This window comes from Borostomias antarcticus (genome assembly GCF_949987555.1).
Source record: "Borostomias antarcticus genome assembly, chromosome: 19".
In the NCBI taxonomy this organism is placed as follows: domain Eukaryota; kingdom Metazoa; phylum Chordata; class Actinopteri; order Stomiiformes; family Stomiidae; genus Borostomias; species Borostomias antarcticus.
In genome coordinates, this window is record NC_140252.1 from 21,963,202 (window position 1) to 22,035,290 (window position 72,089).

At 44.9% G+C, this 72,089-nt stretch overlaps 4 protein-coding genes across 4 annotated transcripts; 3 read left to right on the plus strand and 1 right to left on the minus strand.

The window, feature by feature from the left end:
- Positions 1–8,061: 8,061 nt before the first annotated feature.
- On the minus strand, positions 8,062–8,447 carry s100b (S100 calcium binding protein, beta (neural); the record flags this gene model as incomplete). The annotated part of the gene is made up of 2 exons (XM_084453630.1): positions 8,062–8,211; positions 8,310–8,447. 2 exons carry the CDS (start codon positions 8,445–8,447, stop codon positions 8,062–8,064), a joined length of 288 nt encoding a protein of 95 aa, XP_084309756.1.
- An 8,654-nt stretch (positions 8,448–17,101) lies between these two features.
- sh3bp4a (SH3-domain binding protein 4a) lies at positions 17,102–29,505 on the plus strand (the record flags this gene model as incomplete). Its single annotated transcript, XM_084454194.1, has 5 exons — positions 17,102–17,164; positions 20,518–20,725; positions 20,858–23,223; positions 28,918–29,106; positions 29,281–29,505. The coding sequence occupies exons 2-5, from the start codon at positions 20,605–20,607 to the stop codon at positions 29,503–29,505; spliced, it is 2,901 nt and encodes a 966-aa protein (XP_084310320.1). The 5' UTR covers positions 17,102–17,164; positions 20,518–20,604.
- Positions 29,506–35,397: 5,892 nt separating this feature from the next.
- LOC311322137 (ADP-ribosylation factor-like protein 4C) lies at positions 35,398–35,976 on the plus strand (the record flags this gene model as incomplete). Its single annotated transcript, XM_084454170.1, has 1 exon — positions 35,398–35,976. The coding sequence occupies one exon, from the start codon at positions 35,398–35,400 to the stop codon at positions 35,974–35,976; it is 579 nt and encodes a 192-aa protein (XP_084310296.1).
- Positions 35,977–45,436: 9,460 nt separating this feature from the next.
- On the plus strand, positions 45,437–68,856 carry aox6 (aldehyde oxidase 6). Its single transcript, XM_084453312.1, has 35 exons — positions 45,437–45,711; positions 45,927–45,981; positions 47,931–48,027; positions 48,358–48,466; positions 50,011–50,137; positions 50,233–50,294; positions 50,523–50,576; positions 50,817–50,897; positions 51,104–51,248; positions 51,389–51,481; positions 51,816–51,967; positions 52,095–52,188; positions 52,278–52,387; positions 52,482–52,666; positions 54,699–54,861; positions 55,002–55,091; positions 55,200–55,369; positions 57,994–58,120; positions 59,066–59,188; positions 59,476–59,572; positions 59,694–59,818; positions 59,961–60,094; positions 60,194–60,281; positions 61,288–61,374; positions 61,487–61,678; positions 61,769–61,996; positions 62,130–62,225; positions 62,560–62,688; positions 62,936–63,010; positions 63,131–63,183; positions 63,305–63,419; positions 63,604–63,669; positions 63,766–63,954; positions 64,086–64,253; positions 66,639–68,856. The coding sequence occupies exons 1-35, from the start codon at positions 45,658–45,660 to the stop codon at positions 66,687–66,689; spliced, it is 3,984 nt and encodes a 1,327-aa protein (XP_084309438.1). The 5' UTR covers positions 45,437–45,657; the 3' UTR covers positions 66,690–68,856.
- Positions 68,857–72,089: the final 3,233 nt, after the last annotated feature.

The following is a 72,089-nucleotide window of genomic DNA, read 5'->3' on the forward strand; positions in this document are numbered from 1 at the left end:
GAGTGCTCTCTCTGGGGGATATAAGGGACTAACAGAGTGCTCTCTCTGGGGGATATAAGGGACTAACAGAGTGCTCTCTCTGCTGGGGGATATAAGGGACTAACAGAGTGCTCTCTCTGGGGGATATAAGGGACTAACAGAGTGCTCTCTCTCTGGGGGATATAAGGGACTAACAGAGTGCTCTCTCTGGGGGATATAAGGGACTAACAGAGTGCTCTCTCTGGGGGATATAAGGGACTAACAGAGTGCTCTCTCTGCTGGGGGATATAAGGGACTAACAGAGTGCTCTCTCTGGGGGATATAAGGGACTAACAGAGTGCTCTCTCTGCTGGGGGATATAAGGGACTAACAGAGTGCTCTCTCTGGGGGATATAAGGGACTAACAGAGTGCTCTCTCTGCTGGGGGATATAAGGGACTCTCTCTGCTGGGGGATATAAGGGACTAACAGAGTGCTGGGGGATATAAGGGACTAACAGAGTGCTCTCTCTGCTGGGGGATATAAGGGACTAACAGAGTGCTCTCTCTGCTGGGGGATATAAGGGACTAACAGAGTGCTCTCTCTGGGGGATATAAGGGACTAACAGAGTGCTCTCTCTGCTGGGGGATATAAGGGACTAACAGAGTGATCTCTCTGCTGGGGGATATAAGGGACTAACAGAGTGCTCTCTCTGGGGGATATAAGGGACTAACAGAGTGATCTCTCTGCTGGGGGATATAAGGGACTAACAGAGTGCTCTCTCTGGGGGATATAAGGGACTAACAGAGTGATCTCTCTGCTGGGGGATATAAGGGACTAACAGAGTGCTCTCTCTGGGGGATATAAGGGACTAACAGAGTGCTCTCTCTGCTGGGGGATATAAGGGACTAACAGAGTGCTCTCTCTGGGGGATATAAGGGACTAACAGAGTGCTCTCTCTGCTGGGGGATATAAGGGACTAACAGAGTGCTCTCTCTGGGGGATATAAGGGACTAACAGAGTGCTCTCTCTGCTGGGGGATATAAGGGACTAACAGAGTGATCTCTCTGCTGGGGGATATAAGGGACTAACAGAGTGCTCTCTCTGCTGGGGGATATAAGGGACTAACAGAGTGCTCTCTCTGGGGGATATAAGGGACTAACAGAGTGATCTCTCTGCTGGGGGATATAAGGGACTAACAGAGTGCTCTCTCTGGGGGATATAAGGGACTAACAGAGTGATCTCTCTGCTGGGGGATATAAGGGACTAACAGAGTGCTCTCTGCTGTGGGATATAAGGGACTAACAGAGTGCTCTCTCTGGGGGATATAAGGGACTAACAGAGTGCTCTCTCTGGGGGATATAAGGGACTAACAGACTGCTCTCTCTGGGGGATATAAGGGACTAACAGAGTGCTCTCTCTGCTGGGGGATATAAGGGACTAACAGAGTGCTCTCTCTGGGGGATATAAGGGACTAACAGAGTGCTCTCTCTGGGGGATATAAGGGACTAACAGAGTGCTCTCTCTGGGGGATATAAGGGACTAACAGAGTGATCTCTCTGCTGGGGGATATAAGGGACTAACAGAGTGCTCTCTCTGCTGGGGGATATAAGGGACTAACAGAGTGCTCTCTCTGGGGGATATAAGGGACTAACAGAGTGCTCTCTCTGCTGGGGGATATAAGGGACTAACAGAGTGCTCTCTCTCTGGGGGATATAAGGGACTAACAGAGTGCTCTCTCTGCTGGGAGATATAAGGGACTAACAGAGTGCTCTCTCTGGGGGATATAAGGGACTAACAGAGTGCTCTCTCTCACAGTTTGCACACTATGTAGGCAGAGGTTAGGAAGTAGCCCACAGGCGTGGTCTGTCTTTTTTCTTTATGTTCTTTATTTGTTTGTGTTCTAAAAAACCGTAAATGTGATGAAGTGCTTTTTGTCTCCGACCCAATTTGTCGGATTCTTACAATATATTTATTTTCTATAAAGGGCTGACAAGCCCAAAGCTGACAGGCTCAGTACAAATAAACAACAATAAATTAAAATAATTTATAACAACGGATATTATTAGCCTTTTAGGCAACTCAACCTTGCGGTAAAGGATAAGACTGGTATTTAACATTATAAGCCAGGTTATAAGGTTACACAATCATATAGAACGGCAAAGTTTTGACAAATGTTGCACTCTCAAGATATGACCTGTTGCCGTTAAAGCACACAATGGCTCAATAGTGCATCTAGAAAATCCCTCAAAAACATCATAAACTCTTGTTTTCAAAGACCCGAAACAAAGTATTCACTGGTGTCTGTTAATGTTCTGACCAAAAAATTACCACAATGTATGATTCCTAATCAGATTTTATTTTAATTTAAGCATAGAACTATTTTCAGTACAGTAGTGCAGTACAAGTGCAGTACATATGTAAACGTCCAGACCATGCCTAACCTAACCCTAACCCTTGACCTTTGGGAGGTCTTGACTGAGTTTGGAGGCTACCTTAGAAGAAGAAGAGCCGCTTCTGAGTCACAGGTCTACACAACAACAACAACAAGTTGGGAACCCTAGGATTGCTTTGCAGCTTGTATTTCATTGATAGTGTTGGGTAGAAGTGTTTCTTGATTAAAACAAATATGGGACGTGGAGGAATCTAAACAAGCCGACATGAATAATTATTGGTGGCGATATTTTTGTCAGAACATCAATGGACACCATTGACCACTCGGTGAGTTTCCTGTCTTTGAAAACGAGAGTTTATGATGTTTTTGACAGATTTTCTAGATGCACCTATTGATTCATGGTGTTTGTTAGCGGTCTCATATTTTGAGAGTGCATGTTTGTCGAAGCTTTGATATGGGCTGTTGCATATGATCATAAATAACCTCATAACATGGCTTATAATGCTAAATACTGGTCCTATCCTTTAAGTAACAATGGATATCATTAGCCTTGTAGGCTACTGAACCTTGCGTTAAGGTTATTTAACATATGGTGAGTTTACTGGAGTTTATGTTTTATCATCCATTTTGTGTGCAGTTAAGGATATAGATTTTGCAGTCCTGGAGGCCGTAAATGAATCATCCTGAAGTCTCCATCCTTCTGTGAAGCCCATTCCCTCCAGAGAGGAAGGAATGGATTTACATGCTCTTTACCTTAGGCGGTGGCCGTCCTCCTGCCCTCAACTACATCAGCCACAGTGTTTACAAGGCCTCTCCTGGTCTCTGAGGAATCGCCACCAGAGCTGCTTGGCTGCCAGAGGACACAGGTCATTTATCATTGCTATTAAAAAATACCCAGGACAAACAGCAGAGCGCCAATGAATTACAGTGAACTCTTCTCCCAGAACGTAATTTCTCTGTTGCAGTTTTAGGCCTAGGTCTGTCTTCTTCCTCTGGGACAGATCTCCAAGATAATTGAAACTTGACAATAATATTCCCATGTTGTATTAGTGGTGGAGTTGAACATATGTTTGCCAGAGGCAATATGGTTTTAATGTTTCAGTTCACTCATTCGATTAATCAGGCTACAACAGTGGCTGAACACAAGTTTGCAAAATGTTTACCATGGTAAATTGTGATAAATGTGACTTAGGTAAAAGGTGTTAATATTGTTTCAGACTTGTTGTAGATGTTTTCAATGAATTAGCATGAATGTGGTACACAGCAAATGATAGATTCTGACTGAACAAATACTGACTTTATGAACAAGATGTTGAGTTCTCACTGGTAGTGTGTAGTCATAACTCTAGCCTACAGAGCCAGGCTTTGAACACAGGCCTAGTGTGGCCACCATCACTCCAAACCGTCATCATAACATCAACCCTTCATTGATTGGTGTCATCATCAACTAGTTTTGAAACACTGAAACCAAGTAAAGCACTGTACACATTTCTGGATGTCATCCTTCTTCTTTGCCTCAGCCAGCCCATGCTAGTCACTGCCACAGAGTCCCACTGAGGTATCCATCTTTGTCTCGGAAGCAGATGGCATCTTGGCAGATGCTGAGATGGAGGAACAGGTAAAGTAATCAACGCAGCAGAGGTCTGTCGCCGGTTTATAACCCACAGATATTAGCAGGGGCGTCGTTCTGCCGCGTCCTGACAATGCTTTGCTGACAGAAGAAGGAAGGTTACCTGCTGATACTCCATTAGCCAGAGCAATTAACAAATGCTATATTGTCTTTACGCTGTTTGAGATCCCAGCATGTCATTTACATGGGGTGCCCTCCGCAAAGACGTGTCTCTGATTGGAGATGTCATGGGGTAATGTTTGCAGTGAGTCTTTGTTCGCTGAAACGATTTTAAGTGGCAGATATTTTATAGGAATCTATCATACCCTCCCACGCTCGCCTCTTAAAATGGACTCTAATATGTCTTAGACTTGACCCCCTATAGGCCCTCTATGTTGGGGAGCAGGGCTGAAAATTAACTTTTTGGCTTACGGTGAGTCACCTGCCAAGGGGACTGTAGATGAAAAAAATCTACCGGCCAAGTATATATTTTTTTCAGATAGCCTTCTGAAATCTATTTCTAAATTTTACCTGCATTTGGCTGGTGGCAGGTGTTAATTTTCAGCCCTGTTGGGGAGTGAACATTTCATTACTACTGGATCCAGCTCTGCTCATCTCTGCAGCATCGTCTCTGACGGCACCCATGGGCCACAGAGAGGCAGACGTTACAGGGAATGTACCTGGAGGTGTGTGGGGGTTATGGATACATTCATTGTGTGATGATGATCCAACAACAGTCAGGCCCTGTGATGAGACAGCTGTTCATCTACTGTCGGTGTGGCTCTTATGGGAGATGAGCCGCTTTCTTTTACATCCCACTTCAGAATTATCCACCTGTTTCCTGCACCTTGTCAAACAGAGGAGAGGAGCACCACCATGATATGACTCGAGAGATCATCATAATGGGACCACAAACCTCTTCTCAATTAGTGAACCTGTCGTCCCCCACCCATGATGCATCATATACAGTTGTTGAATGTGTGAGTGGAGTGAGCTTTTGTAGTTTAGATTTACCTATAGAGCCGGCATATAGGCCCAACATATTTGTTGTCTGGTCAAAAATGTAAGCATTTATTCAAAAGTAAATAGTGAATTAAAATATCAATGACTAAAATAGTTAATATAAAAAGAACCGACAATGTAAAAGAACAAAAAACATTGAAAACTCGTCGAGCAGAGGGTGGAAGCAATATTGATGAGTGTGTATTTGAATGGAAGAGAACACACATGCCGCAGCGACATTTCACTGTAGGCTACATTGTACACTGTACCATACTACTGTACCATACACTGTACCATAACACTTTACCAAAACACTACTGTACCATAACACTGTACCATCCTACTGTACCATAACACTGTACCAAAACACTGTACTGTACCATACCACTGTACCATACCACTGTACCATAACACTGTACCATAACACTGTACCATAATACTGTACATAACACTGTACCATACTACTGTATCATAATATTGTACCATAACACTGTACCATAACACTGTACCATAACACTGTACCATACTACTGTATCATAATATTGTACCATAACACTGTACCATAACACTGTACCATAGTACTGTACCAGACTACTGTATCATAACACTCTACCATTCACTGTACCATACTACTGTACAATAACACTGTACCACTGCATTACTGCATATTCGCTAGCATTACTGCATATTCACTCCCATTACTGTATATTAACTACCATTACTGTATATTCACTCCCATTACTGTATATTCACTCCCATTACTGTATATTAACTACCATTACTGTATATTCACTCCCATTACTGTATATTAACTACCATTACTGCATATTCACTCCCATTACTGTATATTCACTCCCATTACTCTATATTCACTCCCATTACTGTATATTCACTCCCATTACTGTATATTAACTACCATTACTGTATATTCACTACCATTACTGTATATTAACTACCATTACTGCATATTCACTCCCATTACTGTATATTCACTCCTATTACTGCATATTCACTCTCATTACTGTATATTCACTCCCATTACTGTATATTAACTACGGTTACTGTATATTTACTCCCATTACTGTATATTCACTCCCATTACATTAACTACCGTTACTGTATATTTACTCCCATTACTGTGTATTCACTCCCATTACTGTATATTCACTCCCATTACTTTAACTACCGTTACTGTATATTCACTCCTATTACTGTATATTCCCTGCCATTACTGTATCACTCCCATTACTGTATATTAACTACCATTACTCTATATTCACTCCCATTATGGTATATTCACTCCCATTACTGTATATTAACTACCATTACTCTATATTCACTCCCATTATGGTATATTCACTCCCATAACTGTATATTCACTTCCATTATGGTATATTCAGCCCTAGATGTTGAAGAATGTTATTTTGAAGCTTATGCCATTCTTGGCCACTTTTGGCTTTTCACCCTCCATAAATCGATCTGCAGCTACAGTTCGTTCTCTAAAGGCGGCTAGTGGGATATTCACATATACAGTTCGTTCTCTGAGGCGGCTAGTGGGATATTCACATATACAGTTTGTTCTCTGAGGCGGCTAGTGGGATATTCACATATACAGTTCGTTCTCTGAGGCGGCTAGTGGGATATTCACATATACAGTTCGTTCTCTGAGGCGGCTAGTGGGATATTCACATATACAGTTTGTTCTCTGAGGCGGCTAGTGGGATATTCACATATACAGTTTGTTCTCTGAGGCGGCTAGTGGGATATTCACATATACAGTTCGTTCTCTAAAGGCGGCTAGTGGGATATTCACATATACAGTTTGTTCTCTGAGGCGGCTAGTGGGATATTCACATATACAGTTTGTTCTCTGAGGCGGCTAGTGGGATATTCATACAGTACGGCCAGGACCATGCTACCTTTCACCCCCATCCCACTTCCTATTCAGATTGGAATCAAACCAAATAACGTCTTACCTTAATGACATCATGTGTGTCAATTGAGGAAAGCTTTTGGTTAAATACTGTACGTTTGAATTGATGTGCAACACAACTTCAGTGTGCTAGCTTCTCACATTCACTCCAGGATCAGTGTCTATTCAATTCTGATTGGGGAAATACATCATTGCATACAAGTTGCTTGTTGAGAGAATTATTTTACTGACAGCTCAAAGAGAAAGCTGCTACCAATTGCAATACATTTTTGAACAACAATCTTTGATGAGCTCAACAATTCTGGGATATCATAATCCAATCTGACCCCATATGAAGATGTACTATCTGGAAGTTGCACATAACAAAAGATACAATAAATATATTTTTCTCTACAGGTTTCTCACAGCCCCTGGTTCAGTCTCCCTTTAGCTGTGTAGTACAGTAACACTGCCATCTAGAGGATCTGTGAAATCTACAGTCCCAATCCAGAGGTGCATGGCATTCTTAGTGTTTATAATGCTTGCCAAATTGTCAAAATGATCTTAGAGGAACATAGGCAAAAGAATACAATGGATGTTTGAATTGAGTTACATATGAGTCACTCTTGGTCAGTTGACTGCAGAAATGATGAGTGGTGAACAGAAAATACACTTACATGTCTGGAATCAGACCAAACCGAACCAGAAAGAGAGTGGTATCATGCATAGGCCTGGTATCATGCATAGGCCTACACTGTTAGAGTAAACTGAGAGTGGTATCATGCATAGGCCTACACTGTTAGAGTAAAATACAATATTTCTAACCAATAAAGATGATCAAAATCATCTAAAGCCACATTGCTTTAGAAAGATGTTAGGCTATAGATGCCTACATGTTTTCTTGCCAAAAACGATCCTACCAAGTGTCTTGATTAGCAAAACGCCCATTTGACTAAATTTCTGTTATGATTATCTGACCACAGCAAATACACTGATCAAACATTGGTAATGAACAGACACTTTAGCTTTAGGCATCAGGATATACAGTAGGCCTACACAATGAAACCTACAAAAACTACAGAGGACCAACAGATAGAGTATTGATCCAAAGTTTGTATTGGAATCTATTTGTAACCTCAGTATTTCACCTTATATTTCACTACCTTCCGTCTACAGCTACTGGTGCCTACTCGTCTTCATGGTCGTGAAAGAACTCATGGCAACAGACAGTAACCATGGTGATGAAAGTCATGAACTCCTGGAAGTCGCACTCGGAGTCTCCGTCTGAGTCCAGACTCTCCATCAAACTGTCCATCGTAGCCTGGTCTTTCACTTGCTGAGAGCAAACCATGACATGGATAAAGTCAGAGTTATTCCAAGTTAATTAATAATTAATTAAGATCATTAATGATATAATTTTGTTCTGTAACTTACTCCCAGCAGGGTTGGTAGTTCATCATTTATCAAGTCCTTCAGTTCACTTTTCTTTAATTTATGCTTGTCCCCTTCTTTCTCTGCATGCTTGTGAAAAACGTCAATAATGGTGGCCACTGAAGTCTCCAAGTCAGTCATTGCTCTTTGTAATAGGCTGGACAACAGCAGAAAGAATGAATTTTCATATATGTTACTATGTAATAACTACATCAGGACATGTTGATAGCACAGTAAAATATAATGATTTAGCACAAACTAAAAAATTATTTATTTATACAAATGTAATTATTTTTTTCAATAGGCCTAATGAAAAAAGTCTATAACAACTATGGATCCATGTCACAAGCTTGTCAAGGTATCAAGGTATTAGGCATTAATGAAATTGCCCTTGGAAACAATGCGTAATATGACAGAATTCCAGACTTACCCGTGCGTCTTGGACGGGAACAGAAGATTTTGTGATCAGAGCGAGTAGTGGCAGGGACATGGAGACTAAGCTTTTATAGTGGGGATGGGGAGGGCTAAGGCTGTGGACACAGGACGCTGCCAGTCTAGCACACTGACCAATAGCCTCCCCCCAACACCCTCACTCCACTAGCTGTGTCCTTGCACACAAGTCACCATTGATAAGTATAACATCCTTTGGCATCGAAATATTCAACTAAAAAAATATTTTTTGAAACTCATGATTTTGGAATTTGGATATCAAACGAGACAATGTGCTTCTCAACAAGAATGTATAAACTGGATATTAATAACAACCATGGATATCAAACTGTATGCCACATCTGATATCTGCTATATTTGATCATCCTTAGAATAATAGATTAGACCATACAACATTTTATTTTCTTTCCTCCATTGACATTTACAAAGTACAGCCCAAAAGATCATCAATCCAATTTGGGATGAATAAACATACAAGTCGGTAAACACTGATGCCTCCCTCTCTTTAAGTCTCTTGAATGTATAGAGCATTATCTATGTATGGCGATTCCTTTAGATCTCGCTGGACCCCTCTGGTCACCTCCCTTCCCACCAACATTTTGTGTTCAGGCATCTGCTCTGCAACAATGCTCTGCTTCAGAGGAAATGGATGTCTCTGCATGTCAATGAGGAGATTCTTTTCTCTGGTGCAGTTGGCCAGACGTGTGCCCTCTGCCCCCCAAACGGTGCACCAAACACACAGACACAAATGCTGAAATGCTCTAAAGTCTAATGTCTAGTGATGCTTCAAATCTGTCACTTCATCCATAGAATACATATGGAAGGAAACAAGCTACGCACTATTGAAATAGCCTGAATTGTAGTCATCAGTGAACAGCATTGTTAAGGGTGTGAACCAGAGAGGCTGTGAGCACATGCTACAGTTACAGGAGCAAACGGTGGAACTACATTAACCAACACAGAAAAGCATCTTTCATCCAACTCTGGATTCCTGTTGGACTGACTTCTCCCTCCTCCAAACTCCTTTGTCTTGCTGCTGTCTCATTTGCATGCTGGACAGGAAGCTGTTGGGTGAAAGTGCTATTTATTAAATGATCAATGTTTCTTTGTCTCCTCTGCGATACACTTCTCATTCTGACACAACAGTGGACCATTGTTGACTGAAACATTGCCTTTGTTTGCAGAAAATGTGTGTAAATGATTGTGGTCAGATGGCTGTATCAACTTTCTGTCTGTTTCTGACTCTCTGCCTGTCTGTCTGTCTGTCTATGTGACTCTACCTGTCTGTCTGTGTGTGTGCGTGCGTGCGTGCATGCGTGCGTGCGTGTCTGTCTGTCGATGGTATGTTGGTCTGCCTCCCTCATTGACTGTACTGAGGCGTGGTTCTTTGTCCTTTCATAACTGAAGCCACAGTACCAGGAGGAGTATCCCTGGACCTTTCATTACTGAAGCCACAGTACCAGGAGGAGTATCCCTGGACCTTTCATTACTGAAGCCACAGTACCAGGAGGAGTATCCCTGGACCTTTCATTACTGAAGCCACAGTACCAGGAGGAGTATCCCTGGACCTTTCATTACTGAAGCCACAGTACCAGGAGGAGTATCCCTGGACCTTTCATTACTGAAGCCACAGTACCAGGAGGAGTATCCCTGGACCTTTCATTACTGAAGCCACAGTACCAGGAGGAGTATCCCTGGACCTTTCATTACTGAAGCCACAGTACCAGGAGGAGTATCCTTTGACCTTTCATTACTGAAGCCACAGTACCAGGAGGAGTATCCCTGGACCTTTCATTACTGAAGCCACCAGGAGCCCTTGGACACACCAGAATCACAGTACCAGGAGGTGTATCCTAACCCTAACCCTCACCCTCCCTTGGACACACCAGAATCGATATGACCAAGAAGTACAAATCACAACAAATCTATCAGTACCTACTGGTATACATTGGTATTGATAGCTGGAGCCTTGTGTGTCTATTTGAATACTAATGTTTGTGTTTGTGTCCATGTTCTGTTTCTGTCTATCTCCAGACTGCTCCTCCTCTGGTTCACTAGGGACAGAGGCCTCCTGCTCGCTAACCCTAACCCTAACCCTAACCCTAACCCTAACCCTAACCCTAACCCTAACCCTAACCCTAACCCTGTCTATCTCCAGACTGCTCCTCCTCTGGTTCACTAGGGACAGAGGCCTCCTGCTCGCTCTCTCTCTCCCTCCCTCCCTTTCTCTCTTGTTCTCTCCCTCTCTCTCCCTCCCTCCCTTTCTCTCTCGTTCTCTCCCTCCCTCTCTCTCTCTCCCTCCCTCCCTCTTTCACTCTCTCTCTCTGAAACGTGTGAGATCATCCTCAAGCTCTGCCGTTGCCATGACAATGTGTCATTACCACTAGCTGAGCTCAGAAGGTTTGCCAAGTGTCTGACTCATCACCTGGCCAGAGCTCTGGAGGCCGGGGTAGAAGGATACCAGCCCTTTTCATGAGTATCACTTAGAACTACTTTCTGTTATGCAACAATATCCTTCTTTAGCACAAGTAGCTTGGACACAGTAACGATAGTGTTGGACTCAGTTGGACGGAGTTGTGGTTGAAGGCAGCGGGGGTTGGGGGGGCTTGGTGTCCCGTTCTCATTAATTCACATTAATTTCTGGCATGCCACGGCGATTTGAGCTAGACAAAGCATTTGTTTCCACAAGGGGGTGAGAGAGAACCCCCCCACCATCCAGTCTCAGACCCCCATGCACCTGTAGTTAGCGTCTATTCCATTTTTCACCACAAGATGGGAGTAGCTGAACACTTAATTACATGGGAGACTTCAGTTCAAGACAGTATTCAGTTATATTCAGTTATTAATAGATTGATTACTGATGACTATTAAGCAACAGTCCTTATGCGCTAACCCTCTGGCCTGGTTCCATCTGAGTGACTATCTACTGCATTGGACTGGATACACTGGGGGTCACTCTGTTGTCCACTTGTTCCAGATCAGTGTCAGTGTTGTCCGTGGCATGGTTGGCTTCCTCTTCAGTTTCTAGAACTTTGTTTCAGAGATCTCAGATCAGACCTAAATCTGTCATTCAGATCTCAGATCAGACCTAAATCTGTCACTCAGATCTCAGATCAGACCTAAATCTGTCACTCAGATCTCAGATCAGACCTAAATCTGTCACTCACTCCTAATGCCATCTGTGTGTTGTTCTTCATGCTGTAATATCTGTGATTTCTACTGTGGCCTAACCCTCTCCAAACTCTCCCTATCCCTAACCCTCTCCAAACTATCCCTAACCCTCTCCAAACTATCCCTAACCCTAACCCTCTCCAAACTATCCCTAACCCTCTCCAAACTATCCCTAACCCTAACCCTCTCCAAACTATCCCTAACCCTCTCCAAACTATCCCTAACCCTAACCCTCTCCAAACTATCCCTAACCCTCTCCAAGCTATCCCTAACCCTAACCCTCTCCAAACTATCCCTAACCCTCTCCAAACTATCCCTAACCCTAACCCTCTCCAAACTGTATTCAAACAGCTCTATTAGTAATAGCTGAGGAATTATCTATATTGTGTATTTGTTTGTATTGGATTCAGTATAGAGGAATATACTGTAAGATTGCCCCATGTACACTTGTTGTCAAAGGTCATGTCTGGTGGAAATATTTTTGAATACCAACTCAAACCCACAGATGCTGTAGCCTACAATACGACAGGCAAAACAAGCTTTGAGACACTGTATAAAAGACTGCATGTGATCAGCCTCAGAGTGTCCAAGTGGCTTTATCTCTCATCACCCGATAATCCTCTTTCCGAGCTACTCTCACTCAGGATAGGCCCGGAGATACAATCCCCACCATGATCGGCTTACGGCCCCAGATCAGAGCTCTCCATCCCCAGAGGGAGACAACACGCACACTCAGGTGACCTTCCAGACAGACAGACCTTTATCCTGCATGACACTTACATTTCCTGTATACCAATTCTGACTCTTCGACAGTCACAAGGACATCATTTCGCTCAATGCTTGTGAACATGTATACAAGCAATACATTATACATGCTGTAAAGACCTATGAATTTCGTTCCATTGACTTTTTTGGTTCCGTATTTGTGAAAGACCAGCAGGAGTAATTACAGCGTGACTTCCTGGTTTGTTTTGTGTACGTGCATGTGATCTGGTGCTGCAGAGTACGTGGGCTCATTTGCACAACAACAATAACAACAATAGGATTAGGACGATAGCTAGGAGCAGATATAGGATCCTAGTTAAGAGTGTAGGCCAGTCTGCTGCTGCTGTCTGCCGAGGCCAGAGACTTCGCTAGTGGTTCAGGGTTAGGTTAGGGTTAGGGTTAACCCTAACCCTAACCCTAACCCTAACCCTAGGGTTAACCCTAACCCTAACCCAGACGGCCTGCTATGTAGTACTGGACAGTCTGTCCATCAGCGTGGGTTAGGGTTAGGGTTAGGGTTAGGGTTAGGGTTAGGGTTAGGGTTAGGAGGAGAAGCAAGCCTAACCCTAACCCTAACCCTCCAGCGTGGAGGAGAAGCAAGCAGGCGGGGATCAGGGCAGAGCTTCTGTGATCTCTGATAGGAGAGTACCAGGACCTAGGCTAGGCAGAGATTCATCAAAGCAGAGTTCTCCATCGGGGGCACGGCTTACGGAATGGCACACCTTCAGGCTACAACGGGGGTAAATTGCATTTAATAATCTCTTTTCTGTCTTGAATATGGAATATGTACAGTATTGGGCAACCTACTCTCTTCATGCTTTCGTCAGACCTAGAAAAGTATAGAGATATTGGAAGAGGATTTGTAACAGACCTCAGGATTATGTTATGAAGTATTTGATTGAAAGAAGCCTCTGTTGAATAAGGGAATTTATAACATAAATTACCTAGATTATTATAACCCATATTGCCTAAGCCTCTTTGAAATCTAGTCATAACCTTTAGAATCAGTGACTATTCAGAAATCAAACTCTATATGTCGACCTTTGTCCTCCATAATACGTACTGTCATATGACCAGAGTATTCCACTAAGACTAATCCTAACCCTAACTAACCCTAACCCTAACGAACCCTAACCCTAACGAACCCTAACCCTACGACTAACCCTAACTCTAACTAACCCTTCTCTCCCTCATTAGGCAGCTGAGCCATCAGTCAAAAAGCAAATTAACGTCTTTCTCAGAGGCTGTGTACACGCACCTCACCCTAACCCACACAGCTGAATATAACCATTTAAAAAATGTTTTTAAGTCTCACTTGGCTTTGCTTATTTTTTAGACTGAAATTGATGTGGTAGTATAAATCAAATCAAACTTTATTTATATAGTGCATTTCATACACAGAGGCAACACAATGCGCTTTACAGAGATTAATGGGAGGGTGGGCATAGGTCCCACCCCTACATATTCCAGAGGGAAACAAAACCAGGCCAGGTCCAGCCTGGCTTATGTGCGTAGCTGGCTTGTTTCTGTTCAGGACTAGTAGGACGTAAGCTAATCATGCCACTGAAATAGCTGTGAATTGAAATGACATGAAATAATGTCTGATAAATTAAGATAGGTCTTGTCACTTGGACACATCAGTTCCAATGCTTCCAATGTTAATCCAGCACAATAAGAGTGTGATAGCCAGTTAGCTCATGAGCTCACAACAACTAGCAGCAGCTTCCATAACATTAATGGTAGCAGTCAGTGGCTAAAGCAGCAGCTACACTGATGATTCCTGTAACGTTAGTTATTTTGCTGCAATTGGTTCAACTTCTGTTTCTGGACAAAGGTAAGGGATAAACCCAGATAACACAAGGCTAGCGGACCTACAGCGGGCTAGTGATAGTAGGCTAGGCTGAAAAGGTACGTCTTGAGATCTCGCTTTAAGATTTCCATTGTTTCGGCCCTGCTTAGGCACTCTGGCAAGGTGTTCCAGAGTGTCTCTTGGTCCTGGCTTTTGGAACTGTTACGGCCTGCTCACACGCTTCCGTTTCGTCAACGTATGGCGGAAGGCGTGTCTGCTGCACGCAACAACAACCAAATCCCGCCCTGCGATGACGTCTTTCTTCGTCAAGACATCTGATTGGTTGGCAGCTCCAGCAACGCATCTGAAAGTTGAACATTGCTCAACTTTCGACGCTAGCAATGCAGGCAACGCAACGGGACAACAACGGAACCAGAATGCCATTCGGCTGTAGCCATTGAAAGTGAATGGCATCCGTCAATGTTGACGCATCAAACGCAAGCGTGTGAGCGGCCCGTTAGGAGTTCAGTACTTGAGGACCTGAGGGGTCTGTTGGGCATGTACCTGACAAGCATGTCTGAAATGTATTCAGGTGCCTGACTGTGGAGAGATTTATAGACTAATAAAAGTATTTTAAAGTCTATTCTAGAATTGACAGGTATAAAGCTCCCTAGCCTTGGTGTTGATAGCACAGTGCTTTCCCTCGTGGAAGAACAGCAGCTCTGCTGAGAACTTCCAGAGGCTAGATTGAGAGGGTTTATCCCCTGTACATGTGTATCTCACAGACCTCAGCGGAGGGAAGTGATAACTCTTGGTGGAAGCCAACCAAGCCAAAATACCTGCCTCCTGACAGCCTCCTCTCAGCCTCCTGATAGCCTCCTCTCAGCCTCCTGATAGCCTCCTCTCAGCCTCCTGATAGCCTCCTCTCAGCCTCCTGACAGCCTCCTCTCAGCCTCCTGACAGCCTCCTGACAGCCTTCTAGACATTATGATGCCAGAGGAAACTCACAACCAAAGTCTTTGAGTAGACAGCTGTTGGGAGGAGGTACTCTAGGGCATTAAAGTGTTGCCAATTAAAACTGCAGCACTGGAGGCATCTGTTATAAACTAGCGCTAATCACCATTACCACGCTCTGCTCAAGCACCTCTTAAAGACTGTTAAAGTGTACAAAATATTAAATATTCTTTGGAACATGCACACATTTGAAATGAGCCTACACTAAAGCCCCCTAAAAGATGTAACTCGTGCAGACAATGTCCCTGAACAATCCTATTTTGGGGTCTTTAGTTCACGTGGTCCCAGAGCTATTGAAAAGAAAAGGTAAAAAATGGAAGATAAAAATTCATATAAAATAATGTGAGATGAAATTGGTGAAAATGAAAGGTGTATCTTGTGCAGCAATTTTCCCTGAAAAATTAGTCTATTTTGGTGTATAGTTTGGGTCACGTGGTACCAGAGCTATTGAAAATCAAAGATTTGAAAAAAGTCATATAAAACGGTCATTTGTAGACGGCCCCTAACATTTACGTTGCATTGCGAAGAAGCCGGTCTTGAGGACCGTTGCGGAACCGCTCTCAACCCCGGCTTTCGGTAGGGTAGAGTCGGCGAAATAAGCGTCAAAGAGTCGGTGAAGTTCACCTCGAATATTCAACTGGAATATCCAAAATCAAAACAACTTCACTTCGCTAAATAACTTGCAATAATAATATTTCACTGTGCCTGTCACAAGGTAACTGCAGAAAGTAAAGTTCTGCAACAATGTCAGTGTGGATATCACTTCGAGAAAAGGCTGATACATCAGTCATAGCTATCCAATTCACCACGGATAGGCTACTAGCACTCTGACAGGACAGAGTGAATTACATTTTGGGCGGTGGTATCACAGAAGAGGATGAGGTCATTGTCACTCAGAACTAAACGTCTATTGAGACTACTACTGTAGAATTGGTCGAGAATATGATCGCCCTTCTGTTCTGATACATGGACGAGAGAACAGGAGTCCGCGCAGGAAACAATACACAAACACTCGGGCTTCTGTCGGTGTCCGATAAGGTAATGACCTTAATGCACTTTGAACTGCCTTCACCCAAAGCCTCTGCCTTGTATGTAGCCTATATGTCCACTCCGAATACAAAGACATTAGGCTATTCTAAGCTGCAAGCACCTGCCTGTCAAGGCATGCTGGTAACTAATGTGTTAAAAAGAGGAGGAACACAAGCCACACAACCCAGTGTCTTTAGAGCCCGTCTACTGACATCAGTTGCGTTTAACACGATAGTCTTTATACAGTGAGAGCTACTCATGACGAAAGATGGGCATGAAATCCAGTGCAGTATCGTATTTTCACACAATCGTATAGACATGATTAGCGTCACTCATTCGCTTCTAGTCTCCTCCTACCCGTGATGACATCAGCTCTTGCCGGAGTGGTCGAGCCATTATCCAACACTCGAAGAGGGAGAGAGAGATAGAGAGAGATAGAGAGAGAGAGAGAGAGAGAGAGAGAGAGAGAGAGTGAGAGAGAGAGAGAGAGAGAGAGAGAGAGAGAGAGGGAGAGGGAGAGGGAGAGAGGGGGGGGGCATAGAGAGAGAGGGGGGAGAGGAGGCAGAAGGCTACGAAGTTGAAAGGGGTACCGTGTGGACCCGTGGATACAATTTGATTCCGTCCCCTGAAACCTTATCAGGTAAGTCACGCAATGTTTACGGCATTTAAATAGGCTATTAGGTTTACTCTACAAATTAGTGGATAGGCTGTTGGTCTATTTCTGAAACCTTATCGGGTTTCTTAACTGCTTAAGGCATTCAAATATTAGGTTTATTCAACAAATTAGTACCTTATCTAGGTTTCCTACCTTTAACTTTCAATTGAATGGCACATCTTTAATGTAACTGTATTTCACAGTAATGTGTGGGTAAGTGGAATGACTACACAGCTGCCACTTTCACCATGTGCAGCCCGTTGTAGTAACGCGCTGACTGGCGACTAGATCACGTTGCTCACCGTACTGTGTGTGTCCATACTGTGAGTGTGTGTGTGTGTGTGTGTGTGTCAGAACTCACTTACCTGTGTGTGGGGGGGGGGGGGGCAGAACTCACATGTGTGTATGAGTGTGTGTTGTTTGCCGGCATGTATCACTTGTGGTAAGTGTGGTATAAGGGCACACAACACTCTGGGTAGTGAGGGGATTTTAGGCTTATCAGATGACCTTGTTCACTTTGGCTCAGGAGGGGCTTGTCATCCACACAGTAAGCCAGGCACCACAGCATCTGTTTGATTGAATGAGACACCACATCTTTGAGTATTTAACAGTTTATTATTACCTGATTAAAACTGACATTGAGCACTATCATACGCTTATTATGATTATGATCTTATAATAACTGCCATTTCCAGTTGAATTTCAGCAGTAGTTTTTTTATGGATGGCTTTGGGGTTTATTACTATGCAAAGAACAAAGAATCCCTTTCATTTCCTGCCAGTAGATGGTTTATCTTTGTAGGAATGTGAGCAGTATGGTAGGAGGCCAGTCTGTTCTTCATCAGAGAAGCATTTCCTGGTCATCCCCTCCTCAGGTACGTTCTGCTAAGGAACGAGTTGCCCTCTCGATATTCGTACCAGAGTTCTGTGCTTCTCAGCTCTGGGGGTTAGGGGGAGGGGTAGGGGGAGGGTTAGGGTCACCGCATGTGTGTGCTCCTCTGCTCTGGGCTCCTGTTTACGTCTGCAGTGTTATCAGGTGTTGGTATTTACACTACAGTGTTATCAGGTATCGATATCAAGTGTCAATTCCAGTATTGGAATTCCGTCACCTGCCAACCTGCTTGTGAGGGCAGTGCATCAACCCTAACCCTTACCCTAACCCATCAACCCTAACCCTTACCCTAACCCATCAACCCTAACCCTTACCCTAACCCATCAACCCTAACCCTTACCCTAACCCATCAACCCTAACCCTTACCTAACCCATCAACCCTAACCCGTCATAGCGACCAGACAGACCTGCCCTGTGGAGCCAGAGTCAGTGGTAGAGGTACAAAGGCAATACGACTGTGATTACTTACCTACCTTACCTACACCCCAATAAGTCACATAGATACCATCCACACCCTCTATCTCTCACTACCCACACACACACCTACACACATACACACAAACACACACACACACACACACACGCACACACACACACACACACACACACACACACACACACACACACACACACTCAGTCACTCACACACACTCAGTCACTCACACACACACTCAGTCACTCACACACAGACACACACACTCTTAGCTGACAGAAGAAAACCTAGCCAAGAAACAATGAATGGATCACAAATTATCTGCACCAAAGTGACTAGAGAGATTTCTCCCAACTTTCAAGATGTACTGATCCCTAGGGAACAAGCTGAGGTTAGGAATTCATGGTGATAAATGTCTCCTGAGGCAGCCCTCCCTATCTAGAGCCATGAGGCAGCCCTCCCTATCTAGAGCCATGAGGCAGCCCTCCCTATCTAGAGCCATGAGGCAGCCCTCCCTATCTAGAGCCATGAGTCAGACTGGACCACTTAGTGCCATTAGCGCAGAGGGAAGTGACTACATTATGGTTCTATCAGGTCTCATTAAATGGCTTTAATATTCAGTGTGTGTGACCTGGAAGTCTTTCATCAAGCCCTCAATTAAGTGTGGATAGAATATGATAGAAATATTGACACAGATAATGTCATTGTTGAATCGATGATTAATACAGATATTATTTTACAATAAGAATGATTGGAAGATAATGTGGTCTATCTTCCTCATGAGCCAGTTGGTCATTGGCAGGAAGCCTGGTACTCAGCTTTTGATTATGCACCACTGGAATTTTAATTCATGTGTTTTTTTGTTTTTTTTGTTTTTTTTTGCTTTTATACACCATGGGATTTACCTCCCAGGAGTTCATATTTAGTTTGCACAGATTTGCACAGAATACAAAGCGTGGAGAGACAGGATGTTGGAACACTGGTATGCAGCAATTCTTCACTCTGAAGCTTTGGTGCACACCATCCCATCTGTCCTACAATGTACAGTTGTCAATATTACATTTTAAAATACTCTGAGGCAGTCTTTTAGATGATAATTTGAATAAGGTTACAGTTGCAACATTTGACCTGAGGTTAAAGCAAAATGCTGCTTTACTAAGGAAATGTATCAGTTCCCTGGCTTGTGCTGTAAGGATATAAACTTTCTACCTCGTAAGGCGGATTGAAATGAGCAGAACCACTGCTTGAAGTGGAACATCTTGTGTGAAACTCAATCTATTAGACATAGAAAATTCACTTATCTATGGAAATCTAGTAACATGAAACATTGGGTTCCAAGTCATCATATCTGCCTCTCTGTATACAGATTTATCTCAAAAGTGCCTTTTTCACCTCAGCCGACTGCTGCTGTTCAGCTTGCAGCTCCACAGTCTGGGTGTTACATCAAAGGGGGTGACAGCCTTTTTGTCATCCTGGCCGTATTGGTCACATTAATGGACCCGGAGCCCTCTGTCTTGAAAGATAAAACCAGGTTGCCAAAACAGTGAGAGTGGACATGCTACTGTATGATGTTATCTCTCTCTCAACAAGAAATGTAGCTTTGAAGTCCATCACTATTGTTCCTTCCTGACCAAAGTATCTATCTGTCCATGATAGACATGGTCACCACAGCCTTGGGACAGGACTGATGTGTTAGTGCAGTGTAACGCCGTTTGGCATTTATGATATTCCGACTCAGCCTGCTAATGTGAGTGTCTTAGGCTGCTGTGCCCTCACAGGCCAGAGTTGTCTGAGGGCAGATACAGTATGCATCACATCACAAGGAATTGACAGATATGTAGATATATTCTGCCTCCATGGCAGTTTGAGCAAAACCCAGTATTTCTGTAGTGAGTTGCATTTAAAAAAATCAAAAGCAAACAAAAATCAAAAGCAAACAAAGGAAACAGGGAGGGGATTTTTCTGTTGGAACATGGCAGACGCGCTCAGTTTCTCTTTTTGTTTTCATGTCCAGATGAGATGGAAAAAGGCCAATGACTGAGAATCAGAATTGGAGGGATGAAAGATTAGTGTGACAGTGACCACGGGGGGAAGCAGCGGTATGGCCGCCCATCGTATCAGAGTGACCAGCAGCAACCACGTCCTTCCTCGCTGCAAGTCCGAGGGCACGCTCATCGACCTTGGCGACGACGTCTCTGAGGACAATCTCACAGATGTCAAAGGTCAGTGTTCCAGCAAACCAACCAGTCTTGCAAGGTTTTTGATATGAATGGTCCTTGAAAGACCCAGTACTTCACAGTATGGTCTTGAGGTAAGATATTATCCCTGACGTCTCTCCATCTCTGTCTCTCCAGTGCCTTCTCCCAGTGCCTTGAGGTTGGACGCCTCCGCCTCCTTCCAAACCGCCCGGGAAGTCGTGGCCATAAAGGACTACTGCCCGTCCAGCTTCACTACGCTGAAGTTCTCCAAAGGCGACCATCTCTATGTTCTGGATGTGTCGGGGGGAGAGTGGTGGTACGCCCACAACAACATGGAGATGGGCTACATCCCGTCGGCCTACGTTCAACCGATCGACTGCAGGGTTTCTTCGCTCAGCGATAGCGGCATGATAGACAACCTGGGGGAGTGCACAGATGACGGGGCTAAGGAGCTGGACCTCCATGGTGAGTGGACGGAGTTCTCCCTAAAGTCCAGTCTGCCTTATAACATCAACCCTTTCTCTGGCCATACCTCCACCAACCCCTTCGTCAATGGTTCTCCATGTAATGAGCTGAATCGGAACTGTAACCAGAGGGGAATGAGGAGCTCGACAGACCTGCTTCTCTTTGACACGCTAGAAGCCCCCTCCACGCCCTTCTCTGCCTCCAGAACCACCATGACCAACGGCTACAGCAGTGGCAGCATCTTTGACACGGCCCCTGCCATCCTCCAGATGCTCCGCAGAGACAACCCGTTCTTCAGGAGCAAGCGGTCCTACAGTTTATCAGAGCTATCCATCCTGCAAACACAAACCAGTCCCCCCTTGCCATCTGCCGGGCTCTTCTCTGGCCTCAAGGCTCCGTCTCCGGAGCAGTTTCAAAGCAGGGAAGATTTCAGGACTGCCTGGCTCAACCATCGTAAGTTGGCCAGGTCTTGCCATGACCTTGACTCCCTGGGGCAGAGCCCCGGGTGGGGCCAGACACAGCCAGTGGAAACCAACATCGTGTGCAAGCTGGACAGCAGCGGTGGAGCCGTCCAGCTCCCCGACACCCACATCAGCATCCACGTACCCGAGGGCCACGTGGCCGCTGGAGACAGTCAGCAGATCTCCATGAAGGCCCTGCTGGACCCTCCACTGGAGCTGAACAACGACCGGTGCTCCACCGTGAGCCCCCTGGTGGAAATCAAGCTGAGCAACATGGAGACCAAGTCCTTCATCACCCTGGAGATGAGCGTGGCGGTGTTGGTGAAGAGGGAGAGCAGCCACATAGCGGAGGTTCTCTGCGTCAGGAGCGATTGTAAGGAAGGGCCCTACACCCCCGTTCCTCATGCTTACATATACAAGGACACAGTCCAGGTGCAGCTTGATAACCTGGAGCCGTGTATGTATGTGGCGGTGGTAGTACACGCCCAGCTCCTCAGCCTCAATACAACAGTATGGGACCATGTTCAGAAGAAAGTCACCCTGGGGGTCTATGGCCCAAAACACATCCATCCCTCCTTTAAGACTGTAGTGGCTGTATTTGGACATGGCTGTGCCCCAAAAACTCTATTGGTGAATGAGGTGGGTAGGCAGGCCAGTTCTACTCCTCCGGTGGCCCTCCAGTTGTGGGGGAAGCATCAGTTCGTCCTGGGCTATCCTCAGGACCTCCGGATCGGCTTATACTCCAACATGTCTAGCTATGAGGTGAAGGCTAATGAGCCGGCTGGGGTCGTCAGAGGCTTCCAGGTCAAACTGGGGAAAGTAAGCCGGCTCTTGTACATGATCTCATCGCATAACTCTGACAACATCTCAGACTTCACTCTGCGTATCCAAGTCAAGGATGTCCTTGACTGCATCCTCGCCCAGTTCTGCGTGCAAACACCACAGCCCCCGCCGAAAAACGGAGCACAGAGCAGTACTGGCCAGAGGAGGTTTCTGAAAAAGAAAGAGGTTGGTAATATAGTTCTGTCTCCTCTGGCCATGACAACCAAATACCCCCAGTTTCAGGAGCGATGTATCACCAGTCTCAAGTTTGGAAAGTTGCTCAAAACAGTGATCAGACAAACCAAGAGTCAGTATCTGTTGGAATACAAGAAGGGAGACATAATTGCCCTCTTGAGTGAGGAGAAGGTCAAGCTTAGGGGACAGCTGTGGACCAAAGAGTGGTTTATAGGATATTATCAGGGAAAGATGGGCCTTGTTCATGTGAAGAATGTTCTTGTTTTGGGGAAAGTCAAGCCTATCTATTTCTGCGGGCCGGATCTCACTACCACCATGCTACTGGAGCAGATCTTGAGGCCTTGTAAGTTCCTCACCTACATTTATGCCTCCGTGAGGACTGTTCTGATGGAGAATGTGGGAAACTGGAGAGCATTCGCGGATGCTCTTGGATATTGCAACCTACCCTTGGCTTATTTCTGTCGGACTGAACTGGATAACGAGCCTGAAAGAGTTGCATCAGTCCTGGAGAAGCTGAAGGAGGAGTGCAATAACATGGACAACAAAGAGAAAAAGTCCTTTCAGAAAGAACTCATGGCAGTAAGTGTGTGTGTGTGTGTGTGTGTGTGTGTGTGTGTGTGTGTGTGTGCGCGTGCGTGCATGTGTGTGTTAATTCTCTACATCACATTTACATATGACACATTCAGATGCTAACATATTGTGCTCTTTTTGTTGGTGTGCTCATGATAAGCCACGTGTGGTGAACAGATCATGGTATGCCTTGAGATGGGGGCTTAGGAGGAGAGTCCCATGACAGACTGTGACTGTGAGTCATGATACTGTACACCACAGTGACCCTGAGATATTTCTCTACGGTGCTGTTATGGTCTTATTTTTAGTACATACAGTAGTATCTGCATTGCTACAGTCCAGACTACAGTGTTTAGGGTTAGGGTTAGGGTCAGGGTTAGGGTTAGGGTTAGTGGTGTTTAGGGTTAGGGTTAGGGTTAGGGTTAGGGTTAGGGTTAGTGGTTTTTGAATGTAAAGATGCATGACTTTGTCAGGGTGCACAAACATGATTTCCCTATTAGTACTATGGATGGTAAATCGTAACGCTTTTATCCAAAGCGCTTTACAATGGCCTCTCATTCTTCCATTCACACCATTCACACACACACACACACACACACACACACACACACACACACACACACACACACACACACACACACACACACACACACACATTCACACACCAATGGCCACAGCTGCCATGTAAGGTGCTAGTCTGCTTATTTGGGGTTTGGGGTTCAGTGTCTTGTCCAAGGACACTTCGACATGTGGACAGGAGGAGGCAGAATTCAAACCACCGACCCTACGATCATTGGACTACACGCTCTACCACTGAGTTACAGCGGCCCCACAATTAAAACATTCATCTGTTTAAGACCCAGCATTACTCAGCAATACCTAGATCAATAGTATTTCTGACTTTTATTTCTTGTATATGGATATATATTCATGGTCAGTTTTTACCTTCAGGGCTTTTGTGTTGATGGTTTAAGCAGTCTTGTCCCACCCTGACAGCAACTGTGGATAAGAAGGAGTCTGTATATATAGGAAGTGCTGTTGCAGCTTCTCAAACAAACACTGAAAGAGCAGGTGCTAGAAGCCTCCAAGCTCTGCCTACGGTAGCAGGCAGATTCTGCTTAGTGCAACTGAAACTGAAAAGATCTTGTAAAAGCCAAGCTATTGTGTGTCTCTTTAGAATGGCTGTTTCAGTTTGAAAATAATGTTAATCAGCCAAAAGTTGATGTGCTATTCTTACGTGGCAACCTGTCCACACAAAGGGGCTTGGACATGAATACCCCTAACCCAGCTCACCAAGCACAGCCTCATCTGAACATTATGGTTTGCTCTTGCTAACCCTTGACAAATGATACCCGATCTATATGTCGTCTATTCACTCCAGCTTCTGTAGCGTTGATAGTCTTTGAATACAGCAGGAAATGCACTTTGCGAATCCCCCCTTGGCTGAGATGACACTAGTTATGCATTAAGTCTCTCAGCCATTATTGATCCCTATTGATCCCTGTCACACAACCTATTAAAGAGGATTCTCTATGGCTTGAGTGAGGTGTTTGGAAAATGTGTCATTCTCTGAATTGGATTTGGGTTTAGGTTGTGGCTCTGATCTTGATTAACCAAAATTGTCTTTTGTTGATTAATTGTTTTATTTCTGGCATTTTTGCTCTCGCAAAATTATATCTCAAAAAATGATTGAAAGTCTGTGAATGTGGCAAGTCTGCAACTTTCTCTTCCTGACCTTATTCACACACAGCATAATTCGCCTTTCAGTCAGGATAATCTTGATTGAGAACTTTGTGCCAGAAACTAAGAAGCTTTCGGATCAGTATGCATTGTTTGAGAGTTGAACTTTGATTAATGAAGTCATGTGTGGATTAGCCAATCCTTTCCCCTCTGAATAGCTGATATTATAGAATTGTTACTGAATGAAACATTCAAAGTGTAGCATTTCAGGTTAAGTAGCCTTTCCCAACGAAACATCCATTAACAAGATATAAAGGTAGAGAGGTGGCCAATGGCCATCTCTATAACTTATTCTAGAGCCAATGAGGCGCAGGCTTTAGGGACTCAGTTCCTGGTCACATGGCTGCCTGTCTCTGACAGGTGCTGTCATGTGAAACACGAGAGCAGGAGGCGGGGGTGGGGGATCAATGCAACACACTACATCCAGTTTCTACATGATGGGTCACGTTACCCGTCGGGGAAACAAATTAAAAGCCATCCCACCATTCTTCACTGGAACCCAGTACAGTAGCAGAGGGTGCCGCTGGGAGCACCACTGAACAGCAACACGTTTTGTAAGTGGAAGTAGTCCGCATGGTTTCTTTCTCAGCTATTAGTATAGCAAAAACACTATAATGAGGGTCAGAACAGGGGAAAAAGACTCAAAATCTCTATTGGCATCTGAAAGTTTCATGACATGCATTTCGACAAGGAGAACTGGCAATGTTTTAAGTTCCACCCTCCTAACGGCACACGGTGAACCACAGTGTCATCCCAGGTCCCTATCCAACAGTGGAGCGTTTTATCGGCTACAAAGTGCTGATCCACAGCCCTTTTCCTCAACTGTTAAAAGCCCAGTGTCTTTAATGAGGAGGCTGAGTCCTTGTTAATGGTGTTCTCTCCTCTCCTGTCTCTCCTCTCCTCTCACCTTCCCTGTCGTTTCGGGGACAGGCACTTGTGAATGCAGGGAAGGAGTGGCTCATTTGCACTCTGCTGCCAGATAGATCAGTACGTCAGCCCAGAGGCCCAGAGTTTGATTGAGCTGTCAGTCAGTAGTCAGGTCTGCCAGTCAGTAGTCAGGTCTGCCAGTCAGTAGTCAGGTCTGTCAGTCAGTAGTCAGGTCTGCCGGTCAGGTCTGTTGGTCAGTAGTCAGGTCTGCCAGTCAGTAGTCAGGTCTGTCGGTCAGGTCTGTTGGTCAGTAGTCAGGTCTGCCAGTCAGTAGTCAGGTCTGCCGGTCAGTAGTCAGGTCTGCCGGTCAGTAGTCAGGTCTGTCGGTCAGTAGTCAGGTCTGCCAGTCAGTAGTCAGGTCTGCCAGTCAGTAGTCAGGTCTGTCAGTCAGTAGTCAGGTCTGTCGGTCAGGTCTGTCAGTCAGTAGTCAGGTCTGTCAGTAGTCAGGTCTGTCGGTCAGTAGTCAGGTCTGTCAGCCTTTTCCCCAACGCTGGGGGGATAGGGACAGAGATGGTGGAGAGTCGGGAGACTCCATGTCATACAGTATTTTAGAGAGATTTCACTAGTTCCTCCTCCCTATTTCAATCCAGGCTCAGTCAATTCAGATGCTACTCACCACTGATGATTGAAGCTCGACTGACGATTTGCTTTAGAAAACTTGAGCTGTGAAAAGTTAGGCTGTTTCATGGTGCATATTGTAATATATTGTATGCTATAATACAATACATCATAAATATAATATACATACAGTACTGCATATTGCATAGGTTTTGTTTTGTTTGGTGATTGAAGTTTTGCATTGCAGTCAAGGTGGTTGGGGTGAGAGATACAGCAGGTATATTGAGCAGAGAGACATATTAGGAGTTTAGATCAGCATGTGACAGGCTAATGAAATCTTGGGCCCTGCCAGCGTGTTGTGCCTGAGACTGAAGCCGTACTGTGGCTCAGCGTGGGGTCACTCGGAGTTTACCCAGGTGTCATTGTCAGCAGATGGCCGGGAGCGAGCTGGAGCAGGTGGGTGGTGGTCAGGGCACGTCTATTTTAGATTGTTATGTGACAGAAATGTGAAGGTTGATTCAGCAGTCAAGACTCATTAAAACAGCCACATTCAGACCAGGTGGCCCTGGCCAATTGCAGCAGCTCTGGACTTTGAAGCTCTGCTCTGCACTCTTGGACTGACACACACACGGACTTACTCGCAGGCCCCTATATGACTCTGGAAGTATTGGGCCATTGTTACAGTCGATCTATACTGTCTGTAATGTGGCTGTACCTCCAACATTGTTGTTTCACTTCATGAGCCGTAACTAAACACAGGGAAGTGGTGTGGTCGCCTGAGCGTTTAAGTTCTGGTCAATATCCACTCAAAAAGCACGGAAAGAAATTGACCGCAGTGCCTAGGAACTCAGTCGATACGATAGCCTACTCACTGTCGCTCATGTAGGAGGCATGACGGTTCGTCCGGGCTCTGCTCTCTCTCATCAGCCTGTCCGTGACGGTTCGTCCGGGCTCTGCTCTCTCTCATCAGCCTTTCCATGACGGTTCGTCTGGGCTCTGCTCTATCTCAGCTTGTCCATGACGGTTCGTCCGGGCTCTGCTCTCTCTCAGCTTGTCCATGACGGTTCGTCCGGGCTCTGCTCTCTCTCATCAGCTTGTCCATGACGGTTCGTCCGGGCTCTGCTCTCTCTCAGCTTGTCCATGACGGTTCGTCCGGGCTCTGCTCTCTCTCATCAGCTTGTCCATGACGGTTCGTCCGGGCTCTGCTCTCTCTCATCAGCCTGTCCATGACGGTTCGTCCGGGCTCTGCTCTCTCTCATCAGCTTGTCCATGACGGTTCGTCCGGGCTCTGCTCTCTCTCTCAGCTTGTCCATGACGGTTCGTCCGGGCTCTGCTCTCTCTCAGCTTGTCCATGACGGTTCGTCCGGGCTCTGCTCTCTCTCAGCTTGTCCATGACGGTCCGTCCGGGCTCTGCTCTCTCTCAGCTTGTCCATGACGGTCCGTCCGGGCTCTGCTCTCTCTCAGCCTGTAGACAGGGGTCAGTTGGGATCAGAGGAGTTACCCCCTCAGCAAACTGATGCAATTTTACTTTACACACTCCTGCCCTCCTATCAGCTTATCAGTCAGTCAGTGTGTTTGTGTTTGTTTGTGTGTGTGTGTTTGTGTGTGTGTCTGTGTGTATGTTTGTGTGTGTGTGTGTGTGTGCGTGTGTGTGTTTGTGTGTGTGTGTGCGTATGTGTGTGTGTGTGTGTGTGTCTGTGTGTATATTTGTGTGAGTGTGTGTGTGTTTGTGTGTGTCTGTGTGTACGTTTGTGTGTGTGTCTGTGTGTATGTTTGTGTGTGTGTGTGTGCGTTTGTGTGTGTGTGTGTGTGTATGTTTGTGTGTGTGTGTGTGTCTGTGTGTATGTTTGTGTGAGTGTGTGTGTGTTTGTGTGTGTCTGTGTGTACGTTTGTGTGTGTGTCTGTGTGTATGTTTGTGTGTGTGTGAGTGTGCTGCTTTTGTCTTTCATCAAAACTCCATTTGTTGAAGTCAAAGTGATAAAACACCGTGGCGTTGTTGGATATGTGGAGGTGTACCAGTCAGTAAACGGCAGGGATCATGGTCTGTCTCTGCGTACTGGTTGGTAAACAAGATTCAAGATCTGTTTTATTAGCCCTGTATATGGTTCACACATACTAGGAATTTGACTAGGGTTGAGGCATACGCTGTTGCAGACTACATAGGGTGTAGGACAGGACAGTGCAAAGACATGACTGCGAAACACTGCAAATACAAAAAAAAAAAAAAAAAAAAAAAACACTGCAAATACTAAATACAAAAAACACTGCAAACAAAATACAGTGCAATGTACAAATTACGATACACTGTAAAAAAAAAAAAAAAAGCAGAGGCACGCATGCTATTTATGTACTATATACAGGATGGAGTGCGGTGAGTGTGTGCAGTGTGTATGCAGAGCGTAGTGTGGTGGGTGAACGTGGTGTGTCTCTGCGTACCGGTCGCTGAACGGTAGTGGACGTGGTGCGTCTCTGCTCCAGGCCCTGTTGAGGATGGACTGCCAGGGCGTGGTGGCCAGGCTCATCATAGACCTGATCCTGCTGACCACGGCCGTGGAGGTGGCCGCGCGCTGGAGGGAGCTGGCGGAGAAGCTGGCCAGCGTGTCCAAGCAGCAGATGGAGGCTTACGAGGCTCCGCATAGAGACAGGAACGGACTGCTGGACAACGAGGTGGGCAGGGGACTGATTGTCACTGAAACACCACACTGTTATGTGTTATGTTAAATGTTTCTGCGTGTCATCCACTCCATCACATTGTCATATTATAGGTATGCTTCACTAGTTCCTAATGTATGTCCATCTCTGTTGATACTGTATGTCCATCTCTGTTGATGCCCCTGCCAGTCTATGTGGAAGCCGGCCTACGACTTCCTGTTGACGTGGGCTGCCCGCATCGGAGACAGCTACCGGGACGTGATCCAGGAGCTGCACCTGGGCCTGGACAAGATGAAGAACCCCATAACCAAGCGCTGGAAGCACCTGACTGGAGCCCTCATACTGGTCAACTGTCTGGACGTCCTCCGGAGTTCGGCCTTCGGTCCAGCGGGGCACGGGGACATGGCTGTCTGAGGAGCCTGGTATCGTTCCTTACACCACCTCCCTACGTCTCTCCCTCCCCCTCTCTCTCTCCTCCTCTCTGTCTGTCTCTCTCCCTTTCTCCCCCCCCTCACCCCCCTCCCTCTCTCTCCATCTCTCTCTAGCCCTCAGGACCGCTGCTCCATGTAGACCTTGACTATAACTGTCAGACTGTGAACTTTGACCCTGTGAACTTTGACCCTCTTCTCATCCTTTGCACATGATCTTAACCCTTTATGTGTTGCTGAAAACAGCTCTGCTGTTTTCTCTCTCTGTGGTTGGACTTCTGATGAGTCAGTCAGAATGGGTTAAGGTTAGGGTTAGGGTTAGGGTTACTGATGAGTCAGTCAGAATGGGTTAGGGTTAGGGTTAGGGTTAGGGTTACTGATGAGTCAGTCAGAATGGGTTAGGGTTAGGGTTAGGGTTACTGATGAGTCAGTCAGAATGGGTTAGGGTTAGGGTTACTGATGAGTCAGTCAGAATGGGTTAGGGTTAGGGTTACTGATGAGTCAGTCAGAATGGGTTAGGGTTAGGGTTAGGGTTAGGGTTAGGGTTAGGGTTAGGGTTACTGATGAGTCAGTCAGAATGGGTTAGGGTTAGGGTTACTGATGAGTCAGTCAGAATGGGTTAGGGTTAGGGTTACTGATGAGTCAGTCAGAATGGGTTAGGGTTAGGGTTAGGGTTACTGATGAGTCAGTCAGAATGGGAGTTCTTAATCCATTTCAATTGTCTCTTTCTACGCACAGTATCTTTTCTACATGAAGTGGCATAGCAGCTGTTTTGAGAAAAGTTGTTTTTCAAACGAAATCTTTTAGAAATATTTTTTGTAAATATTGACAGGTATTTACAGTACACAAACACGCTCTTCTATTCTCCTAAGCAGTGCTTTGCATACAACAGCTCTAACAGTCATTTGTTTGCTTGCCAAAAAAAATTAGGTGCTAGTCTTGTCTATATTGTTCTTTTTATTCGGCTGTATACAGTAAATTATATCACTGTCATCACAACTGTGTGGAACCTCAATGCAGTATTACAGTTCTGTTTACCAAGTTACTGGTATTTTAATTGGAGAACATTCTGGTCATGAAATCAGTTGATTGTGCACTCCAGAAGTGAGTAGTAAGACAGTATTACTGGTCTATCTTTGTATCTATGAATCGTAGCTGCCAGTATTTGGATGAACAATCCATTTGGGAGTTTAACTGTAGAGTCTGGAATGAAATGTATTAATTAGCTGTGTTTAAAAACTCTTAACATATCTGCAGTTGAACATTCCTTATTTAGGAAGCCTGGCCATCTATGACTCTGCTTACAGTATATTTTGAGGTTAGATTCAAATGTCAAATTTAACATAAGGTCCCTGGATGACATGGCAAAAAAGCACTAAAACGCAAATGTCAAATCAGACTGATATTCCTCATTCTCTGTTATTTATGTCATTTGTACATTTCACAGTTAATTTAATGTGTACAACTTTCCTGTCACAACAGAGGCCTTGACCCTTGACCCTTGAGCTGTGTGTTCTGCAGTTTCCGTTGCCTATTGATCTGCTCCGGCTTCTGTTTTTACAGTTCGATGTCCTTGTATTTGTGAAGGTTTCCAGTGCAAGACCTGTATTTTGTATGTTTTGTGAAAGCAAAATGAAATGTTGTAAATAAAATGTGTAGTGGAAGATGTCCATTTTATAGTCATATTCTACTGACTGTGACAATGTGACAATGTATTGACAGATGACCATATTCTCACTCAATCAATTGGCTGTCAGTTTCATCTCAATCAGACAGGCCTGGTTCCATTGATTTTTTAAATGTTAATTCTACTGATTGATATAACATCCGGATTTGTACTTACTAACACTATGCCCCAATTCTACACAGGACCCTGGGAATTTCAAAGTTCCTGTGTGTGGAGTAAGGCGAGGCTCATTCAGTATTTTTATATTTTATAGAACTTTTTATAGTATTTTTTATTTTATTTATATATGGATCATCCCTAGCTTTCATCATACCAATGCATAAGATTAATTATTTATTTTAATTTAAGAACACCATTAATTGTGTCTTCTAAGAAGAACTCAAGTGTGCTTTAACCATCAACAGTTAAGTTGATAAATACACAGTATTACAGTTTCATGGACTAACAAGGGAATATTGAGGACCCACAGAAAGAAAAGGCCAAGCTTTAAATGTGGGTCTGAAATACAGAACCGTTGAGGTGAGCGTCTCTGGTAGACAATGTGCATTCCTGAATGTAGAGATCATGGTGCAGATTGCATAATTAATGAAGGCATACAAACAATCCCCCCCCCTTCACACACACACACATACACACACACACTCACTCTTTAATGCAGTTGATTAAAGCTGTGATAATTACCCCTCCCCCCCTGCATGGTCGACTCCCCGTGGCGTGGGGCACCCTGGGCTCCCGTCCCTCCTGATTTGAGATGAGTCACTGGAGCATTCTACCCCGTCTCCTGGTAACGGTTCAATACCCGTCCCTGGCCCTGCGTACGGAGAGGGTCACGCCATTGTCTAGGGGTTACCCTCCGCCTCTGAGTCACCCAGGAACCAACCAACCAAAGCCCCTGGGACACTTGGACCGGACCAACTAAGCCACGGGGTGGTCTGTGAGGGGGTGAACGCTGTTGGTAAATGCAAAATAGTCAGGTCTGACATGTTGAGGCATAGAAGCCTAGGGAAGCTTAGGTGTTCCGTTTCTTCTGTTGTTTTGATGTTTTATCTCAAATCTAACCAAAGTTGATTCTTGGTGTCTGATTTCCAAATAGAGGGACCCCCCTTTTAAGGTAATGATGAGGTGGTGCTGATGGTGGTGTTGTGAGCTGAATGTGATGTGGTGCCCATTATTGAGTGTGGTGTCAGGCAATTACATTTCCTGTCTCCTCCAGATATCCTGGCATCACTTCTGGCTTTGAATCCACTGTGTGTGTGTGTGTGTGTGTGTGTGTGTGTGTGTGTGTGTGTGTGTGTGTGTGTGTGTGTGTGCGCGCGTCTGTGTGTGTGTTCACTCATAATGGCTATATTCACAGGGACGGAGAACATATTGGTCGTGCTGCTTTGATGACTTGCTGTCGCCATGGTAACCTCTCCACACAAACACTTATCAAGGCCATCATGTGCAGAGTGAGGAAAGCACAGAGCGCTTCAGTGTCCTAGCCCTAACCCTGTCCTTACCCTAGCCCTAACCCTGCCCTAACCCTACCCCTGTCCTAACCCTAAACCTAACCCTAGCCCACACACCAAGCTCCGCAGACTGTCACCATTCACTATTGCCAACATGCACTGCTGGTCAGGGTGGATACTACAGAGAGGCAGGGAAGTGAGGGTTGCATTGTGGGTGTTTTCAGGCAAAAACAAATGTGTCCTTTGTCCCTTACATACATCCCATACTTTCAGCAGCAGAAAGTGAACTGCAGACACGGTGTGCGAGCGGCCAGCGCGTTGGGGAACAGGCTATGCCATTATAAGGCTACTGAATTATAATGGTCTCACTGGTCCAGCAGCTCAGGGAAAGCAGGGGGCGGATTGATTATTCTCCTCCTCTAACGTTACTCTAGTGGATCTAGGTAATACAGTAACTCTGTATTACCAGAGCCAATATAACCATGGATAACCGCATTGGGTTGACACCAACTGTAAACACCTGTTCATTAAAGGGACTCGCCTTTTGTGATACAACAGTGACGCATAGCTGGCATGGACACTCCACAATGCGTTCTCAGTTACATCCTTGTTTCTGCTTAGCTTCAGCGTATCCCGTTTCATCTCAGAGATCATTCAGGGCTCTTTAGTGGCCAGTGCCTAGCAACAGGATGGATCTCAGGTGTTGATCTGATTCTCCATAACAACACTCCTCTACCTCCACACCATTCAAATAGGCTGCTCCAAATATAAATAGCCTGTATTCTATGCTTAGCTGCTTTTCAGTTATACCAATTCAAGTTGAACGTGTGCATATTGCACCTCAAAGAAAGGAATGTGTTCTTGTCTTGACTCACATAGACAGTGCAAACCCTGAATAGGTGTGTTTTTCATGTTTCTGGATGTGGCCTCCACTCTGCTCAGGTCTCTCTCGTGGGAGCTCAGGTCTCTCTCCTGGGAGGAGTGCTTGTTCTCTCTAAGCTTTGCCCAGCAGCACAGAGGAGAATCCGTCAGTGTGAAGGAAGCGCTGACAGGCGGATGTGTGACTCTCCTGCAGGAGAGAGGGCTTCCAGGTTCTACTGCTCAGCCTTCGCTCTACCATTCTCACAGCCCACCCCATCATCACCACAGACCCTCTGTTCCATCTTGGAAAACAAGAGCCGAACCGGTGAAGCAGACAGGAACGAGTGCCTGCTGTATAATTGATGGGGGCGTGTGGGATGCTCAGGTGACAGCGAGCTCTGGCCTTGCTCTCCACCTGGCCGTGCTGCAGTGGGCAGCCCTTTGTGTCATTGAGGGAACAGGGCTGGACAGAGTAGGAGGTCATTTACATTCTGCCGATCTAAGGACAGACTGACAGTTGCTTTTTTCTCCCATTTTATTGATCTTGTTCCCATTACATGTAAAATCAATGGGCCACACAGCAGTGCTACGAAGCAATTAAGAGTGGGGCATGGTGCAGGAGTGGCAGCCCATAAGGTGCAGCTGAGTCAGGTGACAGGATCAGGTCTCTGCTGCTGCTGTCTACTACAGTGGGATCGACCTGCTCTGCTGATGCATTCAAAGTGACACAGCAGGTTGTTATTTGGGATGGTTCACACATCAATTGGATGAACGTAGCTGGGCCTACTTACTTATCGCCTTTGTGTCTGACAGCTTGGCTAACACACCGTGTCACTGCATTTGAAAGGTTTACTAGTTTTGCTACTGTAGTTATTTCAGCATGAGTCTCCCTGTCCCACTTTGTAGGACTCCTACTGTTATAATGAGATGTTGTAGGCTACTGACATCTAGTGGCAAGTCAGGAAACTACAAGACGTTTCTGGACAGTAGGTGTCAGCAGTGTCAATGCAAACAGTGGATGTAGCTTATCTCAAATAGTGAATGTAGCCTATTTAAACAATAAATTCAAGCAATTGTTGAACAAAGGTGATAAACAAACAAAACAATAAAATAGGATAAACTGAGTTTTGCTGATCTGACGACTGTGTGATCCCACAAGTTGCGGTAGCTGAATGTGGTAGTCTAGCCTACCAACTATGTGTAAACCACATGGCTAATAAAACAGATATTGAATCTTGATCTTGAATTTTGGTAGTCTAACTGGCCTTCCTACTCCAATTAATATTGTTTGGCAACGTTTGAACAATTTTCAACAATAGCCTAACCAAAATCTTAGTCAATCTTCAGGGTTCCCTAAAATAACAATGTAGCCTGCCTAATGTTGTTTTACCCTGGTGGGCGGGGTCTGCTACTGGGAGTCTGGCTGCTTGTGCGCATCGCGGGACACGCGTGGTATCTCGGCTGAGTTTAGTTCCAGTGCCACAAGTGTATGAGGCTAGTAGGCTATGTCTTGCGGATAGCAAACGTTGTCTACGTTTCCAGACACCGGCCCAGTAAGATCAACCTTTGATTTAAAACGGAAGATGCTGATCCCAGGCGTGCAGAATGGATCAAATATGAGTGGCTGCTGCGGTTTTCAGGATAAGTCCACACCGAGCCATCATATGACAGCATCACGTTGGAGGTGAATTGGGGTTTAATGTGTTGAGCGCGCGCTTCTGCGTGCTGGATCCGGTTTTGCGCCACCGAACATCTTTATCAGACCTTTCAAATGAAATGTCTATCAATGGCTAATCCTACAACACTGCTCTTTAAACAGTATTGCTCCTTTTCATTTAAAATCTATGCGTGGTTGAATTTCTCTCTCACATCCAGTCTTAAAATGGGAAATGGTTATTCAAACTTGGCTGCATTTCAGTCACTACATATTGTTATGCTAGGTTTGGATTCCGCCGGTAAAACGACTGTTCTATACCGTCTGAAATTCAACGAATTCGTGAACACTGTTCCCACGATTGGGTTTAACACCGAGAAGATAAAACTCAGCAGTGGAACTGCTAAAGGAATTAGTTGCCATTTTTGGGACGTCGGTGGACAAGAGAAGCTGCGACCATTGTGGAAACCCTACAGTCGGTGTACTGATGGCATAATTTATGTTGTGGACTCAGTGGACGTGGACAGGCTTGAGGAAGCTAAAACGGAACTGCATAAGATAACCAAATTCGCAGAGAACCAAGGGACCCCTCTTTTGGTGATCGCTAACAAGCAGGACCTGCCCAAGTCTTTGTCTGTCAATGAAATTGAGAAGCAACTGGCACTGCAGGAGTTGAGCTCCTCTACTCCCTGTCACATTCAGCCCGCTTGTGCCATTACAGGAGAAGGCCTCCACGAGGGCATGGAAAAACTCTATGAAATGATTGTGAAGAGAAGGAAATCTTTGAAACAAAAGAAAAATAGATAATGACTTAATTCCAGTCTCTCAAAGCAGCCTTGAGCCACAACGGAAGCACCTAGAGACAAGCTGATAGCCTACACATTTTTTCAGTTGGGTGCTCATAATGGATTATTGACAGTTGCACAAATAACAGGTGTTTGCTGGCACACCTACTGGGAAGAACATACATACTCAGTTCACCTTTTGGACATGAACATTAGTGTCACCCAGACTAAAAGACAGACAGGCTGGCACCGGTCTGTCTGTATCCTGTCCATCTCTACTGAATGGGGTTTCTATTTTCAATATGAGTCCTTTTTTATATTGCTGAGCATGTTTTGTTGATTGTACATTTAGGATTGACTGTCCATTTGGACAGTTTGACTTCCGGCTGATAAACTATGTAACCCTAAAATACATAATACAATATAGGAGCCCTCATGTTATGACCTCTTTTTATGCCAAATCTCTTCAGACCTTGTACTCCCATGAGAGGTATTTACTTAGGTACTTCCTACTGCCGCGGCTTTCTAGCCTCCAGTGTAGAAGTGCAGCCAGTCCAAACAAACACTGTGTGTTATAAAAACCTGGCAAAAAATATTTTTGAATTAAAATGTTTCTAAGAGATGCCTCCCAACTTATATCCATGTTTCTTTACTGTATGTCTAGCTTCAACATATGCATGTAGAACAGGCAGCTATAATCCTATTCATAATCCTATCTGTCTTGTGTTTGTTTTCTAATCTTGAGGCAGGTCAGGTTAGGGTTAGAAGATCTTGTACCTTATATAGCCTTGTACTGTAGAGCCATGACATTAATTGCACTTTATCAGCAGTGAGAAGTATTTTTCCCTCCATGCTGTAGTGCCATGGTGATACAGCACATCTAGGCTAGGGTTAGGTTAGGCTAGGGCTAGGGTTAGGTTAGGCTAGGGTTAGGTTAGGCTCGGGTCAGAAGCAAGTTGATGATTAGATATTAATGGTCTGTGCTCCTCTCAGTTCACAGAAAGACACATTTAGTCCTAACCCTTACCCATTCTTGTGGCGGTGACTCGTTCTCTGTGCTCGTAAAGCAGGAACTGAAAGCTCAATGCCATGCTTTTGTTAATTGTTATTTACTTGGGATAATTTAGTAGCTGGACTGAAATAATTGTTTTTCTTGTTTCAATGTATTGGCTGACTTCCATTTAAGACCTCACAACAGTTAAAAAGAAAACATTCTTCTTGGATGATACAGTGTGATATAAGACACTTTAGCCTACAGCAATAAAATAATTAATTTCCATCTGGGTAAGTTTTATTGGTCCTGCCAGGTGTGCCTTCTCTAGAGCACAAGCCCAGGCTTGGATTCAGGTGCCAGATCTCTCTGTCACCAGCCCTGTTCTAAAATACTTACTGTAGGAGCCTCTCTCTAACCCGCTACCCTCACCTCATCCGCTTCCCACTACGTCACCTCATCCCCTTCCCACTATGTCACCTCATCCCCTTCCCACTACGTCACCTCATCGCCTTCCCACTACGTCACCTCATCCCCCTTTCCACTACGTCAACTCATCTCCTTCCCACTATGTCACCTCATCCCCTTCCCACTACGTCACCTCATCGCCTTCCCACTACGTCACCTCATCGCCTTCCCACTACGTCACCTCATCCCCCTTTCCACTACGCCAACTCATCCCCTTCCCACTACGTCACCTCATCGCCTTCCCACTATGTCACCTCATCCCCTTCCCACTACGTCACCTCATCCCCTTCCCACTATGTCACCTCATCCCCTTCCCACTACGTCACCTCATCGCCTTCCCACTACGTCACCTCATCGCCTTCCCACTACGCCAACTCATCCCCTTCCCACTACGTCACCTCATCCCCTTCCCACTACGTCACCTCATCGCCTTCCCACTATGTCACCTCATCCCCTTCCCACTACGTCACCTCATCGCCTTCCCACTACGTCACCTCATCCCCCTTTCCACTACGCCAACTCATCCCCTTCCCACTACGTCACCTCATCCCCTTCCCACTACGTCACCTCATCCCCTTCCCACTACGTCACCTCATCCCCTTCCCACTACCTCACCTCATCGCCTTCCCACTACGTCACCTCATCCCCCTTTCCACTACGTCACCTCATCGCCTTCCCACTACGTCACCTCATCCCCCTTCCCACTACCTCACCTCATCGCCTTCCCACTACGTCACCTCATCCCCCTTTCCACTACGTCACCTCATCCCCTTCCCACTACGTCACCTCATCCCCTTCCCACTACGTCACCTGATCCCCTTCCCACTATGTCACCTAAAAGACGTAAAAAGAGGAAAGATGTTATAACAGGCTGTGAGTGTGGATGTGTTGTCATACAGGCTGATTTATGAGCATAATTGATATAATTATACCGTTTTACTGCCTGCAAAGAAGTGAAAATATGTCTTCCTGAAAGCCACACAAGTACATTCCCCCATTTGCAGTGGAGGTTAGTGTATTCCCCCACCAAGATGAAATTATACAGTGGAGAACTGTAATTCTGAGGGCAGGGCTTAGATACTCCTCCCAACAGGGTTAGTGTGTGTGTGTGTCTGTGTGTGTGTGTGTGTGTGTGTGTGTGTGTGTGTGCGCGTGTGCGTGTGCGTGTGCGTGTGTGTGTGTGTGTGTGAAGCTTTGAGAGCTGTTATTAACCCTGTGATAAGTGAGCCTGAAGGAGTGCTGGGTCTGAGGGCAGGAGTGCCGAGTCTTTCCCCTCGACCCATAGACACTAGACGTGAAGTCAAAGTCAAGTTTATTTATATAACTCATTGATACAAGCAAATGTAGCACACAGTGCTTTAAAGAATAAGAAAAGATAAAAAAAGTGTTAAATGATACAGAAAACAAGAAAAACAGATGTCTGCCCATGCATTTCCAGGCTCTGTGCGTGTGCGTGCGTGCAATATTGGTATTGGTATTCGTTAGGTCGAGAGCTTCATGCCAGTCCAATACCCCATGTCTCCGTAACCTTCCCATGTCGAGATATGGCCGTTCATCGACAATGAATGGGGGACATTTTTTGCTACTGAGCCTAAGTCCAAAGAATGACTGGAGGTGAATGGGCGGCAGTGTTTGGTGGCTCTGTTGCGCCCCCCTCGAGTCACAGCTGGTGGGGGGTGGTGCGGTGCACACCGCAGTCCAAACCCTGTGTCTCTAGTGCCCCCACACAGGGAGCTGGCTGAATTCTAAGTTTTGTTTTCATTCCTGGATTTGGATCCAGGCCAAAATCTAAGGGGTTCTAAGTTGGCCCATATTACACCCCTCCACTGAGTTTAATGAAAATTGGTCAGGTATTTTTTTGGGGCTGTTGCTATATATATATATATGAAAAAAGAGAATATATAATGTTTGAAAGAAACTGTGAAAAAATGTAAGATCGAGAAGATGTAATTATAACACTAGTACAGCTACATGATGAAGGCGAGATTAAAAAGGTATGTCTTAAGATCTCGCTTAAAAGTTCCCACAGTTTCAACCATTCTTAGGTTTACTAGCAAGGTGTTCCAGAGGCTGGGAGCATAACAACTGAAGGCTGCCTCCCCAAGTCTCTTGGTCCTGGCTCTAGGAACCATTAAAAGCTCAGTGCTAGAGGACCTCAGGGACCTATTTGGTGTATATCTTAAAAACATGCGTACATCAAACACTGCCGCCCATTCACCTCCAGTCATTCTGTACATGCGTACATCTGACATGTATTCAGGTGTTCTCCTTGGGTCGCCACCTTGACGTGGTGGAGAACCTTGTGTGTCCCAATGAACCTGAGAGCAATGCCGTCTGGAGCTTAGCTCCTGGTAGGGTCACCCATGGCGGTAAGGTCGATGAGGAGGTTCCAGACAAAGCGCGACCCAAAGAAGACCTCAACGGTGGAAGTGGCAGAGGATGTCTCGGTCACAACGGCACTGATGGCGGATGAAGGCTGCAACAGAGGGCGATCTCCAGTCATCATGGATTCCACGCCACTGGACCCTGATCCCCCTCTGCCAAGGACCGTGTGGTGGCTGCAGGCGCATCAGTCTCCCCACTATGTCACGTGCAGGCGTCCTCCCAAAAGGGAACCTATCCACTACGGCCCCAGCCACAGTTGCCTAACCCCCCTTCGCTCTAAAGATGGACTCATGCTGATGAAAGACAAGGAGGCAATAACAAACAGGTGGAAAGAGCACTATGAAGAGCTCCTGAACAGGGACACCACACCTGAGTTTGAGGCCCTGGACCAACTCCCTCAACTGCCCATTGTCGAGAGCATGGGAGAACCACCCAGTCTGGAAGAGGTGCATGATGCTGTTCAGATGATGAAAAACAAGGCTGCTGGGCCTGATGGCATCCCAGCAGAGGTCCTGAAGGAAGGCGGACCTGATCTTCTCAAACACATCCATGCCCTGCTCCTCAAAATATGGGAGAAGGAAGAAATCCCTGCACAGCTGAGGGATGCCTTAGTTATATCTACTTCGGTATTTCCCTCCTGGCCACCATAGGGAAGGCCTTAGCTTGTGTCTTGGCCAATAGACTCACCCCCCTGTCAGAAAGCACTCTTCCTGAGTCTCAGGATGGTTTCCGCCCAAACAGAGGCACTACGTGCATACACGTACAAATATCTTTGTTGCTTGCCAGCTGCAAGAAAAATGCAGGGAACACAGTCAACCATTATACATGGCCTTCATAGACCTCACCAAAGCCTTTGACTCAGTCAACCGTCAGGCCCTCTGGCTTGTCCTGGCAAAAATTGACTGCCCTGTAAAGTACATCCGAGTGTTGAGGTTGCTGCATGACATGTCTGCTACTGTACTGACTGGCTCTGGAGATGAAGCAGGGATGTGTCATTGCCCCATCACTGTTTTCCATCTTCATTGCTGCCATCCTCCATCTCGCAGGACAGTCATACTCAAAGACGAGTGACCGCCGATGATTCAGGTGCATGACTATGGAGGGATTTATAAACCAATACAATCATCTTCAAATCTATTCTAAAACGCACAGGTAACCAGTGTAGTGATCGTCAGACTGGTGTGATGTGTGTCCTCCTTCTGGTCTGTGAGGACACGTGCTGCAGCATTTTTTGTATCATTTGAAAAGAATATTTATACACAGACATGTTCTGTCGCTCAGTTCTAGAGGCACGCTCCAGCCATTCCTGTCAGATAACAGTTGCATTTTGTTATGCATGTGTGTGTCTGGGGGTGGAGTTGAGGAGGACAAGAGGATAGTCACTAGTATGTGATCCCAACTGGAACAGTTACATCATCGTAGCCACATATGGAGTTCATATCATATGTCTCGAAAGGGTCTGCTAACGTCCAGAGAGGTTTGAATAATGGGTGAGGTTTTTTGTTAATCTCATAATCTTAACATACAGAAATACACTAGCCTACAGATGGGCATGGGGATACATTGCACATTGAAAAACCCTCAAAATATATTTAATTTACAACAGTGTTCTCAGGAACACATGGATCAAAAACACAGGCTGCGCCGTCTACTCAAGCTGTTATTGCCTTAAGTGGTTCAATAGTAACTCGATCCATTCTGCAGTGGTAGCTGTTCTAAATCCAGTTTATTGATCTACTGTGGCCTTGAACAGGGATGTGTCCTCTGAGTTTAGCTCTGTGTTCTGCTTCGTGACTTTCGTCCCATAAAGAATGAAGACATAAGACATTTCCAGTGAGAGTTCATCTCTGTGAGTAGAATGTCCTATTACCTAAGACCCAATCAGACCACATGCGCTAGGAGCCTAGTATGTTAGTCTATCCATGTTATAGTCTAGTATGTTAGTCTATCCATGTTATAGTCTAGTATGTTAGTCTATCCATGTTATAGTCTAGTATGTTAGTCTATCCATGTTATAGTCTAGTATGTTAGTCTATCCATGTTATATAGTCTAGTATGTTAGTCTATCCATGTTATATCCATAGACTTGTTATATCCCTGGGCAACCACACAAATATTACTTATTTCAGGCACCAACAAACTCCATCAGGCAGGAAAGTGGCCCATGACTGGTGAATAATCCATACGGCATAATCAACCAATCACAGCCCAGTGAGTCCAACACTCAACAGCAGGGCCTGTTGTTCACAATGATAGCTGATTGAAATGTGCCATATATATACAGCCACATATGATGCCTATTCATAACCCCACAGAATAATATGTTTGGGGGATAGATTTGGTAGATGCAGTACAAAGAATGGTTTTCATCACGGTGTGAAAACATGATGAAAGCGTGCGCTGTGGGAGCTTATTTGACTGTGCTAAAGCCTGCTCTCCAGCCCGCATCCATATTGTCCAATGAAATCATCACACATGAAGAGAAATACTTGTCCATGAACCTCAGTTGTTCTGATAACCTTGTTGTTTCACCGTTGCCTGATTCTGGAGCCTGTGGAATAGAAGGCAGCTTGAGGGGCGCTGCTGTTGAGCTGAGGAGGCATGCCTGCAGCCTAGCCCCACCCAGGGCTCACAGAGCCAGGCTGGACAAATACCTGGAGCCTCGTAACATACCCTCTGTTTGTTAGCACGTGAGGAAGCTCTGAGAGAGCCTCCAGGTAGCATTTGGTCTAGATTACCGTACACGTCTCCAGGACTAGAGGGGTTTACTACTCTTCCTGTTATCCACCCTTGTACGCATAGGTCAACTTCCAAACCTTCCCACCGTCAGACATTACAGTAGCATGCTGAAGCCATGGCTCGTCAGGTCCCTCACCCTTAACCTTAACCCCATTCATAGAGTTCAGAGCTCAAAGCTCTGTCATGAATATTGTTCATACAGTATAGTCACAGAATGCTTGTGTCCCTATCTCTCCCTCTCCCTCTCCCTCTCGCTCTCTCCTTCCATCTCTCTCAGGTCCCATCTCTCTCTCTCTCTCCTTCCATCTCTCTCTCAGGTCCTATCTCTCCCCTCCTCTCTCTCTCTCTCCTTCCATCTCTCTCTCAGGTCCATCTTCAGTGTTGACTGTCGAAGTGGCTCAACTAGACTAGATACTATAGAGTATGGGTAATGGGTATGGCTCAACTAGACTAGAGACTATAGAGTATGGGTAATGGGTATGGCTCAACTAGACTAAAGACTATAGAGTATGGGTAATGGGTATGGGTCGACTAGACTAGATACTATAGAGTATGGGTAATGGGTATGGGTCGACTAGACTAGATACTATAGAGTATGGGTAATGGGTATGGGTCGACTAGACTAGAGACTATAGAGTATGGGTAATGGGTATGGGTCGACTAGACTAGAGACTATAGAGTATGGGTAATGGGTATGGGTCGACTAGACTAGATACTATAGAGTATGGGTAATGGGTATGGGTCGACTAGACTAGAGACTATAGAGTATGGGTAAGGGGTATGGGTCGACTAGACTAGATACTATAGAGTATGGGTAATGGGTATGGGTCGACTAGACTAGATACTATAGAGTATGGGTAATGGGTATGGGTCGACTAGACTAGAGACTATAGAGTATGGGTAATGGGTATGGGTCGACTAGACTAGATACTATAGAGTGTGGGTAAGGGGTATGGGTCGACTAGACTAAAGACTATAGAGTATGGTTGAAATCTCTTAACTCCTACTGTAATTTCAGCAAAAACAGCCAAAGAGCAGAAAGGGGCCTGGCTAGAGGCAATACCTGGCTATATACTTGAACGTTATTTAATTACACTGCCTACATCATGGACACAGACATAGTCATCCATGATCGGATGGGATAAGTAGATGAGGATGATACTGATAGACAACAGATAGTATAGTAAATAGTATAATATTAGTATAGTAAATTGCTAGTTTGGGAAGCTTTAAATGTCCAGCTGAGTACCCAGGGCTGGAATGTACTGTAAAGACAAGCTATTACAAGAATTTTAATGTACCTGTATCCATACTTGTTACGCATGGCAAATACACATTCTATTCTATCTAACTACTGTCTACTAAACTAAACTAAAAATGTAGGGGATGAATGGACCACGGATGCAAATTATGCATTTACAGTTATATAATGATCTTAGTACATATTGAGATTGGTGATGATGTAGGCCTATATCCAAAATGTTCTATTGGTGGAACATAGTTGTGTTCCATCATCCAAGTAATAAACCGTAGTTCTCCATAATAAACTGCTAGTGCCACCCTGTAGTAACTAGGTTGTAGTGCCACCCTGTAGTAACTAGGTTGTAGTGCCACCCTGTAGTAACTAGGTTGTAGTGCCACCGTGTGGTAACTAGGATGTAGTGTCACCGTGTGGTAACTAGGTTGTAGTGCCACCCTGTAGTAACTAGGTTGTAGTGCCACCCTGTAGTAACTAGGTTGTAGTGCCACCCTGTAGTAACTAGGTTGTAGTGCCACCCTGTAGTAACTAGGTTGTAGTGCCACCAGGTGGTAACTAGGATGTAGTGTCACCATGTGGTAACTAGGTTGTAGTCCTACGGTTGATGCTAGAATGGGTCGTCCTGAGGGAGGCGGGGGGACTCAGTTACATATCAACCATTCACAGCACTAGGCAGCTACTGGGTCAGACCTGGACATATATCGGGAGGGTTAACCCTAACCCTGACTATTTTGGTTATTGAAGTGGTGTTTTTACAGCGAACTTTTAACATTGAAGGCAACGGGCATTTCCGCATCCGCACCCCTCATTACGTCAGACTGACCAATATGGCAGCTGAGGTAATTAAGGCGAATAGCCTACTGCTGAGCTACACAGCAAATGCGACTATATCGTCATTATCAAATAGAGAGCAAATCCCTGATAACACAGCTTGCAAAATATAACATGTTGGCGCAGTATAATGTAATCCTATAATGTTATTGAGCGATTTATAGATGGATTGATTTTTATGGATGAATTCTATGGCCCATCCATAAATACTCAGGCCCAGACGAATCTTTGTTTCTGGCTACGCCACTGCACTGGGCATTTTGAAGAGGGACCCTAACCCTAAATTACAATAATAAGCAGAGAAAAAACTGACATAACCAGGTTAATCAAAATATAGCACCCTGACTCCCGGGCTAGACTGCGGTAAGGCCATCTATATTTCAAATCAGATTGAGCTTCTTCTTAACGTTTTACGGTAGGCTACAGCGTGTAGGCGCTGTCAGGAACTTCATGGTGCATTTCTAACTCTACACTCGGATGGCCACGAAGAAGGTTGTTTAAATTGAAACAGGAACGTTGGTTGTTGAATTCATTCGAATTAAAGAGAAAGCTATAAAGTAGGGTAAGCATCTTGGTCAGATTTGGATTGTGTCAGTGGTAGTCTATGTCCACACGCGAAAATGACCATTTGCGTTCCGGTGCACAATTGACCAAATCTTGGATGAAAGTTCATTCGGCTCATCGGTGATTGTAGGCTAGATTAATTATTGACTTGTTTGCAGTGTTGCCAACTCCTGTAAGGGAAGTAGCCGTTGGCTCTGCCAAAAGTAGCTAGAAAAAATGACCAGAAAAACTCGCTAGATTTGTCGCTGGTCGCTTTTGACTAATTAAGTCGCCAAGGGGGGTGGGAAGTCGCCAGATATAGCGACAAAGTCGCCAAGTTGGCAACACTGTTTAGCGCTGAAATGGCTGAGAATCTGACAAGGACATGTTGCACTACGCAGTTCGGATTCATTTAGGTCTTGCCACGGTACGGAGAGCAGGCTTTTGAAAGACGTGCTACACACATACCTCGCCTACTTTAAAGGAGAATGGCCGAGGGACATCAACCCGAATGCTTGTGCTTCTACGTGAACGGGAACAGGGTAGGAACGTTTCCATTCTCACACTGAACGACAATTGTTTTTAATGACAAGACTTTCACACCCGAAGTCCCTGTAGTTGTTGTTGTTGACTTCCCCTACTGTCATTCCATCCATTAAAGATTCGACTCGTGGATTAGAATCATAAAAATATGAAAAAAGTAGATTTTTCAGCAAAATAGGCTATCGCATGTTTACTCATTAATGCATGCAAACAGGTTACTGACAATGTGGACCCAGAGACGATGCTGCTCTCTTACCTCCGGGATAGCTGTATCCTTCACATTGGAGTAGCCTATACTGTATGTGGAATTAGAGAAGAGAAGAACATTTTATTTGCAACGTGTAACAAGTAGGCTACAGGTACATTTAAATTCACTTTTCCTTACAGTATCTTAATGCTAATCAGTTTCTCATTCCAGTCCTAGGTAGGCCCTACCCAACTAGACATGGAAAGGTTCCTAAACTGGCAATTGTCTAGCGGTCTATCAGTATCATCCGCTCAGTATCATCCGCGTCTACTTATTCCATTCGCTCATGGATGACTATGTCTGTGTCCATGATGTGGGGTGGGGGGCAACGGGGGTTGGGGGGTGTCAGCAAGGGCAAAGTAGGCTACTACTAGCCAAAGTAGGCTACTACTAGACATAAATAGATAGCAAACTACCTAGCTGCATATCCTATGTTGCTGTGAGTGATATTAGCCTACATTACAGTCATTTAGCAGACGCTTTCATCCAAAGTGACTTTAATGTAGGTCAGTACTACAAAACTAGGCTACTACTATTACAACTACTACTACACACCCTAAAGAAAGTCAGCAATCATATCACTGCTTGGTGTCACACACTCACACACACATGTACTACACACGCACATGCACACACGCATGCACGCACAGACACACACATTATAGAAAAATAGCTGATGGTAACAATCACGTAGATAGGCTGTTCATTTGTGATAACTGTACCTGCTATGCTTTCCTGTCACAGTAGAGGGTGGGGGGCCTGTAGGTTGTCACGGTGATGTTGTGAAGATGCGCATTATTCTACAGCAATCCAGTAGAGTGAATGGTAAAGTTAGACGCCTACGAATTTGAACTGGCTCACTTTCTCCACTTCATCTCCATTGATGATGGTGGTGATGGTGGTGGGGGGGGGGGGGCTTTTTCCTCCTTTCCTGAAGTCAACAATCATCTCCTTTGTCTTTCTAGTGTTCAGGGTCCGGTTGTTGTTTTGACACCATGTTACCTTATTAACTTGCTAGTGGAAGGGGCTACGTTAATGCCCACTCTGACGCAACAACGTCACAAAAAGTAATGTATAAAACCAGACTACGTTTGGTGATAACAATTTAGCTTACTTTGTAGCTCAAAATGTTCTCTAATGGTAAATGGACTGCACTTATATAGCGTTTTTCCACCTTAGCGGCACTCAAAGCGCTTTACAATGGCCTCTCATTCACCCATTCACACACACACTCACACAACAATGGTGGTAGCTGCCATGCAAGGTGCTAACCTGCTCGTTGGGAGCAATTTGGGGTGAGGTGTCTTGCTCAAGGACACTTCGACATGTAGACAGTCGGAGCTGGGATTCGAACCACTGATCCTTCGATCATTGAACGACCCACTCTACCAACTGAGCTACAGCCGCCCCATTTAAACGAAACAATTCCAGTTTTGAAATGTAACGGCGTGTCGGTTTTAAACTGGGTTGCTAATTTTGATGATAGCGCTGCAATTTGGAATCCTGGAGGGGGGAGGTGTTAACTCCCATTCCACCAACTCCTATGTACAGTAATGTTGGTAAAGTAATATGGAATTCTCATACAATGACATGGCATCGCTAAGCAATATTTTCAGGGCGACGCTTCACAGAATTCCTAGTGATGACTTGAGGTTGTTTTTATATAATAAATATGTGCATAACAAGCTGAAAATATGAAGGCAGACTCTATGATATGTTATTGTAGGAGAATCAGTTACTTTTCCATTGCAGTTTCAAATGTCGCTAGCACAAGCCCTGAAATCAGTCTTGTCGCAGCGTTTGGGCATTAAGACCGCCCCTTCCGAGTGCGGGCATTGAAAGCACCCTATACGCTAGTGTAGGCTACAGTGTTGCTGGTTCTGGGAAATTCTGAGAACAGATAAATTGTCTTGAAATTCTGATTGTGGAACTGAAGTGTACTATAGAGTTTCCTTTAACCACCTGATCCAGTAAGGCTGACCGGGACCAAGTATGGCTGTGGCGGAGGAGGGTGCGGAGCCTGCACCGTCATGGTCTCCCGCTACCAGCACAACACCAAAACCATTGTGTATCCTTTCCCTAAACATGTTTAAAAAATACACTAGTTCTTTGCTTAATGTCAACAAAGTATCCATCTATCCATCCACCCACCCATCCATCCACCCACCCACCCATCCATCCGTCCGTCCGTCCGTCCGTCCGTCCGTCCGTCCGTCCGTCCGTCCGTCCGTCCGTCCGTCCACCCACCCACCCACCCACTCATCCCTCCCTCCCTCCCTCCCTCCCTCCCTCCCTCCCTCCTCCTAGCCTGGATGTCCACCAAAGCATTGAAGGCCGATTTGTAATGATGTAATTCTGATATAACTGATCCCTGGGTCAATTTCCCTTCACCTGCTAGCCACTATTCTGCCAACGCCTGCCTGCTGCCCGTCTGCCAGCTGCATGGTGCAGCCGTGACCACCGTGGAGGCCCTCGGTAGCACCAAGACCAGGATTCACCCGGTGCAGGTACAAACACGCTCTGCTGTCCAGGGGCCAATACTGATATTTTCACAAATTGGTACCACCCAGGGTGACTGGGTATTTTTGTCTTTCTGCATGTCTCTAGAAAAACTGATGGTAAAAGTGGGTGGGTAATATTATTGGACCTAAAAACCATCAGCGCTGCAGGCTATGAGCAGCTGGGTTTGAAACCGCTGGGGTCAGCTGAACGGGTGCTCCTCAGCTCTGCTCTCTGAGCTACCTAGTCTCAACACCAGACCCATGAGAGTTCTTTCGCTGATACACTACGTAAGATACGCTAACTACGCTACGTAAGATACGCTAACTACGCTACTGCATGCTGCAGATCTCTATATGGTTCTAGGACACCTCAGGCAAAAATCTGGTGCTCAGTGTCATTCAGTAGTATAACTGTCCCGGTGAAATTCTAATGTCATAGTGTTATTAAAAAGGAGAAATTCATCCTAAAAATAGAAATGAACACCCATGGCATAATTGTGTGCTTGCAACAATACAGTATATTGAAAACATACAATATATAAAAATATAGAAAAACATGACTAACTTTTGTCCTTAATTTGGCACTTCAATCCAATCCAGCCCAACTATAATTATAGAGCACATTTAAAACAAGAGTTGGTCAAAGTGAAAAAGTGCAAGTTCAACAATGTCATTCAGTGTAACAAAGGTAAAAATGGTGCTTGGACAGCACAGAACTCCACACATGAATGCATTTTGTGTCTCAAGCAGGATATGCTTGGTATTGCTGCATTTGTTAGGTTGATAGCTTTATGTCAGTCCAAACCCCCTGTCTCTGTGACCTTCCCATGTCATGATATGGGCATTTCAATTTCCTCCTTTGACAATGAATTGAAAGTCCAAAAAATGAATGGAAGTTAATGGCCATGTTTGGGCGGTCCATGGACCTGCCCCATGATTTGGATCTGCTCCAAAATTAATTGTGTTCTAAGATGGACCATGCTACACCCGTCCAACGAGTTTCATGAAAATCGGTCTGGTAGTTTTTGTATAGTCCTGCTTATGGACGGACGGACGTACAAACACATGCAACCGAAAGCATTACCCCTGCAACGCTGTCGCTGAGGCGGAGGTAGTAAAAGACGCATTCACTGACAGTGTGTGAGGGAGTGAAAACCTGTAGCAAACAGTTTGGACACAAAGATACTGTACGTTGTTGGTGAAATTGTAAACTTAAACTTAAAATTGTGTTCTGGCAACTTAGTGTTTTTGGCGGACATGTTGTTAGGGTTATATTGATGGATGACCATATAGATGCTCGCGCGTAGATCTAAAAAGCTGGTTGAAGAGAGACATGGGGAGGATGAGATGGGGCGGTAGACATGAGGAGACATTTTAAATCAGAATTTTAAATAAGGAGAGAGACTTCTTAAATTAGAACAGGTCTTACTTTAAGGTATTCTTCACAGTATACAAAGAGCCAAACCCAGCGATTAGTGTTGTTCATGCATGTATACTGTCGGTGCACATGTACTGTAATACGAAGGTATTGATTAGCTGTGTATTTGCAGGAGCGCATAGCCAAGGCCCACGGCTCTCAGTGTGGATTCTGTTCCCCAGGCATGGTGATGTCCATGTATGCTCTACTGAGGAACAAGGCCCAGCCAACCATGGAGGACATCACGGAGGCTCTGGGAGGTACCACACACACGCGCACGCACACACACACACGCACACACGCAAGTCCAGTTTGGGTTTATATTTTCTCTGATTTATGTGATATTGTTTTTCAGGAAATCTTTGTCGATGCACCGGTTATCGGCCCATTGTCGAAGGCTGCAAAACATTCTGTCAGGTATAAACCAGTTGAGATTGTCATTAATTTAGGAGAATCAGCAAAGAGCCAGATACTTGCCATGAGACTGAATCACATGTTGTTAATGTCAAAATAGGTTGTTCTATATATATATAAATAGTTTGTTATACTATATAAATAGATTGTTCTATATATTATATTACTGTATATAAATAGGTTCTATATTTTGCATTTGTGTGCAATGCACAGTAAATACCTATCCCACAGGAATCAAACTGTTGTCAAGCCAACAGCAATGGGCTTCCTGAGAGCTCAGAACATGTGAGTTAACTCACCTACGGAACACATCTTTATTCACCTATTGAACTATGAACATTGTTTACAGTAGCCCTACACCAGATTTTACCAGGAATATCTTCTCAAATCAGAAATTACATTTAGAATGTAGAGTTCACACTATCACCCTGCAGTCCTTAACTTGTAAAGCATTCCATCCCATTTAACCACACCTTCTTTGAGGCACTTCTTATCATGCATTCCCTGACTGCATTGCATCTCCAGGATCTTCCCCAGCTGTTTGACAAGGAAGACCTCCTTCCCCTGGACCCCACCCAAGAGCTGATCTTTCCACCAGAGTTGATAGTAGGTGTAGCATACAGTAGCTAACTGCGTAGCCAAATATCAGATGGGAAATTATTGAGTATAAATCAGTTAGGGTTAGGATTAACGCTGTCTAACCCAGAATAAAAACGATAACACAAGAGAATCAAAGAGGTTTGCAGAGGTGGCGCTTTTGAGAGCTACTCTTTATATTCATGACAGTCAATGGTCTTTTCCGCTTCACCCAGATGATGGCAGACTCTGCTACCCAGAGGACTCAGACATTTCTTGGGGAGAGGATCACCTGGGTGTCCCCCGTGTCCTTGGAGGAGCTGGTCCAGCTGAAGGCCAGCCACCCTCAGGCTCCCCTAGTCATGGGCAACACCAACATAGGTGTCCACACTCTTCCCCCCACCTGATCTGGCCATCCATCTCCTCCTCCCATCCACCGTTCCCACAGTTTTCATCAATTGTAAATCACTGCTAAGAGCAACTGCCTTCTTAGTTTGTAACCTCCATACGTGGTTTCCCAGGTCCAGACATCAAGTTCAAAGGTGTCCTGCACCCCATAATACTCTCCCCAACCAGAGTCAAGGAGCTGTTTGAGGTCACCCAGACTCCACAGGGTAAGAGCTCTCTGCCTCATTAGGTTTGTTCTATGCTATTCTAAATAAACAGTAACCTAACTGTAACAGTGCTATTATAAGTACAACTACAGCACTAACTCAGTTCTAGTTTTAGTTTGTCTATTTATACTTCAACCACTGTCTGTGTGTAGGGTTAGGTTAGGGCTAGGTTAACCCTGTAGCCATTTAGTCCCAAACAATTTCAACTAGAATGCAATACAATCTTTCATCGGAGAGGGACAAATGCAGGGGATCCATGTATTGTAAGTTGACATTGACTTTGTAATTGTAGTGTGTGTGCGCATGCATGTGTGTGTGTGTGCATGTTCTGCAGGGGTGTGGGTCGGGGCAGGCAACACTCTCTCAGCTGTGAGGGCCCTGTTGAGCAGGCTGGTGGGAGAACTGCCCCTGTGGCAAACAGAGGTGTTCAGGGCCCTGCTCCAGCAGCTGGCCGACCTTGGGGGCCTGCAGATCCGCAACGTGGCTGTGAGTGCATCTGGGCCCGTCATTCACTAACACGTGCACAGATTTAGTGCTCCAATCCCCACACAGCACCATGGACAGACATGGTCAAATGTGTTTTTCTGTTACTTAGTGTGTGTTTGTGGTTTAGTCCCTAGGGGGTAACATTGTGAGCGCATATCCCAATTCAGATTTGAACCCTGTCTTAGCTGCCGGAAACTGCAAACTTCAGGTGCTTTTGAAGGGTAAGTCATCAATAGTTGTCTGAAGAGAAGATCCATTATCTATCCCAGTGTTCATTTTTAAGACTTTTCTTTCCTTGTTGGTTTACCAGAGGGAAGAGAGGAGATCCTGCTGAATAAAGATTTCTTTTTGGGGTTTGGAAAAACAGCCCTAAAACCCAATGCAATCGTCCTGTCTGTTTTCATTCCCATATCCAGAAAGGTAAAAAGTTATCATGAGATATAATCAGATTGTTACACATGATTTAGTATGATGTCAGAGCCACATAGATGTAATATGCTTCCTGTGCCTGCAGGGGGAGTTTGTGCGAGCCTTCCGCCAGGCCCCGAGGAAGGAGAACGCTCTGGCCACCGTGACCACAGGGATGAGGGTCCTGTTCTCCCAGGGTTCCAGCCTGGTACAAGAGCTCAGCATATACTACGGAGGCCTGGGCCCGTGCACCATGAGCGCCCACAGGACCTGCACAGCGCTCATCGGAAGGTACAGAGAGAGACACATTTTTCAACAAGCTACTGTGAGAGCCTTGAATTTGCTCGTAGAGAGGAGCAAATTCCTCCCTCCTCAGCAACAGTAACTAGAGGGGGGCAGAACTTGCCGCCTGAATAGGAAAGGTCTATTGCTCACTAAAAGCACCTTTGTTAGAAAGTCTCAACTAGTTAGCTAATTTAATTGTCTGCCACTTCCAGAATTAAAGTCAACAATTAGGCTAGCGCATTTGAAATCGAGCACGTGAATATGCTGGCTCTTGAAGTTGAGTCATATGCATATTCTTATTGATGCACAGATTTCTGATGAGTCTTTCACAAACCAAATTATTACATTTACACAAATGTTAATGTGAGCACACTTTAGTGCCAATGTGCACCCCTGATCACTGAATAGCATAATTATGTAAAATTACTATAATATGGATGTCAGATGGTATGTCTTGAAGCCAAATTTATTCAAAGATTGGTCCACAAAAAACACATTGAATCATGTAAAAACACTGATAAATTGAAAGAAATAATACCATACAAAAATGGCCTAAAGGAACATTTGTGAGAGTCGTATTGTTAGGCCTGGTGTAGGCTATAGGGAACAGCTGTGGTATTGTTAGGCCTGGTGTAGGCTATAGGGAACAGCTGTGGTATTGTTAGGCCTGGTGTAGGCTATAGGGAACAGCTGTGGTATTGTTAGGCCTGGTGTAGGCTATAGGGAACAGCTGTGGTATTGTTAGGCCTGGTGTAGGCTATAGGGAACAGCTGTGGTATTGTTAGGCCTGGTGTAGGCTATAGGGAACAGCTGTGGTATTGTTTGGCCTGGTGTAGGCTATAGGGAATAGCTGTGGTATTGTTAGGCCTGGTGTAGGCTATAGGGAACAGCTGTGGTATTGTTAGGCCTGGTGTAGGCTATAGGGAACAGCTGTGGTATTGTTAGGCCTGGTGTAGGCTATAGGGAATAGCTGTGGTATTGTTAGGCCTGGTGTAGGCTATAGGGAATAGCTGTGGTATTGTTTGGCCTGGTGTAGGCTATAGGGAATAGCTATTGATTGCTACTGCATGTGAAAAGAAATGCATTGATGAGGCAAAAACGACACTAGTTAACTAATTTAATAATTACAATAATACACGTGATTTCTTTGAATGTTACAGGTTAGTTGAAATAAACGGTAGGACAGCACAGCAGACTCATGATCACAGGCGCGTAGGGTTAGAGGGTCGGACTCTCACGTCAAGGTGTTTGAAAATGTGATTTCTCATTGATCCAGTCGAATGGTTATATGCTAGTTTCATTGGACACAACCTACATTAAACTTTCCCATCGTCTTTCAAATCCAGGTAGCCTACACCCAAACTCCTGCTTTTACGACCCGACAGCTGCACGGTTATTATTATGATTATTATTAATAATCATAATAATAATATACAATATACTATTAATTATATCATTGTTATTAATTATATGATTATTATTAGGATTATTAATAATAGTAGTAGTAGAAGTAGTAGTAGTAGTAGTAATAATAATAATAAAATAAAACTTTATTTGTAGAGCACCTTTCATACAATTAAATGCAGCTCAATAATAATAATAATAATAATAATAATAATAATAATAACGCTGTTGTAGATGAGGTAGCTGTCATAGACCAGGAATGCTCTCTCTCCTCTTTCTTTCACTCACACACAGACACACAAATAAATAGGCAGACAGGTGGGTGTGTCTACAGTATACTCATAAACAACTCACAGTAGCCTACTCTGGTACTTTTTATTAGTGTGACTGCGGTGAGTAGGCTACTGTAAGTGAGGTGACTTTAATTATTTAAATAGTTTTAAATAGTTTTATTCAAATACTTTAAATATATATTTTTTTAAATCTAGTTATTTAAGTCGTTTAACTGACTAATAGAAGCTGTGCCGTGTAGTCATCATGTAAACTATCCGTGCACATCCCTTCCTCATCCCTCCTCTCGCCTCTCTCCTGTCTCCTCACTCCTCCTCCCTTGTCTCTCCCCTCCTGTCCCCAGGCCATGGGTTGAGGAGACTCTGGGGGAGGCGTATAACATCCTCCTGGAGGAGATCACCCTCCCTCCCTCTGCCCCCGGGGGTAAAGTGGAGTTCCGCATGTCCCTGGCTCTCAGCCTCCTCTTCAAGTTCTACCTGCAGATGCATCAGGAACTCAATGAGATGGTAGGGAACACGGGGGATACTGTACATCCATAATGATACATTTGGATATGATGGCACTAGCTAGCCACACAGTACATGAAATATAGTGCTTTGATGCTTTACTTGGATGAGAATTAGTTTTGGCCACGGCCCCTCTACAGGGTGTGATCACGGAGGACCTTCCCACAGAGATGAGCAGTGGTATCCAGCCCCTCCCCAAACAACTGCACCCCAGCCTGCAGGAGTTCCAGGTCAGAAAGTCATTATCACCAAACATGATGTCAAATGTTTACCTAACTTGGTCTCGGCCCAAACTGAACGTTGACTGTGTGAATAATGTGTGTGTGTGTGTGTTTCAGATGGCGGTGGACAGCCGGCACAGTCATGACTCAGTGGGACGTCCCATCATGCATCGCTCCGCCATCAGCCAGGCCACTGGGGAAGCGGTGTACTGTGATGACATGCCCAAGATGGATGGAGAGCTCTTCCTTGCGCTGGTCACCAGCACCAGACCACACGCTAAGATCATGTAAGACCATGGGTTGAGTAATTGCATAGTTCCATCATAAAATACCTATCAATGCTGGTTATGATCATTCCAGATATACTGTGTTCTGTGCACAAGGTGTCTTTATTGTTTTCTTACAGTATATAAGAGAGTTCAAGGAGAATATTGGGATCTCCCTGGTGATCGCTAATCTATCCTGTCGCTTCAGAATCTCATTGTGGGTTAAAAATTAAAAAAAACACGACCCGAGGGTTCTAATTCAGTATTCAATGGGAACTCCCTCCTTGCTGGGGTCCCAGCATCAGCCATTAAACCCCTGGAACTTGTCCAGAAAGCTTCTGCTCACCTGGTGTTCAACCACCCCAAGTTCTCCCACACAACATCCCTTCTCCATTTACTACACTGGCTCCCTGTAGCAGCTCACAATCCAGTTTAAAACTATGGTACTAGCCTACAGGGCAATGAAAGGAACAGCTCCTGCTACCTCCAGGCCATGATCAAACCCTACATCCCCTCCCAACCGCTACGCTCTGCTACCTTGGGCGACTGATTGCCCCGTCACTCCGAGGCCCCTGTGGTCGATCAACATGGTCACAGCTCTTCTCTGTCCTGGCCCCGCAGTGGTGGAACGAACTGCCCACTGATGTCAGGACAGAGTCGCTGCCCATCTTTCGCCGCAGGCTCAAAACTCATCTCTTCAAGAAGTACTACTAGTACGGAAGGAAACAGACATATAGAACTCCACTAAGGGTAATGAGCAACAAGAATAGTCAAATAATAAGGAAAATACAAAATTAGATATGGAGCACATCTCAGTAATTCAGTTTGCGGTAGAAATATGTCTTGATCTCTCTCTTGAATGTAGTCAGATCAGGGGCAGTTCTAATGTCCAGTGGTTCCACAGCCGGTGGTGCTGCTACTGCAAAGGCTCGGTCACCTCCTGAGACCAGGTTAGACCAGGGGACGTGTAGCAGTCTCTGAGACCAGGTTAGACCGGGGGACATGTAGCAGTCTCTGAGACCAGGTTAGACCGGGGGACGTGTAGCAGTCTCTGAGACCAGGTTAGACCAGGGGACGTGTAGCAGTCTCTGAGACCAGGTTAGACCAGGGGACGTGTAGCAGTCTCTGAGACCAGGTTAGACCAGGGGACGAATGGCAGTCTCTGAGACCAGGTTAGACCGGTGGACATGTAGCAGTCTCTGAGACCAGGTTAGACCAGGGGGACATGTAGCAGTCTCTGAGACCAGGTTAGACCAGGAGACATGTAGCAGTCTCTGAGACCAGGTTAGACCAGGGGATGTGTAGCAGTCTCTGAGACCAGGTTAGACCAGGGGACATGTAGCAGTCTCTGAGACCAGGTTAGACCAGGGGACATGTAGCAGTCTCTGAGACCAGGTTAGACCAGGGGACATGTAGCAGTCTCTGAGACCAGGTTAGACCAGGGGACGTGTAGCAGTCTCTGAGACCAGGTTAGACCGGTGGACATGTAGCAGTCTCTGAGACCAGGTTAGACCAGGGGACGAATGGCAGTCTCTGAGACCAGGTTAGACCAGGGGACGAATGGCAGTCTCTGAGACCAGGTTAGACCAGGGGACATGTAGCAGTCTCTGAGACCAGGTTAGACCAGGGGATGTGTAGCAGTCTCTGAGACCAGGTTAGACCAGGGGACGTGTAGCAGTCTCTGAGACCAGGTTAGACCGGGGGATGTGTAGCAGTCTCTGAGACCAGGTTAGACCAGGGGATGTGTAGCAGTCTCTGAGACCAGGTTAGACCAGGGGACGTGTAGCAGTCTCTGGTCACCTGATCTAAGGGTTCTTAATGTTTGTGTTGATGTATACTCCAGGAGTTCTGAGATGTAATCGGGGGAAAGTGCTCCATTTAGTGCTTTATAGGTAACATGAGGGTTTTGAACTGTGCTCGCTTCCACACTGGGAGCCAGTGGAGGGAGGCCAGGAGAGGAGAGATGTGATCCCTCATCCTAGTGCCTGTCAACAGTCTGGCTGCAGAGTTCATGATCAGCTGGAGACAGTTGGTGAGTTCATCTGAGAGTCCAATGTATAGGGAGTTGCAATAGTCCAGTCTGGAGAAGATGAGTGTGATGATAACCCGCTGTAGGTCCCGGATGGAGAGGAATGGTTTAATGCTGGCGATGAGGCGGAGTTGGTAGAAGCACGACCCAGGAGATAACACCCAGGTTCCTGACCTTAGGCCAGACCAGGGTGGCTAGGGCGCCCAGGCGGCCTGTTGTCTGGTAAACGGCAGTGGTGGGGCCGAACAGAATGAGCTATATATATAATGTTGTTATAATGTATAATATATACATTATAACACATATATTGTATAATATAATGTTGATTAGCATTTAATTTGCAAGTCCTCCCATTTAAACAAGTAGTTTTATTTAATTTTTGTAAAGATATTGGGCATTTCTGCTTTATTATATAGGACAATGTAGACTGGCATATTATATAGGACAATGTAGACTGGCAAGAAAGGTGGGAGAGAGAGAGGGGAGGACATGCAGCACAGAGCCCGGGACGCTGCGAGGACTAGCCTTCATGTGATACGCGCCTTTACCCATGAGCTACTGGGGCGCCCCAAACAAGTGCTTTTATAGATGACAATTTTGAGGGACCTCCTTTCAGAGACTTGGATGTCAGTGAGGCCGTCAAACTCCCTGGAGTGGTGGACGTCATAACATGGAAGGACGTCCCGGGTAAGAAGGTGCGCCCATTCTCTGGCTACGAAGAGGAACTGCTGGCTGAGAAGGAGGTACTTAGGATTTACTAATAAACTTTTTTTTTTATTGATAATTTCTTATTCTGTAAAGCACTTTATGCTACATTTGTTTGTATTGAACATATGCTATATATATATATATATATATATATATATATACAATTGACTTTGACTTCAGGATCATGTAGTAAAAACCCTGTATACTGCAGTTAACTATGGTGCATCATATCTTTTTTTCCATGTCTGCGACTTAAGGGTACTGTACAGACTGTAGTGTACCAACATTGTCTGTAGAGTACACCAGTCTGTAGAGTACACTAGTGTTGTCATAGAAAGTGTTATCCTCAGCCTTGTCCTTTGTTTTACAGTTTTACTCCACATCCCTCATCTTTTCACATGCAAAACCCCTGCCTGTGCTAACCTCATTTATAACAGGATGACATCTCCAGGAGGTCGACACACCACAGACTTTCTGTCTGCACTAGAGTGACTTCCCATTGTCTTCATTGTCTGTACAGAAACCTATTCAAGATTTACCGCGCTTTCTAATATCACGTGTCTGAACTCTTGCCATTGTTGATGATGTCCTCCATTAATTATGACCTGTAAAGATGGGTTAGCCAATCAGATCTCTAGAAACATAATATCCGTGTTTTGCTTGAATATAAGACCGCACAAGACCAAACTGCTTCACTTCTGCTTAGGTGAAACACTTTCCTGTGTTTTGTCCTGAAGTCCATTTGCAATTGTATGTTTTCCTAATAAATCAGACTGAACCTTTATGAGCGAATCTTGGCAAATCCTTTTTACTTTTGATAGCTATATCAGATTTATTTCCACTACAGTGTCTGTAGAGTAGAGTACACTAAAGTCTGTAGAGTAGAGTACACTACCGTCTGTACACTGCAAAAGACGTCATGTAATGGGTGCTGGTGGCGGGTACAGTGTGCAAGTGTCTTATGTCTGGTGCTCCTGTAGGTGTCGTGTGTGGGGCAGATCGTGTGTGCGGTGGTAGCTGATACCAGGGCGCATGCTAAGCGCGGGGCGGCAGCTGTGAAGATCAGCTATGAGGATCTACCAGACCCCATTTTCACTGCTGAGGTCAGTGTAAAAATGACAGCTTGAGAAAAAGAGATGAGTCCACACACTGGAGCATTTAAATTATGGACTGTTCCCAATAGTTTATTATAACGTTTCGATCATAGCGATCTTCATCAAATGATTAAACTTCCCATGAAATATATCACCCGACTGCTCTGTTTTTCTTGTTCACTTTCAACTCTCTGTCCGTCTCTCCTTTTTCTCTCTTTCTCCTCTTTCTCGCTCTGTATATCCCTCGCACTCTCTCTCTTTATCCCTCTCTTTCTCTGTCTCTCTCTTATTGGTAGGAGGCCATTGAGAAACAGTCCTTTTTCAGACCTCAGAGGGTTATTGAGAGGGGAAATGTGGATGAGGCCTTCAAATCGGTGGATCAGGTTCATGAAGGTGTGGCATGCTTTATAATCTCTTTTTGTCTGTGTAGTCAAATGCAAAGCTCATATTTGAGGTGATGACGAGAGTAAACTGACAGATATGGTCTTATGTTTGGTTTTGAATAACATCCCAGGAGAGATCCGGGTTGGGGGGCAAGAACATTTCTACATGGAAACCCAGAGCATGCTGGTGGTACCGACGGGAGAGGAGAGGGAGCTTAATGTTTATGTCTCGTGTCAACACCCATCGTACACCCAAGTAACCTCAACTCCCCTCAATCTGGATTCTTTGGACTGGCAATAAATCTTAAGAAATACACTGTCACTGTTTGAATGTAAGCTAACCACATTCCTCCTGTATTAAGACAATATGTTTGCTACCTGTATGTGTTTTGCTGTAGGAAGCCATTGCAGAGACTCTGGGCATACCAGCGAACAGGGTGTCCTGTCATGTGAAGAGGATTGGTGGGGCTTTTGGGGGGAAACTTACCAAAACAACAGTGCTGGCTTGCATCTCCTCTGTTGCTGCATGGAAGTAGGTCCATGCAGGCTTATAGACTTAACCTTTAACCTACTTCAGAAACACACCATCTCTTGTCTGCGTGTATTCATATATGGGCGCATCCCTTCCCAGGCTTGGACGATCGGTGCGCTGTGTCCTGGAGAGAGGAGAAGACATGCTTATCACGGGGGCTCGCCACCCAGTATTGGGCCAATACAAGGTGCTGTCCTCACTGTTGCAGTAGACATTAGCTTCTATCAGACCTGGGTCAAAATAATATAAACCATTCCAGTTACTTTTCTGTGCTTTTGTCTGGCACAATGGAACCAAAGGTCTGTTCCACAAATGCAAACCCCACCCACCTGACAGTCCAGGCAGACGCTAGTAAGTCATTGGAAGGATCTCAAATAGTATTTACAGGTCTGGATTATACCTATCATGTAAACTGTACCTTCATATGAAGTTAGACATTATGTGAAGTTGGACATTATGTGAAGATAGACATTTTAGTTGGACTGATTGTGAAAGTGTTCCTGGTTAGTTGGGGTAGGGTTAGGGTTGGACTGATTGTGAAAGTGTTCCAGATTAGTTGGGATAGGGTTAAGGTTAGGGTTGGACTGATTGTGAAGGTGTTCCAGGTTATTTCGGGTAGCGTTAGGGTTAGAGTTGGACTGATTGTGAAAGTTTTCCAGGTTAGTTGGGGTAGGGTTGAGGTTGGACTGATTGTGAAAGTGTTCCAGGTTAGTTGGGGTAAGGTTAAGGTTAGGGTTGGACTGATTGTGAAAGTGTTCCAGGTTAGTTGGGGTAGGGTTAGGGTTGGACTGATTGTGAAAGTGATCCAGGTTAGTTGGGGTAGCGTTAGGGTTGGGCTGATTGTGAAAGTGTTCCAGGTTAGTTGGGGTAGCGTTAGGGTTGGACTGATTGTGAAAGTGTTCCAGGTTAGTTGGGGTAGGGTTAGGGTTGGACTGATTGTGAAAGTGATCCAGGTTAGTTGGGGTAGCGTTAGGGTTGGACTGATTGTGAAAGTGTTCCAGGTTAGTTGGGGTAGGGTTAGGGTTGGACTGATTGTGAAAGTGTTCCAGGTTTGTTGGGGTAGCGTTAGGGTTGGACTGATTGTGAAAGTGTTCCAGGTTAGTTGGGGTAGCGTTAGGGTTGGACTGATTGTGAAAGTGTTCCAGGTGAGTTGGGGTAGTGTTAGGGTTGGACTGATTGTGAAAGTGTTCCAGGTGGGCTTCATGAACAGCGGAAGGATTGTGGCAGCAGAACTACGTTACTATGCCAACGGTGGCAGCACTGTGGATGAGTCGGTTCTGGTGAGTGATTTTTGGAGACCTTTTTTTTACCACCTTGAAGTCTTCAGAGAGCGCGTCGGTCCTTGCAATCAGGCCTGGTCTCCAACTTCCTCCATTGTCCTTTCTCCAACAGGTGGCAGAGAAGATTGTCCTCCACATGGACAATGCCTATGAAATTCCCAACCTGCGAGGTCAGGCCGTGGCGTGCAAAACCAACCTGCCCTCCAACACGGCGTTCAGGGGCTTCGGGGTACCCCAGTGCATGCTGGTCACTGAGAGCATGATCAATGACGTAGCCACAAAGCTAGGCCGTCCAGCCGAAGAGGTCAGGGGAAGGGCCTGATGGCCATGGGTAACCATGTCAATGATCAGTCTTTTTCTCAGCTTAAATGTTTTCTCTCTCTTGCCTGAGCAGGTCCGCGAGATGAACATGTACAAGGGGATGTCCATGACTCACTACAAGTTTAAGTTTGACCCTGAGAACCTGTGGCGATGCTGGGATGAAGTGAAGGAGAAATCCATCTACCACACCCGGCGCCAGACCATCGCTGAGTTCAATCAGCAGAACCGCTGGAAGAAGAGGGGCATCGCCATCATCCCCCTTAAATACGGGATTGCATTCGCGGAGAGCTTCCTCAACCAGGTCAGATTTGCTCGACATGGTCCTATTAATCCATAATCATTTGTATTCATGAGCAGAACATAGTGACTGTGTGCGCGTATGCGTGTGTGTGTGTGTGTGTGTGTGTGTGTGTGTGTGTGTGTGTGTGCAAAAGGGTGCAGCCCTGGTGCATATCTACAAGGACGGCTCGGTTCTGGTCAGTCACGGGGGAACTGAGATGGGCCAGGGGATCCACACTAAAATGCAGCAGGTACCGTACTGCAGTCTCTGGTCTGTTGGAGTGAGATCCTATATGTTTCTATATAATAATCAGAATCATGATTCTGAACCCGTTTATTGCCATGCAGTTTTACAATGTGCCAAGAATTTTCTTTCCGGCGAGGTGCATAACATTTAGACAACATTTGACAGGCTGCAGGAACAAGACAGGACAGTGCAAAGACAGGACAAATATAGGATATAATAATAATAATAATAATAATAATAATATGATGATGATGATGATGATGATCCTAATGATGGTTCAGCCGTGCAGCTGAATGTTAACCTCTGACCCTGCCACATGTGATTTTTTTCCCCACCAGGTGGCGAGTAGAGAGCTCCACATCCCCACCTCGCTCATCCACATCACAGAGACCAACACCAGCTCTGTGCCCAACACCTGTCCCTCTGCTGCCTCCTATGGCACAGATGCCAATGGGATGGCGGTGAAGGTATAGATGGACAGACAGACAAATAGACAAAGACAAAAACGGACAAAAATGCACATGAATAATGAGAAACACCAGCGCTGTAACTGGTGGACACTAGTGTGGCGCCATCTGAACCTAACCCTAACCCTCTGAACCACAGCAGGCCAGGCTACAGCTTAGAGATGTCCATGTTTACCTGTGGCTTCCCTGTGTGTGTGTGTGTGTGTGTGTGTGTGTGTGTGTGTGTGTGTGTGTGTGTATTTCTCAGGACGCTTGCCAGACCCTATACCAGCGCCTGGAGTCCATCATTAAACAGAACCCAGAGGGCACTTGGCAGAGCTGGGTGTGTTGTGATGGCCACATGAGGCCATAAGATCATATTCAAGTCTTATTTAGAGATACCAGTCATATGTAGTTGATCATTCATGTTGTAAAAGTTTTTGTCTTCCGCTTCCGGCTTCAGGTTAAATCGGCCTTCTTCCAGAAGATCAGTCTTTCAGCCACTGGATACCACAGGTATTCCACATTTAAGAGATATATACGGCAAAACAGAGTGGAAGTCTTGCCTGATCTGCATACTGTACTGCACTGTATTTAACTGAACTTTAGCTACCAAAGTCCGGTGTGTATTTTGTAGGGGCCATAATGGGTATATGGACTGGGAGAAGGGAGAGGGCGAGCCATATCTGTATTACACATATGGTGCGTGTTGCTGTGAGGTAGAGGTGGACTGTCTGACCGGGGATTACAGGGTAGGTACTGCTCTCACTCCCACAACCTACAGCCATGACTAGCATTCAGAGCACAGCACACTAACTTAACCTCTGTCATTAGCAGTACTATCATTTCTACAGACATTTCTTTTAGTCTTGTATTAATAAAGTGTTTATTGATGAGCTTGAATTACTCGCTGCTGTTGTTGTTTATCACATTCAGACAGTGAGGACAGACATTGTGATGGACATTGGCCGCAGCATTAATCCATCCGTGGACATTGGTCAGGTGAGGCCTATACCGCAAGAGTATCTCACTAAAAACATAGACATGTAAATAATATATAAACATGATATCAATGAGATGTGTGTTTGTGTGTTTCAGATTGAGGGAGCCTTCATCCAGGGCCTCGGTCTTTACACCCTGGAGGAGCTGAAGTTCTCCCCCTCTGGGATGCTGTACCCCCGTGGCCCTTCACAGTACAAGATCCCTGCCATCTGTGACATTCCTCTCCGGTTCAACACCTATCTGCTGGCTGGGTCTGACAACGACCATGCCATCTACTCCTCAAAGGTGAGGGCCTAAGTGTCTGGCTTCTCTGTCTCTTCTTCTCTCTCTGTCCATCTCTTCCCCTCTCTCCATTAGAGCAATCGTTGAATGTTTGCTGTGTACTGGTCTATGAGGTTCTGCTGTGTTCTCTGCAGGGTATTGGAGAACCCAGCCTATTCCTGGGTAGCGCCGTGTTCTTTGCCATCAAAGAGGCTGTGGCGTTTGCGCGGGCAGATGCTGGCCTGACAGGCCCCTTCACCCTGGACAGTCCTGCTACCCCAGAGAAGACCTGTCTGGCATGCGCCACCCCGTTCACCCAGAGGGTAGGTAGATGCCACCGGACCAGACCTGGGTCGGCATACTCTTTTTCGCTCAGCATTTAAATTACTTAAGCATTTGATTTGGTCTGCCCAGAGTATCTGTTGGGTGGGGTTTTCATTTTATGTATCAACCAATTGGCTCTATTGTTCCAGACAAGAGCAATAAAGCATAGATAAGTAATTTAAATTATTTCAGATAGTGAGACCATCTTAATGCCCACATTACTAATATCCATGTGTACTCACTGTTCATGGTGGTATAGAGTTTGGGAACCTACCGATTGCACATTGCACTGTGGGCCGTGGTCGCCATTGTTTACTCTACGTCTTTTGTTTACAGTTTGCACACAGCAACCACCAGTGCCACTACACTAGTGCCAAGTTTCCTTACCGAGAGAAGCTGAATAAGCAAGCAAAGGAGGCTGCTTTAAATTAATGCGCTTGATTTGTATGACCATAAACAGTGGTGGAGTGATCTCAATGAGCTACTGCCAGTAAAATATATACACTAGGGGTGGGGGAAAAATCAATTCTTAGATGCATCGTGATTCTCTCTTGAACGATGCATCTCTCGATGCGGAAAACTTGTAATCAGAAATTAAAAATAAAAGGCCCACGCTGTAAGCGTAAATTCCTTGCATCTTGATGGTGAAATGTAAAGGAAAGTTGTTGAATCATACGTTACGTAACGAACGTAAAACAAACATGTGCATCGTTATCATTATGTTTGAGTTTTGGTGAAGATGGCTGAGAGTGAGAAAGAAATCCGACTGGCACCCGCTGTAAAAGTGTACAGTATGGAAGCACTTTGGCTTTTATGAAGTTGAAGGGAAAAAAGACCTGGACAAGAGCCACACAGTATGCAAGGTGTGTCGAGCTAAAATGAAATACTTTGGGAACACAACAAACGTGAGACGCCATGTTACACCCCCTGGAGGGCGTGATGTACCAGTGGAGGTGGAGTGGGCACAAAGTGGAGGAGGAGACCAGTATAAGGGATAACAAAAATGTGTATTTATTTAACAAAGCCAAAATAGACCACAGGGAACAGAGGGAACTAAGAGCGGTGTCAAATAAAAAGAAAACATCCAGCCCTAAACCTACCTAGCTTACCTACCTGACCAAACAAAAAGACTTCCCTATACCTTCCCTACCTAATAGCCAGCTGAGTGAAGACCAGCATGACTATAAAAGGACAAGGAGTGATCTCAACGAGCTGCCACCAGTAACATTTCCAGACTAGTTTTCCTACCTGGTTTGTGGTGTGAGCGCTTCCACATAGAAGCAGCTCAAAAATGATGAATCTCTAGAGGCCCATTCTCAGTTTATAAACAGATGGGTGCAGGACCTGCAGATTTTCTGAGTTGACAACCAGAAAGCCTTTAATTGCGCAAAGGTAGGATATCGTCTCACCACACACATTTGAATGACTTTATTTGTGTTCACATTATCAACAAAATCTTGAACACAAACAATAATAGATGTGGAAGCATTGGACACTCACTGACTGCCATACATTACATCACAGTCTAAGGATACAGGAAGCAACGTCTCCTCCATATCTGATGACTTCAAATTATTACAGACAATGAACAGAATTTTTCCAGTGCTTTCGCTTTTGGCTTGGGCATTCCTGCCATCTCTAGGCCCCTCATGACTAGTCTGTGGACATTTCCTAGGCTACCAAATATAAACACCAGCAGTTTACATTTATACCCAAGCTGCGTGATCACATCTTTGAGCGGTTGATATTTTAACACCTTGGTAAGGAAAGCCTCTTCCAGACTATGGTCAAACATACAGCCTACTTCCAAAATGGTGACTCACTGTATCTACTGTCCTCATCGACAACAGCAGCATCTGGTGTATTAGCTGTAACATTTGAAAATACATTGTGTTCACTATTACACAGGTTGAACATGACATAAAACACAGGTTGAACATGACACTAACCCTAACCCTAAGAACGTACTCCATTAGCAATCCGTTTCCCACTCCGATCATGAGAACGGTTACGGCAGTTTATAATACAGAAACCAATCATATGAACAATTATGGCAGTTTATAATACAGCAACCGATCATGAGAAGGGTTATGCCAGTTTATAATACAGCAACCGTTAGCCATTCTATCATGTTTTAATATTACATAAAAAATAAACACCACCGCAACGTCCACCGACTACTACTCGTCGCTACCGTAGTCCAGTATCCCATGATCCCACAGTGCCTTAACTCACTTCTGCATATGACATGTTCCCAGGCTCTATACAATGAATGGTGACTATTTGTACCAGACAATTTGTGCATGCCATGCCAGCAAGGATGAAATAAAGCATGTAGCATTGTTTTTATAAAGTATGGAAAACTAGTATTACTCTTTTTCCAGATTCCCACCAGTAACCCAGGATCCTTCAAACCATGGGCTTTGAATATCTAAAAAAGAGGTTTTTGAGAAATTAAGATGTTTAATGTTATCATTTGTATTGTCGGTGTGTGTATAACTCAGAAACTACTACTACTCTTATCATCTTATACCCCTCAACCAAATTGGTCACCCTAACCCTAACCCTATTAACCCACAATCCAAAAATCGCAATGGACGATGACATCCTATTGTGTTTTTAAAAATGAAAACCTAATCCTACAAAATAGCCTACTAATTTCGCTCATTATGTTATAGGCCTGTTACTTAGTTATTTTATTTCTTTGCTGATAGCAGCCAGCCCAGCTTGCAGTGCCTCAGCGTGGTCCACGTTATCACCTTGGTCGCTGCTGTCATGTTCGGAGATTTCACCCATTCCCATTAGTTCTTCAACTTTGTCTTGCTTTTTGTTGGTTTTCCGACTCCTTTGTTTGTTGTCTATCGAGTTGTATGTTTTTGTGGATTTATTTAGACCAACTTGAGAGAGGTAGTTTATTAGCCTCCTACTCACTCTGCCATCTTTACCGGACCACTTATCTTGATTTTTGACAATCTTAAAAGGGGTACTGTGCTATTTTCAACATTTAGCCATATTTGCAGTATGTCTAACATGAATCTGCCACATGGAGAGCATAATTTCACTGATCCCTGTAGTATTGACCTATCAAGCTTTTTCGAGACGGGAAGCTCATGGTTTAATCTTAGTATGCTGTCCTGTGAAATGTAGACTATTTGCAAACCGAATGTAGAAACAGAACTATTTTGCCGACGTTACATTGAAACAGAACTATTTTGCCGACTGCACTACCGCTGTAAACCTCCGCTCCTTGGAGGACTATTTGTCATATCTACAATGTAAATAGAGTGGAAGTTAACAGTGGAAGTGCAGTTGGCAAAATAGTTCTGTTTCAAATGTAATTGTTGTTTCAACAGGTACAGACCCCTTCCAGGTAGAGGCCTGCAAGCCCGACAGGGCCTGACACCATGGACAGATTAGGCTCAAGATGATTTTTTATGCATAGTTAGGGCTCAGGTCTTGAGCTCTGTGACAGACACGTGATGTACAGTTCCTGTGTGTGAGATGTTAAAATAGGCTAGACAATGTACACAGCTGAGCTGGCTGTGTTAGATAGCTAGTTGGCTAGGTAGCCAACATACTGTATCTTAATGTGGCTGCCATCCTTTTCCTGCACAGTGCATGCAAATGAACAGCAGAGTGGAATTAACTGTAAATAGTTTTGCTTGTGATTGTCTTTGGATTTAATCGGTTGGCGAAGATCAATCAATCAAACCTTTATTTAACCAGAAATGTAAAAACCCATTGAGGCCAAGGTCTCTTTTTAAAGGGTGATCTGGCCAAGAAGGCTTTTCATTTCATTTCAAACCATTATTTATACCCGTAAAGCACTGAGGTTTCCCTAATTTACAGTGTGGACAAGTTCACACAAATACACAAATAACAGAAAAAATACAATATACAAAAAAAATAAAAAATAAAAGCAGTTACAGGTTGAAGTACAAATGTCCAGAGCCATGGATTTAAACTCTGTGACTGAAGGAAGTACCTCAAGCTTTAGAGTCTGTTGTAAAGTATTCCAGATATTAGGAGCATCATGGAAAAAAGCAGCTCTACCAAGTTCAGAATGCACTCGAGGAACCCTAAAAACAAGCCAATTGTTTGATCGAGTCTGGCAGGTACCAAGGCTCCAGTCCAACAGAGACGAGATGTATGGTGGAAGTTTACCAATAATGGCTTTGAAAATAAACAAATACCGATGATAGTTACGCCTTAAAGAGAGAGGAGACCAGCCTACCTTATCATAAAGAACACAGTGGTGGGTGTCATAACTATCCCCCGTAATAAATCTTAGGGTGGAGTGGTAGACAGAGTCTAGGGGTTTCAGGGTTGTCACAGAAGCATGTCTATAAATTGTGTCACTATAGTCTAATACTGATAAGACGACAGCTTGACAGCTCACCTTTTTAATCTCGCTTTCCATTTTTTTATACTCACTTTTAATTTTTTACTTATTTTCTATTCTCTTACTTTCTATTCTATTTTACCATATATGATCTGCTGTTTTATTCTCTTATTCTTATCAACTATTGTAACTGTTAAATCATTCTGTAAAGCACTGTGCTACATTTGTTTGTATGAACAGTGCTATATAAATAAAGTTGACTTTGATCTATGTTCTTGTGGAAATTGATTGACTTGGCCCTCCAGACTTCCCTCTCAATGCAGTTTTAAAAGGAAAATGTATTCGTGTGTGGATGTAGCCTAGATGGCGATACAAAAGTTATGCTATGCCTCATACTTACACTAGGCTATATTTAGTTGACAGAATTCCATAATACATTTCCTTCAAATCTCTGTATGCAAACATTGTATTCATTCTTTAGGTTATGTACAGAGGAAACTTTTGTGTTACATTTTTCATGAAAACAGAAGTACATTTAATATACTGTGTAGTTATTGTGTAGTCGCACAGTCTATTACTGCCAGTAATAGATAACATTTGTAGAGATGGTAATTGTAACAACTTTTCATAAAATCATATAGTGTGAGATACAGTATATTCCCACCAATTTTCAATAATAAGAGAGAAAGAACTATCAGTCCGAACCAGAATGCCTTATTCTGATCCATGTATAGTTGTATACATAAACTATGTATAGTTTTGAAAAGTGTGTTTTGGTGTGGGGTTATAAATCGAGTGATAACACACAAAAAGCTAACACTTACATATTTTCTATGTATACTATCTTCTGTGTATACCTTGCCAAAAATCACTATGATGGCAAGGGTGGCCCAAATTTGGGGTCCTGGCTTATGGACTAAATTGGTATTGGAAATGGGAAAAATTAAGTGGCTGTCACCCCTGGTGGTGGGCTGTGGAACCTCTTGTGTGACGGACGAATAAACGGACAGACAGACAGACTGTTTCAATGCCCCCCCCCCCCCCCCAATTTCATTATGGGGGAAAAACTGTAGAGCACAGTGCCGTGTTTCATCTGTGCTGTTTCTAAAAGTCTGCGATGTTGACATCACGGTATCAATAATACAGTTGAATCTCTCTCCCAGATTCCCTCCATCATTGCTCTTTCAGTCGTAAGCTTCCTTTCCCTTTTCTCCTTTTCAGGCTGTGATAAATTATTTACACAGAGTATAGATCTACAAGCACTCAATAGTGGCTCCTGTGGTCTTTCCATTACTGAGGTGAAAAAGCAGGTTCACCACGGAGCGGTGCACCACATTAAGGTCTGCCGTAATAATCCAGGATAGCCAGATTATGCAGTCAGATGGTGTGTTTGTGTGTTCTAACCGTTCTTCCCTCTGCCAGGAAGCTACACCTTGGCCACAGATGGACCGTCCAAAAGGACAATGATCCCAGAAATAAGTCTGCATCCTCCTGCAAGAAATGGTTGACGAAGTTGAACAATTGAACATTTGTGGTTTGAACTCAAAAAAGCAGTCCAAAACACATCAAGCCAAGAATCTGAAGGAACTAGAACAATTGGAGGAATGGTTGAGGATTCCCCCCAAGAATTCCATAATCTCATACGCCAAAAAATAAATAAATAAAATAAAACAGACGGTATTAAGATACAGTAGAACACTAACAAGGGAGACACTATTATACATTTTAGAACATTTAGAACACATATAGCACACTAACAAGGGGAGAGGGACAGTAGCGAAAATATCGACGGGGCAACCGGGGCAGCTGCCCCAGGGCCCAGAGCTATCAAGGGCCCATGTAGAAGGCAAAAAAAATAATATAGGAATGGATTTTTCCACCTTTTTATTTTAGGTGGGCCCTATGGATCACATCCATGCCATGGATGTGTTAACAGAACGGTGGGGCGGGCCCTCTTCAAAGTAACTAAGCAATTGATTTGTCTGTCCAATGACCTTGATCCTTGTCTCACACACCTTGCGTGGATGACCAATGTCAATAAACGTCAACGTCAAATTTTCTGTTCACGGTAGCATAACTGGCTAGTCTGAAGATAAAATGTTTAGTAAACCGAAATATAAAAGTGGCTCGCAAAAAAGAAAGGATAAAAACACAAGAGGAGTGGATGGCGGCGGCTGTAGCTCAATTGGTAGAACGGGTCGTTCAATGATCGAAGGGTCAGTGGTTCGAATCCCAGCTCCGACTGTCCACATGTCGAAGTGTCCTTGAGCAAGACACCTAACACCAAATTGCTCCCAATGAGCAGGTTAGCACCTTGCATGGCAGCTACCGCCATTGTTGTGTGTGTGTGAATGGGTGAATGAGAGGCCATTGTAAAGCGCTTTGAGTGCCGCTAAGGTGGAAAAGCGCTATACAAGTGCAGTCCATTTACCATTTACAAGGTTGCTGTCACAGCATGGAGCCATTGTCTGTCTGTCTGTCTGTCTGTCTGTCTATCTATCTATCTATCTATCTATCTCTATCATTTATTGTCTGCACCTGTTTTATCAATGTATCTACGGCTTCACATGTTTGGTGATGGGACCTCAGTGGGTGAGAACAGACATGCTGAATAGACATAAAGATTTAGGCATGGGCAACATCTTTCCATCCATTTAAAAATAAATATGTATTATTTTATGGCAACCTACATTCAGTCTAGCCCTAACCCTAACCTCTTAGAGTGCATGAAGTGTTGGCAAGCAGTGTCGTGTGTCTCTCCATTCTCAGCGTCAGTACATCCAGTTTGATAGTTCACCTGGGCCAGCAGACTAAGCAGAGCCTCGACCCAAACAAGCTGTCCTGAATGGTCTCCCAGGTCACCCACCATCACAGCTACAACAGTGACACCAATAACCCTGTCACTCTGCTACAACTCTGGTCAGCTGGCAACTTCAACCACCACATCAGACCAGGCTGCCTGACAGCAGCGGGCACCACCTACCACCTACCTACCAGGCTAGCACAGGTAAACCTACCACCTACCTACCAGGCTAGCACAGGTAAACCTAGCACCTACCTACCAGGCTAGCACAGGTAAACCTAGCACCTACCTACCAGGCTAGCACAGGTAAACCTAGCACCTACCTACCAGGCTAGCACAGGTAAACCTAGCACCTACCTACCAGGCTAGCACAGGTAAACCTACCACCTACCTACCAGACTAGCACAGGTAAACCTACCACCTACCTACCAGGCTAGCACAGGTAAACCTAGCACCTATCTACCAGGCTAGCACAGGTAAACCTACCACCTACCTACCAGACTAGCACAGGTAAACCTACCACCTACCTACCAGACTAGCACAGGTAAACCTAGCACCTACCTACCAGGCTAGCACAGGTAAACCTAGCACCTACCTACCAGGCTAGCACAGGTAAACATACCACCTACCTACCAGGCTAGCACAGGTAAACCTAGCACCTACCTACCAGGCTGGCACAGGTAAACCTAG

Excerpts from the sequence above, each read along its gene's own strand:
- aox6 (XM_084453312.1), top strand. The coding sequence starts at position 45,658 with ATGGCCGAGGGACATCAACCCGAATGCTTGTGCTTCTACGTGAACGGG. Across the intron at positions 52,388-52,481 it reads TCATTCCCATATCCAGAAAG|GGGGAGTTTGTGCGAGCCTT; the intron begins GTAAAAAGTTAT and ends CTGTGCCTGCAG. Across the intron at positions 61,375-61,486 it reads CTGTGGATGAGTCGGTTCTG|GTGGCAGAGAAGATTGTCCT; the intron begins GTGAGTGATTTT and ends TTTCTCCAACAG.